The 72,089-nt window shown below is 45.0% G+C and overlaps 2 protein-coding genes across 3 annotated transcripts; one reads left to right on the plus strand and one right to left on the minus strand.

Moving 5' to 3' along the window:
- The first annotated feature begins 6,312 nt into the window (after nucleotides 1-6,312).
- On the plus strand, nucleotides 6,313-34,793 carry scn4ba (sodium channel, voltage-gated, type IV, beta a). The gene is made up of 5 exons (XM_064303781.1): nucleotides 6,313-6,850; nucleotides 24,398-24,561; nucleotides 25,153-25,372; nucleotides 26,591-26,720; nucleotides 26,970-34,793. Exons 1-5 carry the CDS (start codon nucleotides 6,757-6,759, stop codon nucleotides 27,061-27,063), a joined length of 702 nt encoding a protein of 233 aa, XP_064159851.1. The 5' UTR covers nucleotides 6,313-6,756; the 3' UTR covers nucleotides 27,064-34,793.
- Nucleotides 34,794-35,892: 1,099 nt separating this feature from the next.
- tmprss4a (transmembrane serine protease 4a) lies at nucleotides 35,893-54,414 on the minus strand. 2 transcript variants are annotated; one of them, XM_064303773.1, is made up of 13 exons: nucleotides 54,037-54,414; nucleotides 44,592-44,649; nucleotides 44,270-44,413; nucleotides 43,826-43,978; nucleotides 43,343-43,469; nucleotides 41,903-42,022; nucleotides 40,446-40,489; nucleotides 39,415-39,577; nucleotides 38,800-38,966; nucleotides 38,207-38,302; nucleotides 37,509-37,651; nucleotides 36,893-37,042; nucleotides 35,893-36,537 (listed from the first exon to the last, which is right to left on the minus strand). In XM_064303773.1, the coding sequence occupies exons 3-13, from the start codon at nucleotides 44,379-44,381 to the stop codon at nucleotides 36,526-36,528; spliced, it is 1,287 nt and encodes a 428-aa protein (XP_064159843.1). In that variant the 5' UTR covers nucleotides 44,382-44,413; nucleotides 44,592-44,649; nucleotides 54,037-54,414; the 3' UTR covers nucleotides 35,893-36,525. The 2 variants fall into 2 exon arrangements, with proteins under 2 accessions (XP_064159843.1, XP_064159842.1); XM_064303772.1 differs by lacking the exon at nucleotides 54,037-54,414 and adding an exon at nucleotides 49,127-49,675.
- Nucleotides 54,415-72,089: the final 17,675 nt, after the last annotated feature.

The raw sequence follows: 72,089 nt of genomic DNA on the forward strand, positions 1-72,089 counted from the left end.
TTGATGTTTCAGTGGGGGGGTCATCCAAGCTTATTCTTTTGAACCCAATAGGAAAATCTTTAGAACCCCATTACTCTAGTATCTAGTACACTCTAGTACACATGCACATGCATACATACACACACACACACACACTCACACACACGCACATACACACACACACTCACACTCACACATACACACACACGCACATACACACGCATACATACACACACACATACACACACACACACACACACACACACACACACACACACACACACACACACACACACACAGACACACACACACCATTGTTCATGTCCCAGGAGATGCTGTGCTAGGAACATACTGTAGCCTTTAAACCCCTATCTCAGAAACTGGGCCAAGACTAACCAGGGGACAGTGACAAACCTCCTTCTAAGACTGAAAACACCAAGAATTAATGCTAACAGAGCACAGAGTCTGAGCACGGCCCATTTCTAAAGCAAGTACGCCTTGCAACTTCTGAACAAGAATGGCCCGAGTCAGCATTTCTCTGTCCTGGCCCTGGTGGACTGCTATGGAGGCTGCCTTAAAGGTTTTTTCAGGCTCAAGTATTCAGGTTTGATTAATCTTTCACTCTGATCAGGCTTGACCATTATACGTTTTAAGTTTTTTGTTTTTTGTGCTCCTAAAAAAGACGAAAGAAAAGCTTTTTTTAAATTACTTTAACAACTACAACTCTCAGCTTATCCATTATCATTGCCTTGAGTGAATTAATTGTTTAGCACCAAAATGCAACATAAATTTTCTTTTTTTTTTTAACTTAATTTCCTTCTTTAACGAATCCGTAAACCTCCGTAAAACCTTTTTATTTAATAGTTGCATTAATATTTTAATCTTCATCACTTGAATGAAAATAAGTATCCGCAGAAGAATAACATTGAAGATGGGAGAGGAGGCCATTTAATTTCCTAAAATAAGGGGGGGGGGTGGGGTGGTTATTATCCTGTTAAGTTCATTTGTTAGTGAAGAAATGCACCATGCACAAACCACACTGAGGTACCACTCACAATGACATCATCAGCCAGCAGTGGGTAGGAAGAGGGTTGGGTTCTTGGTCTAAAATGGCCCTAAATGTTAAAACCCTGCCTAAATAGCAGCAATTGCGACCCGACCCAGCGATACGAGAGGACACGGGTCGAGACCCCTCAAGCCACTGCAGTTCATCAGCTGTTTTGGGCAGGACGTAGGAGTCAATGTGTAATATCAGCCATTGTAAAGCACAGGCGCACCAGAGCCAGCTATTTAAGAACGACAACAAGTCCTGTTCCCGGCAGACCGGCACATCTGGAAATCAGTTTGAAGAGAACATCAGCCACGGGAAGACAAAGGAAAATGTGTTATGCAACAATTCAAGCAGCATCCCGGAACCTATGAATACGGACTGACAGTAATGAATGAGCCCTCTGTGAAGGGTGTAATCTGGTACACAGCTGTACACTAGTTTTCAGGAATTTGGGAGGTCCACAAGAACATAGCGGTCCCCATGCTGGTGCCAACACAGTGAGAGCCCTGTGCTATGAAATTGACCTGTCTGACCCTCTTTTGGGGGGGATGAGGTTTCCCAAAAAATGGGAGGACCGAACACATCGAAGTCAGCACTTCATACAGAAATCCATATCCATAACAAGTAAGGCATTTCCCATTAGTCCTTCTTCCTACATTCCAGGCCAGCCTTATTAGCTATGCTATTGCAGACACTTACAGTAACCACACAAAGTGCAGCCACAATACATCTAGTCAGCACAGGAACACATTAACAAACTGACCTTGGATATTTTGACATGCTTCACCAAAAGTAGACCTCATCAAGATAAGTGCTTTGTTGTCCATTGGTATTCGTGCTTGCATTTTAATGGTTCCTTCAAGTATATGTTAACAGTTAACCTTCAGGAAGAAATGCTGTACATTTTCACCCTTTCCTCTAGGTTAACACACACATGTGAAATGATGCTGCATACAAACTGCCCCAGAAAATACTAGCTATCGTGACAACTGGACATCTCATTCCAGTTAATCTGCAGAGTTGTTGTATGCTGGTTCAGGCTGAACTCAGGTTCAAAGCAGATTTGAATCCAAACTCATCATGCAGAATATGTGAAAGAATATTGCTATTAAAATATAGCTAATTTAATTAATTTATCGGAAATTAAGCACTTACTTCATATCTTAAATGAGAAACTGTTAAATAAGTCCTTATTGCATTTTTTGCTTTGCAGCGCTAACATTTTGTTGAACAACAGAACGAGTCCTTTCTAAAAAATATTTTCCAGCTGGCCCTGCCAACTTTGCAGAACTGTGGTTCTTTGGTATCATGGGAGCTGTGCTTTGTGGCCTGTGTTGCTGGAGAACAGGATAGAAGGAACACGTTTCCTGTGGTTTGAAACTACTCCACCCAAGCTGCAAGATGGTAAATGGTAAATGGACTGCATTTATATAGCGCTTTTATCCAAAGCACTTTACAATTGATGCCTCTCATTCGCCAGAGCAGTTAGGGGTTAGGGGTTAGGTGTCTTGCTCAAGGACACTTCGACACGCCCAGGGCGGGGTTTGAACCGGCAACCCTCCGACTGCCAGACAATCGGTCTTACCTCCTGAGCTATGTCGCCCCAAGAAACAGCGGTCCAACTGAGATAAGTTAACGCATGCACCTGTTCATACATATTCCCCCGCGATCCAACAGCCATCAAAGCCTGAAACATTCTCGCAAAATTCCATCGAAAATACAAGAAATTCTTCGCAATATGAGCAAGTTTTGCAATTACTGTAACTGCCCTTGTTTTTTTTGTTTTTTTGAGTAATGACCTTTGCTGAATGGCTTTTGGATATTACAAAGATAATTAAAAAGCTAACTAAATACAGCGGATGTTTCCGCAAATACAAGGGGTGCCATCCCATCATGCCCATGGATGTGGCCTCTACTACCCCTTTAATTGTAACATCTTAGACAAGCGCAAGATTTCACAATTTGCCAACTCCGCGTGCAGCTAACTCTGTAGGGGACGATCCTCTTACCGTTAACTTGGTCCTGGAGCTGCAGTCAGACAGCGAGAGAAAGGCACTGCCAAACAACTCTCCCGTGTCCTGATCCTCCTGTTCTGTGCACCCCCCCCCCCCCCTCCCTTGCAGAGAGACGGGAGAGAGGGAGGGATGAAAAAAAGGATAAGAGGCGCCCTCCGTTTCTCACTTCTCTCTGAAACTCTGAGTTCTTGTTGGGATGGCTGAGGTCATAAACAAAGAGAGAGAGAGGAGAATGTTTCCTTGCAGGACATGCTGCATTATGAGAAAGTGAAAAAGGGGGAGAGTGAAAGAGGAAAAAGAGTAAAGGAAAAAACAGAAAGAGGGAAAGAAAGGAAGACACAAAGAAGGAATGAAAGGGAGAGTGAGAGAGACCCAGCCGGGTCAGTGCTCAGCTCTCTAAATGCAGTGGTTTCTCATCAGGCTTCCATTTCTCCATCTCCCCTGCTGTACTCCTCCCCCCCTCCCCTCTTCCCACGGTGTGAAAGAGTTTTGCTTTATCATCCCCCTTCACTTCCACTGCAGATGCACAGAACCGTTCTGTCCTCCCGCCCTTTCTGTTTTCTTTCTTTCCCTCCCCATCTTTTTTTCCTGCCATGCCCCTTTCTTCCTTTCTCCTTTTCTCCTTGTAAGTTTTTTTCAGTTGAGGACAATTTCACCAGTTCGGCTTAACCCCCAGTCTGAAACTGAAGCTGCACAGTTTGCTCTGTGAACTTGAATCAAAAATGTTGCGGAGTCCCCGGTGGCCAGGGTCCCCATTGGTCAGGTGATCTGAGAAACCCTGGAGCAGTTTTATTGGTTGCTTTTAGTCCTTTTGCTCTGGCTTTTCTGGTCCAACTCTCAGCCCGTATATCAGAGTCCCCCTGTCTTCTCCCAGAGTGCATCTGCAAAAACTCTCTTTCCAAACTCTTTCCCCTTTATACTCTCAAACCCCCCCCCCCCACACACCACCACCGTTGCATCCTTTTTTCAGTCCACCACCCTCTCCCACCTCTCCCTCACTTTCTTTCTCTCTGCACCTACCTTCCATCCTCCCTCTCTCTCTACATCTCTCTCCCCGCCCCTCCCTCTCCTGCTTGCTCCTGTACAGTAGATTGCATTATGGGAAGTGCTTGTTCGAAATGCACACACCGTGTTCCCCCGTGATGCTGAGATACGGTTTCCAAGGTGACATTGGGGCCTGCCTGGGGAGGTGTGCAGTATGCAGGACTCCTGTAGGGGGCCCAGAGGACCCCCCCCCCATTTGGATGGTCTCATAAATCACTGTACCCAACATAGGATTTTGATTTACTCCCAACACCCTCCATGACATATATATATATATATATTTATAAATAAATCAGTAAGACAGAACAGAAACTAAATAGAACTGCCCCTGTAAGCTCTCTGCCTTTCTACTCTCTACTATGGTTATGCATATACTAAGCCGCACATAAACATAAGGCATGCTTAAACTTGTAGTGTCATAATCATTTGAGAAGATGCACTGGGAATCAATACAATCACACAAATCTCCAGAGTCATTATTCCTCATGGTGTTATGTAGCCCATGGAGACAGGCTTCACAAGTTCAGGTCAAAGTGGCTTTTAGACAATTCCAATCACATTTCCAAGGCGACCCTTGGCATTTCATCCGTGTCATCCATCTCTGTCCTGCTGCAGAATGACAGTTGTTTCTACTCATAGTTTACGGGTTGGCGTGTCATATCGGCAAACCATCTATGATGTGAGCAACTGAGCCCATAAATATGACCCAACACATGGCCACTGCCTTGTCCTTAAATACTTAGAGAGCTGTCCTCCAGCCGTGTGTGCAACACAAGTCACATTTTCACTAGTTTTGAAAACAAGATTCAGCTGGGACATCGGGCTGTAACTCCTGCGGTTGCGTATTAGCCCGATCCGATCTAGCAGTGAGTGGATTTACTTTGACCTTTTTGAGGGGGTGTTAGCTGGGCTCTTTTAGCAGTCCTCCAGCCCTCACCTCTTCATTCGTTTCATGCCCAGTTCCACCTCCCCAAATTGAAATGACTGGTGCCCTGAGCTAAGCGAATCTGACACCTGCCCTGGTCCAGCTGGGGGTGTGGGGGGGGGCTGGGGGTTGATGGTCGGCACAGGCTGTCCGTCATGCAAATGTCAGAATGAGAGAGATATGAAACCTGAACGTATCGTACCGTGGGAAGCGCAGCGGAAATATTGCACCATACAAACATCCACTTACATACAGTATGTGCACACACACACAATCACAATACACATGCGCACAAACTTGACTGAAGAACTGAGCACACCCTGCATATGCTTTCAGTTTAACTATTTATTCAAATGACTGAATATCAGTTAATTACTTTCAAAAATATATTTGTGTACAAATTACATGCTCATTACAAATATATTATCATTTTTGAATAAATCCCTCCTTTTTTGGAATTCTCCCCATCCAATGATTAGGACTTACACTATATAAAATAAACATTTATTTCTTGAAAACAAATGAGAACATTAGGAGTGAAAATATTGAGAAGCTGAAGAATTTGTGCACAGTATGTTATTGGAAATTTTTGTATAGACACATGCGTGTATTGATATCCGCGTATCGTGTAACACCGAGAGCTATCTGGCAGTTATTCAGCGTGGTGTTTGCCATCTGATCCGGCCGTCGTCTGATATATGACTCCAGGACTTCAGCGTTGGCTCCCACCTGCACTGCAGAAATCCCTCACAACTGGAACTGTTCAGCACAAAACTGCCTGCGTATGCAATCACCCGCCGTTCAGCTCAGGAGGGGGGCGGGGGGCCGGGATCGGAGCTGCTGAGAGAGAGAGAGAGAGAGTCCCTCACCTACTGCTAGCCCTCCCTGATTCCCAGAGAACCACTGCCACTCACCCCTCGTTCCTCTCCCTCCATCCTGTGGGCCTCTGCAGCAATTTGTACTCTCTCTCTCTCTCTTTTTCGGTCTTTCTCCCTCTCTCTCCCTCTCTCTCTCTCTCTCTCTCTCTCTCTCTCTCTCTCTCTCACTCCCCGCATCGGCTGGGAGACACACGCTGCCTGCCTGCTTACAGCCGTGCACCAAACCCCCCCCCCCCCCACCACCACTCTCCCACAACCGCCTCCAATCTCTGCATTTGCTCATTGAAGAGCAGGCTGACAGGCTCCTCACCGCCCCCCAAACCCCCCGCCCCCCCGTGCCTTTCGCACGGCGGTCTCCGCGCGGCCGCTGCGTACCACCGGAGGGGAAGAGCAACCGCCGGCTGCCGGCACCGCCTCCGGACCGGAGCTTTTTCCTCCCTCGCTTCCCCCTCTCTCTCTCTCTCCCTCCCGCTCCTCACGTCCCGAAGGGCTGAGAGCTCGCTTCACGCTCCCCCTCTCTCCCTGCCTCTGCCTCCGCCTCCCGGCTCTGAGCTCCTCTCCTCTCCTCTCCTCTCCTCTCTGCGCTGGAGGGTCTTCCGCAGGATCGCAGCTGAGCAGCAAGGAGTCCTCTCTCGCTTTTTTTTTTTCGTCCTTCGGTCCACGTCCCGCCTCTCTCTGCGTCTCTCCCTCTCACTCCTCCTTCTCCTATACACCTCCTCCCTCCCGCCCCTCCCTTACCCCACTCCGAAAACCGACTCACACCCAGAGGCACGCGGGGGCCAACAGGCTGACAGAGGGACAGCAAAGAGGAGCCCAGGACAGACAGACATACAGCTGGACAGACAGACAGACAGACAGACGGACATGGAGTCCCGGAGGAATGGCGGGGCGGTCTTGCGCGGTCCTGCCCGGTCCAGCGACGTGGTCCACGCCGGAGTCACCGTCGTGCTGCTGTTCGGTGAGTGCCCCCAGCCGGCTCGGTCGTTCGCATTCTCCCCCTCTCCCCCACTCCCTCTCTCTCGCTCCCCCACTTCTCTCTCTGCCTCTCTTTTAACTGTCCTCGCCCGTGCCGGGGTGGCAGCCAAACCAACTGCAGTTTCTGCACTGCTTGCACAAATTCGAGGGGGGAGGATCGCACCCGTGTTTACTTGTTGCGCTGAGGGTTTATTTGGGAAGGCGCTCCTGTCTGTCCATATTGGGGTGAAACTTCTGCTGCCTGGACAGCTTGTCCCTCCATTCTCTTCGGCGCAGAGATGGGCGCAGTGGTGGGGCGGTGAGGGGGGGTGGGGGGGGGGGGAGGAGGGGGTTCATTTTGAGTTTCAGTGGGAAGGCGGGCTGCCTGGCTGGCTGAGTCGGGGAGGAGATGGGACAGCGCTGGGGGTCTGCTCCAGCTCCACGTTCTTGCGTCCCTCGGTTTGCGCAGGTACAGAGCAGAAGTATTCGGCATCTGTGGAGGTTACTGAGGTGCAGTGCAGGGTCCCATGCGCGTGTATGTGTGTGTGCATGCGCATGTGTGTGTGTGTGTGTATATGCGCATGTGTGTGCGCGCGTGTGTGTGTGTATGCCCGCGTGTGTATGTGCCTAAATGTTTATGTCACACACTATGTTTGTAGTTGATTCGCCAGTGGTAGAAAAAAAAATCGATGGTAACCACTTAAAAAGGGCTCCTTGCTAGCACCAAAACATTTTAGCTCCCTGACCACCACCCCCGCACCCATCCACCGCCCCAAACCGCCACTTCACTCTTCGCTCCTCCTCTCCCTCTAGAAGTTCTGACTGCTGCTTGCCTGCTCTTGTGACGGACGTGCGCTCTCAGTTGGGATTCAGAATGAATAAGAGGCCCCATGGGATTACTCTGTGTACTGGTCCAGCGCTGTTCCAGAAAGCGCTCAAACGAGCCCTTGTGTGTCAGTGATGTTGCGCCGCGCGCTCACACGTCATGGCTCCACCACTGCGTATCTTCTGCTGCGCTGTTAGATTTCTCTCCGCTCTGACTGTCAGCAGAGGGCAAGCCTTGCTCGTATCGGCTGGACTGTGATCTATGCTGTGGTGGAGTTGGTTCAGTAAAAGGGTTCCTGCTCATCCTGAGGACGACTCATCGAATTAAACCGCGCCACAAGCTATCCCTGCAGCGTATGTGAGCGTTACACTGGCCAGTGGTGTACTCTTTGCACACTGGATGCTCAGTCCGCAGGCTCTCTGTTCCTCCCTCCTTCTGTGATGGTAAAGGAGGGAGGAAAGGAGGGGGGGCGTCCAAGTATTTGTGGTAGGAACGCAGGAAGGCGTGCACCTAATGTACTCATATCAGCCGGTGTACGCAGTGGGGTGTCAACAGCCGACAGGAGGGCTGCAATCCAAAGGGGGCCAGATTGGGCAGGACGGCTCCGGTCAGGGGTGAGGGGGTTTTTGGTGGGTTCGGGTGGGATGGTTCCCTCTCCTCAAGCTATTCTGCATTGATGATCTACCCTCTCATGAGTTTAAGCTGAGTCCCTGTTGCGTGACTGTGCAAGGCCGCTTACAGTCAGTGCATTTTCATTTTACCCCAGAACTGTAGTGATTGAGCCTGTATGGACCCGTGTACATACACTGTACACTTCATACACGTGGCCAAGCTTGAGAAATCCTCAATCTGCTTCAGATGCAAACTTTTAAGCTGCTGGATTTTCTATTGCGCGTGTGCAAAGTGGTCTTGGGATGTCGCTGGCATGAAATGAGCTGACGCAGGTGCGTTGGGCAGCCCGTGCAACTGGCGTTTGAGGAGCGAAGTGCACCATCGATCCGAAAGTGCGGATCTGCGGCGGGACTGTTTCCATGCTCTAGGCGCCCTTTGGTTTTGCCCACTTTTTCCCGGTAACCGTTGAGCTATTAGTGCAACTTCTGCGCTGCGTCAAAGCCTGCAAACCGGGCCGGGGGGGGGGCGGGGGGGGGGGGGGGGGCAGCTGCCGGGGGGAGCCGCCGCATGCAGCATCACCGCAACACTCAGGTGCGCTCGGCGCGGCTGCAACGTCGCTGCGCCAAGAACGCGCAGCCTGGCTAACGGGCTCGTTAAAAAAAGAGCCTCGTCCGGCACCTTCAGAGCGAGCCGCTTCCTCCGCTGAGTCCTCGCGGGGCGAAGCCGTCCCTGGGCTGTGATGAAGATGAAGGTCACCGCTCTGGCCACGGGTCCTAGAGTTTAGGGGCTTCAGGTGAACGTTGCCGTCCAGCCCGTCCTGAGCTACGCACTGGCAGCGTGTAACGCATGAGTAACGCACGTCACCGTAAACGCATTCACCCACAAAATGTAGCAAACTGTAAGAGTTGCAGCTCTGCTAATTCTTGCGTAGCATTGGCCGTGCGTTAGAATGCTTCTGAGAGCCGGACGGCGGCTCAGTTTTCAAAGGGACGCTTGCGCGGTGGATTTTATAGCGTCATCTTTAATCCTCCAGCTTTCTGAGGAGAGGGGCGGTCGTGTTGCGGTGGCTCGGCTGACCTCTGCCGTCTTCCGGGTACAGCCTTGGGGTCGGCACGCTGACAAGGGGGGGGGGGGGGGCAGCCAGCCCCCCTGTCTTTCACACAACCAGGAGGCTTCAACATGCGCTTCACAGTCTTTATTTGTCTTTCCCTCTCTTTCCACCCTCTCACTCTTTCCATCGCTCTGTCCGTCTATCTCTCTCTCTCTGTTTGTGATTGCGCTTCTCCCTGTCGCAGTTTCTGAGAATGCTGACGTTGTGATTTAGAATACCTTTTGGCTGTGTGTGTAAATATTTGTGTGTGTGTGTGTGTGTGTGTGTGTGTGTCCCAAAATATTTGTCATGTTATGATGATGATCCTGATTATTATTACTCTTAATATCATAATTATTATTTATGACAGTGTCCTTGTTCTCTCCCAATGGCTCAACGTGTTCCCTGTCTCCTGGACTCCGCTGGTTGATAAATAGTCTTTCCGTAATCTGTCTCCGGGGTTTTGCCTGTGGTCGTTTCCAGTGTCGGGTTACTGTCACAGTCAGAGCGCACTGTGCCTAATCTCGCTTTGCCAGGTACTCATGAAACTGCGCCAATGTGTGGTCATGTGACCCAATGTGTGGTCATGTGACCCAATGTGTGGTCATGCGACCCAGTGTGTGGTCCTGCGACCTTGCGCTAGAGCGACCCTTTCCCCACCGGGGGCCACCATGACGGTGGGCCTTGGGAGGTTTTTGAGGATTTCTTAGGAGTGCGTTGTGTGCTCCCGCTTTGCAATAGCGCTCTGTTGTGTGATTTAGGCTCAAACTGCCACATTTGGGATGGATATTCTTCCTTTCAACTTAGTATCTTAGCTTAGCATCAGGCTTTATGGCTGCGATTAGCCGTTCTGATTGCAATGACTCTGGCTCTTATCAAAACTGTGTTATTCAAGGCGTGTGAACCTGAGAAAAAAAAAAAAAGGTATTAGTGGCCCACGGTTAGAAACAGGGCATAGCAAAAGCTTATCTTTGTAAAAATAGATACGGCAAAGCAAGCAGGCGGCAGGGAATTATTTATTCATGTTTAGAAGCGTTGCTTCTGCCCGTCTGTCTCCCCAAAGTCCCGGCAGGTGGGAGCTCTACCCCGAGGAGGGGTGTGCCGACGGCCTCTCTGGGTGTTTCGGGAGGGGTGCGCTGCGTCCCGCGGGGCTCGTCCCCGAGCTTAGCGCGGTTCCGCTAGCGCTGGCCGGATGCCAGATGCTGCCCAGTTACTGCCTCCGTCCTCTGAGCCCTGGCATGCCACCCTGTCCGCCACGCGCCCTTTGTCCTTCGACCTTTCACCCCCTTCGCTCCAGGGGGCCCAGCTCGATGGGGAAAAAGTCAGTCCGTGCTCCTCGGGCATGCACATAAAAAAAAAAAAACGAAAGCAGGAAATGTGGGGGGAAGGACAGAATATCAGAGATAAGAAAGGAGTCCTCTGTGAGGCTGCACTTCCCCCTCCCGCTGTGCGACTCTCGAGAGCACGGAGTTCAGCGGCTGCACTTGAAAAGTGGGCTCCATCTAAAGGACTGTGGGCCATTGTGGCTCTGACAGTAATCATCGCAGCCTGCATTAACTTCCGCAAAAAAAGAATGTATGCAGCATTTAGAGAGCCTTGACATAATGGTTTTCTGTGCAGTGAAACAATGGTGCTCTGTTGGTTTGGAAGTGTTCAGTGAAGAAGCCGCAGAGAGACACTCCACTCATTTAAAGACAGACACACAAAGCTCACATACTTTTCGCTGCCAGAAAAAGACTGCATCTGTTGAAACTTTTTTCAGCACATCAAGTACAAGCAGCGGAATCTGTTGGCCGTTTGTTCCTCTGTTTGATCTGCTACCCATCATGCCTAATAAGGACAATTGGTCATAACAAAAGAAGTATTTAATGAATGGATAGAAAAATGTGAAAACTGGTCCAGAAGCACAGTATATATGCTGTTTAAATATATGTGCCTGTTATGTTTCTCCACTCATTTATTCAGATTTTTCCTTTAATTTGTCACCCGTCTGTATATATGCTGTTTAAATATATGGTGATGAAGGCAACCGTAGAATATCCATGCTGACCAGTCAGAGAACCTTAAAATTCCTATGCGATTCATTGTGTATGACAGGACCTCCTGTATTTCAACTGTATAATATCAGGTAGCTACTCAGATGTTCTATATAATAGCCAGGAATGTATTCCTACCAATTTATATAGTAGGGTTGATGACAGATGGCAATCACAGTTACATCATCAGACAGGAACCACAAGCACAGAGAACTGAGGAGACACCAGAGGTGACTGTTTGTATCACAAAAAATATCTGTGGTAGGTATTGAAAACAGGGGATAGGATGCCATATAGGATGTAATTACATGACACAAATAAGATGGGAGCTCCTGGCTGATCTAGAATGTCTGTTTCTACGGCCACCAAATATATTTACACGAGGAAGATGAGGGAAGCGGGAGGTGACATTCCAGGAATTGACAATTTAACACAAAGTCTGAGTCAACAACACCTCTCAGAATTTAATGACCCAATTCAATTACCCATGCGGCTCTCGGGTGCACACAGTGAGTTCCACAGCCAATCAGAATCACAGCGCTCTGCAGTGTGTTGATGGATGGGGTGGATATATGTGGCTTTGAGAACAGGAAAAAGAATTCTCCTGTAAAACCTCACACAAAACAAAATCAATAACCTAAAAACGTTCTGAATGTATTAGACTCATCGAATACAGATGGATATCTTCATCCGCAATGAACTCAACTAACAATTTTTGCGTTATGGAGCATAGCTAATGTACATTATCTTTTTACTGAATTATGTGGATTATATATGTGAGTTGTATAGTGTGGTGAGTGTGTGAATAAACTGTGTAATTATAGTTTGTATGCACATTGGCTGTATGTTAATTGTTTATGTCTGTGTTTTTCTCTCTCCCTGAGATTTCCAGTGTCAGTGTGTGTGTGTGTATACAGTATGTGTGTGTATGTGTGAGTGTATGTGTACAGTATCTGTGTGTATATGTGTGTGTTAGTGTCTGTATACAGTATGTATGTGCGTGTGTATCTGTGTGTGAGTCTAGCCCTCTGTGAGATTGTGGTACACAGTACTGCAGTAGCTCCAGTTGTGACAGAGCGCACTGCTCTCATCTGCAGCACAGAGACTCACAGGGCTGGAGGAGATGCAGGAGCAGTCTGAGCACGACGCACTGCCGATAGCACAGTCACCAGAACAGGGTGCGCGCCGCATCACCCTCTACCGCTGCTCTCACACTCAGCCTTTACACACGACCTCACCGCATCACCACTGCTCTCACACTCAGCCTTTACACACGACCTCACCGCATCACCACTGCTCTCACACTCAGCCTTTACACAGGACCTCACCGCATCACCACTGCTCTCACACTCAGCCTTTACACACGACCTCACCGCATCACCACTGCTCTCACACTCAGCCTTTACACACGACCTCACCACATCACCACTGCTCTCACACTCAGCCTTTACAGACGACCTCACCGCATCACCACTGCTCTCACACTCAGCCTTTACGCAGGACCGCATCACCACTGCTCTCACACTCAGCCTTTACACACGACCTCACCGCATCACCACTGCTCTCACACTCAGCCTTTACACAGGACCTCACCGCATCACCACTGCTCTCACACTCAGCCTTTACACAGGACCTCACCGCATCACCACTGCTCTCACACTCAGCCTTTACACACGACCTCACCGCATCACCACTGCTCTCACACTCAGCCTTTACACACGACCTCACCACATCACCACTGCTCTCACACTCAGCCTTTACACAGGACCTCACCGCATCACCACTGCTCTCACACTCAGCCTTTACACACGACCTCACCGCATCACCACTGCTCTCACACTCAGCCTTTACACAGGACCTCACCGCATCACCACTGCTCTCACACTCAGCCTTTACACACGATCTCACCGCATCACCACTGCTCTCACACTCAGCCTTTACACAGGACCTCACCGCATCACCACTGCTCTCACACTCAGCCTTTACACAGGACCTCACCGCATCACCACTGCTCTCACACTCAGCCTTTACACAGGACCTCACCACATCACCACTGCTCTCACACTCAGCCTTTACACACGACCTCACCACATCACCACTGCTCTCACACTCAGCCTTTACACACGACCTCACCGCATCACCACTGCTCTCACACTCAGCCTTTACACAGGACCTCACCGCATCACCACTGCTCTCACACTCAGCCTTTACACAGGACCTCACCACATCACCACTGCTCTCACACTCAGCCTTTACACACGACCTCACCACATCACCACTGCTCTCACACTCAGCCTTTACACAGGACCTCACCGCATCACCACTGCTCTCACACTCAGCCTTTACACAGGACCTCACCGCATCACCACTGCTCTCACACTCAGCCTTTACACACGACCTCACCACATCACCACTGCTCTCACACTCAGCCTTTACACAGGACCTCACCGCATCACCACTGCTCTCACACTCAGCCTTTACACAGGACCTCACCGCATCACCACTGCTCTCACACTCAGCCTTTACACACGACCTCACCGCATCACCACTGCTCTCACACTCAGCCTTTACACAGGACCTCACCGCATCACCACTGCTCTCACACTCAGCCTTACACACGACCTCACCACATCACCACTGCTCTCACACTCAGCCTTTACACAGGACCTCACCACATCACCACTGCTCTCACACTCAGCCTTTACACACGACCTCACCGCATCACCACTGCTCTCACACTCAGCCTTTACACAGGACCTCACCGCATCACCACTGCTCTCACACTCAGCCTTTACACACGACCTCACCGCATCACCACTGCTCTCACACTCAGCCTTTACACACGACCTCACCGCATCACCACTGCTCTCACACTCAGCCTTTACACACGACCTCACCGCATCACCACTGCTCTCACACTCAGCCTTTACACACGACCTCACCGCATCACCACTGCTCTCACACTCAGCCTTTACACAGGACCTCACCGCATCACCACTGCTCTCACACTCAGCCTTTACACACGACCTCACCGCATCACCACTGCTCTCACACTCAGCCTTTACACAGGACCTCACCGCATCACCACTGCTCTCACACTCAGCCTTTACACACAACCTCACCGCATCACCACTGCTCTTACACTCAGCCTTTACACGACATCACCGCATCACCACTGGTCTCACACTCAGCCTTTACACACGACCTCACCGCATCACGTGGCGTTAAAATGAGAAGCGGTCGGGCATTGTTCACAGGCTGTGACTGATTCTCTGGCCCCATTGCCCCCTAGTGATAAAAAGTTGCCACTGCTGTTGTGTTCGGTGAAGGCTGTGTGGTAATTGCTAGGATGCAAAGTCCCTGTGTCAGCTCTTTGGGAGCGTGTTTGTTCCCTCCTGGAATGGCACACCTTGCCACAGTGCTGCATGTTCAAATCTGGGCATCAATAACTCATCGACAATACGATTGGCTACACAGTCCCTTGCATTCCCCGCCTACTTTTTTTTTCTCCAGTTCGTCACTGCAAATAAGAATTGAATTTTCAAATCTACCTGGTTAAACAAAAAGTAATTTCTGAAAGAGTTACATTATTTATCTTGCAGGTCCTCAGTTTTTTTTTTGAAACAATATATTTATTGGATTTTCTTATATTTCCACAAGAACAATAATAACAATAATACAAACACATAAGCAATAATAAAACAAACAAACAAACAAAGGTCCTCTGCAGGTCCTCAGTTAATATCTAGAGTGACCTATAACACAAGTACACCCAACCAAGCCATAGGAGCAACAATTACAGACCTGCTACAGACCACTAAACAAATCATGAATATATACTTAATACATTCATTAATAAAGCACTAAATTAATAAAGCATTACTAATACATTAATAGATTAATAAAGCACTACATGTGTTATATATTCAAACCTATAACCACAGAACAAATCATAAGTACATACAGGTAAGTCAGGTAATATAGCACTAAATTAATAAAGCTTTGGTAAAACATTAATACAGCACCAAATGCAAGTTATGCAAAACTATAACCTCAATACAAATCATGGATACATACAGATGAACATCCACAAAGAGACATTATGTAACCGAGCGTGCTGAAATGGAAGTCTGCATGCATGCTTATTCTGTTTTATCCTGTTTCTGTGACATGAGAAGTGTAACCACATCAGCCTTGGAAGTTAGCGAGAGAGGAGAGGGAGAGGAGAGGAGGAGAGGAGAGGAGGAGGAGGAGAGAGGAGAGGGGGGAGAGGGGGAGAGGAGGAGAGGGAGGAGAGGGAGGGAGAGGAGAGGAGGAGAGGAGGAGAGGGAGGAGAGAGAGGAGAGGAGAGGGAGGAGAGGGAGAGAGAGAGGAGGAGAGGAGAGGGAGGAGAGAGAGGAGAGGGAGAGGAGAGGGAGGAGAGAGAGGAGGGAAAGGAGAGGGAGGAGAGGGAGGAAAGGGAAGAGAGGGAGGACAGGGAGGGCGTCTTCGTGTTTATGTATCTGTGGGGACTCGTGTACGCTGGGTGTAATGTGGGGTCAGCGCTGAAGGAGTCCTTCACTGGATGTGGAGTGGAGCTGCAGACTGATGGGTGACCTGACCCCAGAGCCCCCGGGCACTGCATCAGGGTGGAACTGAATCAGATCTGAACCCAGCCGCCTACCGGGGACTTTCTCACCCCGTCTGTTAGCTTTTAGCCCTGGCCTGAGCAGGTCAGCGCTTTCTGATGACGGTTTGGGGTTCCTTATGGGGTACGTCTGGTCAGTGTGTAGTATATCCGTGAGAGAACCCAGATTATGAACTTCAGGGGTGACTGTCTTCGTATATTCCTCTGGGGTCAGAGGTCATAAACACAGAGCATACCTGAGTTTGTACCAGTTCCTTCAAATATGCAGGTCAGGTTGATTTATTCCTATCTTTCATTCATAATTGTGAAGTAGGATGTGATTTGTTTCAATCTGATGAACATTGATGTTAGTGGATTTAACAGGGATTGCAGCAGTGAACAGCTGCACAGCCTATATTTCATTTGTGTGAAAGGCTCCGGACACATTCAGAACTGTGACTCACACCGCCTTTTAATCTCCCATCGACTGACGCGATTATATGAAGAGTAAAATCTTATTCTGCCTTCATTCAGCACATCTTCATTAGTTTCGGCCCGAAACAATCACTGTGATATCCTGAAATCCCCCTCCCTCCCTGCGGCAAGAGTTTCCAAAGTGGCTTAAGCCAGGACCAGCACTTTCACCTTTTCATTTTTCAAGGGTAGACTAAATATACAATTGATTGTCAATGTTCAGTCAATAGAAATGTTTTTAATGTTTGCAAATGCAAGTGTGAGTACAGTTCGTGTAGGCGGTTTACCAGATTTCAGATTGAATTGCATTTTGCCCTAAAAATAACGTGCTGGCGTCAGTGGATTACAGGGGTAAAATGGGGGAGTGGGCAAATAAGGTCAGGGAAGGCAGTGAGGGTAAAGTCTGCGATGCAGAAGAGACCTCTCAGACTGTGGCCCTCTGGGAGTGGGAGCGAGCGCGTAATCCCAGCAGCGTGCACTCAGCGCCGGAACCGCAGCCTGCGGTGGGTAGCGCTGCTAAGCTAAAGGCATAAGTCAAATCGGGCAGAAGAAGAGCTGTACAAATTGGTTGCAGACTATTTGCACCACCTGGCCCAGGCAAAGTTTATGTGATCCATAACATGAAAGCAGCGTAGTGCTTTCTATAAGGATAAAATTCCCTTTTTCTCAATTTCATAGCCCCCAACCCCCCCCCCCCCCCCCCCGGCTCCTGTCTGCAGAGGCACGTACGGGTGCAGTGCGCCACATGCTAATTGCGTTTAGCCTGTGAGTCACAGTCTCTTTCGCACTCGAGACACAGGCTCTGATGTATTAAACCCCCCCCCCCAGACGCATTACCGTAAGTAATGCATATCGCTGCCCCTGCGGACCGAGGATAAGCAGACCAACTGAACCCCCCCCCCATGCCCATCCCTAGTGGAGGTAAGAGACAGGACGGTTTCAGCCAGGAGAGAGCTCAGCTGGTCTCCCTACAGTCTGGCTCTGCAGAGAGACAGAGAGAGAGGGGGAGAGAGTGAGTGAGAGAGAGAGAGAATGTAAAGACAAAATTGTAACAGAGAAACACTTCCTGATTGAATGTGCCAAATTCAGCCAAATTTGCGAAAATTTCACCCCAAAATTAGCCCGAAATGTCCCCACTTCAACAGAACACCTGATGTAGACAAGCTACCCTTCATATTAGAGGAAAGCAAAGACTGCTGCATACTAGCAGCACAATGTTTGTTCTTGTTCCCACACTCAGAGGGACAATGAGTGACCCCTGTCATGCATGCCTGCACACACATGCAAACACAGACATACACAGACCTAACATCACATTTTGTAGATTTTTTTTTCTTAATCCATCATCCATATTGTACATTGCTATCTTATTTAACTTGATTTGGCAACACAAATGCATATGTTCGTCATACCAAATAAAGCGCTTTGAAATTGAAATTCTAATTGAGAGAGAGAGACAGAAAGAAATAGGAAGAAAGAAGGAGGAAGAAAGAAAGAGACAGAGAGAGAGAGAGACAGAGGCAGATGGACACGTGTCGAGAAGGTTAAAAAAAAACCCCACTGTCAGCATTTCTGTCTTTCAGAAAGAGCAAAATGAATGAATTATTAAGCATCTCTTAGCTGTGTAAATATGGACAGAGGACCCAGGGTACAGCGAGAGGGGCACAACACCATAAGGGGACCCTGAGGGCCAGAGGCTGGAGAGGAAGGAAAGAGGGAAGAGAATAAAGAAAGAGATAAGGAGAGAGGGAAAAGGAGTGAGAGGCAGGGAAAGATATGTAGAGTGAGAGAGAGTGAGACAGAGGAGAGAGAGAAGGATGTATAGACTGAGAAAAAGAGAGGGACATGGTTTACCATACACAGATCCCAGATTCAGGTTGCGAGCCGCTATCGTGTATGTGCCACACACACAAGGCCTGCTGTGGATTCACATTTCAGCAGAACAGATGGCTGACATTTATGTCGGTTTTGCATGCAAGCCCAAGAGCACTGCACAGCTGCACATGCCCCTGGACGTGCACACACCCCTGCAGCTGCGCATGCCCCTGCAGCTGCGCAGGGGAGCAGGTGACATATACCCTCCTAATGGGCGTGTCCCACTGGACCACAAAAGACTCGTGCTGCTCCAGTCAAAAAACAGAACATCTGGCAACCCTACTGTGAATATGTGTGTGCGGGTATTGTGTGAGTGAATGTGTGAGTGTGAGCATGTGTGTGCGTGTGCATGTGTGCGTGTGCGCAATTGCATTTGCATGAGTGTCTTTCTGGTTTGTTTTGTTTGTTTTTTTTGGGCAGATTAACCAGTGTTCCTCCGTTAATCTGGGATTAGCTCTGAGAAGGGGGCGGGGGGGTTAAATTTTACAGGTCTTAGCCAGCTTGACTGGTTGAAAAGAAACAAGTAATGATAGTTCTTGAAGGAATACTGACATTATGTTTGCCGAAACAGCAAATATAACTGCAATGGCTTGACATCACATTTCAGAGGAGAGCACAAGTTTGTAGAGCCAACCTCAGATGGCCTGACAAGAACAATAAATAAAATAAATTTACTAGTCAATGAAAACGGTGTTCTGTGGAGCAACAGAGGAAGAGAGAGGGAAAGTGCGACTAAAATTGAACAAGAAATTAGCGAAAATTTTTAGAGAGATAAAGAGAGTGAGTTGGGGAGGTGGGTTGAAGGAGACGGAGTAAGTTTAACAGTGTTGTTAATGTTGTTAAAGATTAATACTCTCCTCCTGGAACTCAGGTGTTCTCATCTGTGACACCCCCATTTGGACAAGAGCCTCCTTAACCTGCACCCCCACCCCCTGCCCAGAAGTTCCTGGATTCAATCAACATTAGCCCTTAACAGTGACTGAAAAATAAATGCAACCTCTTTCTTTTCCTGACAAGGGCAATTTGCCAAGTTCATTTTGATGATTGATGAACTTGCCAGCCTGTGTCTCGGAAATAACCAAGCATTTGCTTTTCATTGTAATGAGTACCTTTTTGTGAGTAAAAGGTAAGGACAAATGTGGATTGAAACCAGACTTCACAGAAGTGTCCATGCGTATGTGTTTGTGTATGTGTGCATGTGCATGTCATGGTTTTGGCTGATGCCACCATTTATTTTCCTTCCTGCGCCTTTTCTTCAGTTATTACGGCCATTGGTTTTTTCGTGCGCCTTTTTTTCAGTTATTACGGCCTTTGAGTTGATTGAATTATACACCTGCAAATTTCTTTTTACAATTTGCACCTGTTGGTGTTCTATTTAAACCCCGAGCAAGCCGATAAGCTTTGCTTCAGTGTCACTTATGTTGCACGAGAGCCGGTATTCTGGTAAAGGTAAAGGTAAAGGTAAAGGTAAAGGTAAAGGTAAAGGTAAAGGTAAAGGTAAAGGTAAAGGTAAAGGTAAAGGTAAAGGTAAAGGTAAAGGTAAAGGTAAAGGTAAAGGTAAAGGTAAAGGTAAAGGTAAAGGTAAAGGTAAAGGATTGAGTTGCGATATTGGATTGTTGTGGCTATAAAATTAGCACAACAGTCTTTAGCTTATTAGATTGTTGGCAACAAGTTAGTGCCACAATCTAAGCTCAGTATTCTTTCTTTAGGGTGTTACTTTTTCAGCCTCGGTTCGAGGTCTGTTTTCTTTGAGTTGCCCCATTTTCTGCTCCGGCAGTTTTATTTTCATACTCCTTAAGCTTTAGTTTTTTTTACCCAGTACGTGGGTTGTGTAGAGCTTTTCTTTGGGATACTCTCCCTAAGGAGTATTGCTTTCCTTTCCCTTATTTTTCCGCTGTCCTTGTCTCTTGAGACTTTGTGGCTATTTTTCCTCTGGTGAATAGATTAAAGAACCCCCTGTTCAGTCGCGGTTGGTCTCCCAAAACCCCCACTCCCTCACAGTGCATGTGGGTGTATGTACATGTGTGTGCATGTGTGTGTGTGTGACATGTCTAAGTTTGTGAGTGTGTTTCCATGTGTGTGTGCGTGTGTTTCCATGCGTGTATGTGAATGCATGTGTGTTTGTGTATGTGAGTCTGAGAGTGTATGTACGTTTGTGCGTGTGTGTGTATGTTTGTTTGTATTCTGTTTATAAGTTTGCTCTATGTTTCTTGCATTTTCTTCATTTAAAGCCACTTTGAATTTGATTTTGAGAGAGAGGGAGAGAAGGGAGGAGACGAAGATGCAGGAAGCATGACTGTGCAGAAGGAAAACCTACGTTTGGGGAATGCACATCGCCTACTGGGGGGGGGGGGGGGGTGGGGTGGGTCTTCCCCTAGCTCATTCAGTTACTAACTGCTAATGGTATCGTGGGGAGTGGAAGAGAGGAGAGTGAACTGAATCTTGAAAAGACCTGTAATGAAGAATCGCTTCCACTCAATTAACTGCATCAAAAGCAAAGCAGGGACCCTGTGCTCAGCTTCAGAAGCACAGGATCAGCACAGCCATTCACAACTTCAAAGAGATCAAAGGAGAGAGGAAGAAGGGTGATTACGTTCCGAGCTCGGAACTATCGTTCGGAACTATCTATAGTAACAACAACAACCGTGTCCTAGCAACTCCTTCTGCCCTCATTCCTTTTCAGTTCCTCTTCCACATTATCACGAAGGTGGGCGGAGCAAAAACCCATCCGTTAATTGCCAGTTAGTGATCTGTCAGCACCTCTGAACCGCCCATTGATTTTCCCTGCATGATTGCAAATAGCAACGGTCCACAGTGACGACAGAAACAACGGCACACTGCGGCGACCGTGTGTTTTCTCACGCTCACATTGTCAAATTGTTATGTTCATATTATAATAATAATGTAAACACTCGCGTAGCCTGTGATGTAGGCGCTCTATGATTACAGTTTGCAGAAAAACGAACATCTAATTGCTCTTTCACAATCTGAGAGGATTGTTGGTGGAAGTACGTTATTCATGAAACAAAGGGGATCGCAGCAGTTGTGCTGGTTCTGCTAGCATAGTTTCAGCGGCTGGCGAAGAAGGACTGCAGTGCTCCAGTTTATTGCACCAGAATAGATTAACATAAAGACACTGCAGAATACTCAAACAGGCACACACACAGACACTGCAGAATACTCAAACAGGCACACACACAGACACTGCAAAAGACTCACACAGACACACACACAGGCACTGTAGAATACTCAAACAGACACACACACACACAGGCACTGCAGAATACTCAAACAGACACACACACAGACACTCCAGAACACTCAAACGACGACTGAAGACCCACCTCTTCAGGCTGCACCTCTCCCCATCCCTCCCTTCCCCCCTGTAAATGACTAAAACTTAGGGTTGTAACTAGGCAGCTGTTTCATAGGTGACTTAGTTGATGCGCCTGTCTTAACGACTACTTGTATTTTTATTTATTTTTATTTTCCATAGATTGCGTTGTTGCCGTTCTCGTTGTAGTGTTAATCAGTTAACCATCAGGTCAAGTTGAACTATGCGGTTGTTCCCTGTACTTGGACCGGTACTTCTCTCTAGGGGTTTCGTCATACTTGTTCCTGGTTATGGTTATACACTTTGTTGTACGTCGCTCTGGATAAGAGCGTCTGCCAAATGCCTGTAATGTAATGTAATGTAATGTAAAAACAGACACACACACAGGCACTGCAGAATACTCAAACAGACACACACACAGGCACTGCAGAATACTCAAACAGACACACATACAGACACACACAGACACTGCAGAATACTCAGACACACACAGGCACTGCAGAATACTCAAACAGATACACACAGACACACATCCTGTATGACAGTAGAAGGTCAGCAGAATCTCCCTCCCTCCTTTTTGCATACAATACACACGTGCATGCACACACACGCACAGAGGTCAGTCAATGTCAGTAGCCCTTTCAACCTTTCCTTAATAGAACTGTAGGCTGAGTGCTCTCTCTCTCTCTCTCTCTCTCTCTCCTCTTTCTCTTCTGCTGCAGTGGGCCTTCGTCGTAATACACACTGGCGCACACCCATCGCAAAACAAATGAAATATGTATCGTGTTCAAGTGTTGGACTTTTGTCATTTTCATGTGCATCCAGAGTTTTGTGTGCATCTGTGTTCATTCTTCTATGCTTGAGAGCTAGCTTTCAACCTGAGCTAGCTTACTGTGTTTGACCAGCCGTGTGATAACGCACGTGTGTGCATGCTTGTGGGTACAGGTAGCCACGTCACATGGCCTGACTGCGGAGGGAACGGGACTGACAGTCAGCTCCTGTAATGCGATGCTGCAGCTGCACTGCAGTCCTGAGCAACAGAGAGCGCCGAAATAGAAAAAAAAATCTATGAGGAAAATGTTCCTGTTACGTAAATGACCCGCATTGGGTGGTCTGTGTCATACACTCAAACTTGAATGCATTTGTATTCAATTCAATGTGTGTATTTCTGCGTCCGTGTGTCTGTGTGTGTGTGTATGTATGTGTCAACACGCATGGGTGTGTGTATGTGTATATGTGTGTGTGTGTGTACTGTATGTCTGTGCTTGTGCTGAGGTTGACAGCATATCTGATTCTTGTACAGAACATCCACAATGTCCAACAGCAGTGTGAATGTTCAGCACTGTGTTACTGGTTAGCATACTACTGAGAGGGGACAATTCTCACCTGCAGCACTCCCAACACAACTGCCATCCTCAAATGGTTAGGCCCCTGTAAACGTGCAGCTAATCTGCTAACAGCAATGCCATTGCCTTATCATTCAAGTCAAGCCAAACAGGTGACTTTGGATTGTAATAAGGAGCAAGATAATAATCCACAAATAATATAAACAAAATTATTTTAGGGAACATGTGGGACTGTTGTGGCCTACTGACTGTCCCTCCAGCTGTGGCATAGTCATCTCTCATTCTCTCTCTGCCCCACTCTCTCAAGGGTGGATAAGGATAGGGTTCTAGATAACAATAAACCCAAAAAACCACTGCGGCTCTTCTTTACATGATACAGTTGGCAAAGTCAAGGCCACTCTCACCGGTTTGTCCACCGCAATGTGCCGCGCAGCCCGATTCGGTCTCAGGAACAAGCTCCGGTGGCACCGCCTCCAATCAATGATCGGAACTGTGCGAGGAGTGGGGGGTATCGCTGACGGTTAAATGCAGCTTAGCAGCAGCACTTCCATTTCCCAAAATGAGTTTGCAAGGATCGAAATGAGGCGGAAGCTGTTGGGGGGGGCACTTGGACTGGAACTTTCAGAATCTCTAAACCAGAGTAGTATCGTCTGGGCGCGGGACAGACCTTGCACCTCATTGGGCGCTTGCTTGTACGGGACGTCTGTTTTTTTTTTCGTTTTTTTTTATTTTTTACTTCTGCTGTTTACCTCATGTCTCGGGACTGAATAACTGAGAAGGGATGGTTTATAAATAGCGCCCCGTCCCGAGCCCGCTCAGGACTGACGCCAGTGAGCATGGTGAGAACGCTGCGGGATGGGAGGTGGTGCAGGCGGTGAGAAGCATCATGCTCTCTTCTCCCCTCTCTGCTCTCTCTTTCTCTCTCCCTACTTCTCTCCGTCTACCTCCTGTCCCTCACCTCAGATACCTCCAGCTCCTCCAGAGGCCTGTCAGTGTGGCATGTCAGAATGTTAGCCAGCATGTCGCAATGACTCTCTTCACAGTGAACCGGTGCCCGTAGGATTCTCTGATAGGAGATTGTGATTGATCCCGGCAGTACTCTGTATAAGCCATATACCCAACCACATCTTTCGCCATTGAATCAACTGTTCTTGGCACAAAAGATGCGATTTTGCTACTCTGCAAATAGTGATATCATGTTTTATTTAAGTCACCTGCCTTGGGCATCTCCTAAACTCTCTGTCCCTCCTTTCCCTTTCATCTCCACCCTCTGTCTTCCTCCTTTCCTCCTCCCATTCTTTCTTACCTCATCCCTCTATCCCCACTCCCTCCCTCTGTCTTCCCTCTCTCAGCTGTGTGGTACGCTCAGGCGTTGGAGGTGTCGGTAGGGAAAGTCAACCACCTGGAGGCCATGAACGGCAGCACCGTGCTCCTGCCGTGTACCTACAGCAGCTGCATCGGCATCAAGAACCTCTACTTCAGCTGGCATTACAATGACAACGGCACCATGATTAAGGTGAGGGCTGGCCACGCCTTCCCCCTGCTTGTCAGCCACCCTTTATCCAATCACGAAGTAAAGATGATCTGTATCCAATTTTGAATGGCCTACTGTTGATGGGCTGAAAGTCCTGTTGTCATCATCAAACTTCCAATGTTCCTTTGCTTTCAGACTGTACTCCTGTGCTTGTTGATATGCTCAAATGACCAAATCAGAATCTTTTTAAAGCTTGTTTATGTTGTATGAAGGCATTGTTGCATTCTTGTCACAAAAAATAGTTTATCACCAGATCACTCGACCTTATTGTAACGTTGTGAGGAATTGCAATAATGGTTTGTGCTAGCTGGGTGGGAGTATTCGGATATAGCGGTGCTGTAGCTAAAATATCAGGCTGGTGACATGGTTAGATCTGTTGGTTCTATATCTTCAAAAAGACATTTAATTGAAATTGCTTCATTCTACATAACCACCAAGAGATATATAATTGCTTTGTCCAATAATAATCATCAACTTTTCCATGCAGAAGTTTTTACAGGAACTTGCAGTCTCTCATGCATTTCATATGCACTGGTCTTTGTGGCAGTGACATTGCAAATCCTTTCTTTCCAGCTGTGCGAGGCAGTAATTCATATTGAAGGGGTGGAGCCAAATGTCAAGATTTATCACCCCAGGGTGGACTTTGTGGGCTCAACCAAGACCCACAACATCTCCATCCGGCTGTGGAACATCTCCTTTGAGGACGATGGCGAATACATTTGCTTCGCCCGTAACCCCAAAGAGAAGTATCGCAACCACAGCGCCACCTACAGACTCTATGTGGTAGACGAATGTGAGTCTCTCCTCCCTACCTCCCTTTTTAATAAAAACAAGACCAGATCAAAACCTAGTATATGGCTGGACCGAACTGGCCGACCAATGATGTAACTTCATTAGCCAGTCACGAAGCACGTGTAACTCATCACTCACTCGTCACTCAGTCCAGACTGGCGTGTAACTTCATCACTCACTCAGTCACTCAGTCACAGACGCGCGGTGTAACTTCATCACTCACTCAGTCACTCAGTCACAGACATGCGCGGTGTAACTTCATCACTCACTCAGTCACTCAGTCACAGACATGCGCGGTGTAACTTCATCACTCACTCAGTCACTCAGTCACAGACATGCGCGGTGTAACTTCATCACTCACTCAGTCACTCAGTCACAGACATGCGCGGTGTAACTTCATCACTCACTCAGTCACTCAGTGACAGACATGCGCGGTGTAACTTCATCACTCACTCAGTCACTCAGTGACAGACATGCGCGGTGTAACTTCATCACTCACTCAGTCACTCAGTCACAGACATGTGCGGTGTAACTTCATCACTCACTCAGTCACTCAGTCACAGACATGCGCGGTGTAACTTCATCACTCACTCAGTCACAGACATTCGCGTTTATAGGGCTGGCCCCACTGTTGCGGTCTCAGCCAAAAAGTAATGTAGTACACAGTAATGTATGTCCGGGTAGTAGAGGCAGAATCTCTCTAGGGAGTTTTTAAAATCAGGCTTGATACAGTGCTAGATCTAGTACCTAGTTTGTAGGTAAACCCGAGCACTAGATACACTTTAGTGGTAAGAAAATGGCGAGCATCGTTGGGCTGAATGGCCTGTTCTCTTCATTATGTTATACACTAGATCTTACTTACCCATCCATGTGCCTTAATGACTCCTGATGGCCTGCATACATGTGCAACGGGATTACAAGTCTGTACCATGTCATAAATCTTCAAACAGGGATTACAGTGGGCAGACGCTATGGCCATTTAATCAGTCACAATCCATCATATTAGGCATATTTAAAAGCACCAGAAAATTATGAGAATGTTTTAAAACAGAAGTAAACTTCAGGTACAGATCATTGCAGGTATGGCAACTAAGGGTGCGATTATGCGTGGACTCCACACTGTGGACAATTACACGTGTAAACTCATATTTAAGTTCCTGTGGCATGGGGGTGACCAGTCGTTCTCAAACTGTCCCTTCTCTTTTGGCCTTCTCTCCAGTGAAGGTGGTTGATAACACCTTGACGGTCATCATCGCATCTGTAGTGGGAGGGGTTATCGGACTGATCGTCTTAGTCATGGTTCTGAAGGCCCTCATCCTCTTTGGACTTCGCAAAGTCAATGAGAAGAAGTAAGTCTTGGTGATGGGTCAGGGGCGGGGCATGTTGGGAGTGTTTTGGGGGTAAAAGTAAGGGAAATTAATTCCATACAGCTTTTCTCATAAAAATCTATCGATTGATAGCTGATTATTTTAAAACTTTTAAATTTTTACATAGAGAGAAGTAGAAATTTCAGTGAAAAATATGATTTAAATATTTGGATAAGAATGTGATTTCTGAAGTAGACGCCCCCTTGCTGTTCCTTGTGTTTCCCTCCACAGTAAAGAGTGCCTTGTGAGTTCTACAGGGAATGACAACACTGAAAATGGCCTCACAGGATCCAAAGCTGACAATAAAGCAACACCAAAGGCATGAGAACATGCATGTGCATACGTATGCACATATATACACATATATGTATATATGTACATATATACTAGGTATGTACAATATATATTCAGACATATACATATATACACACGTACGTAAGACCCTCTATGGTACAAGCTGTGAATTATCCATGAGTGGATATGGCACCTATATTTAGAATTGGAATTAATGTTAAAAAAAGTATTGAATTTTTTGCATTACATTACTTATTTGCTTAGCTGGAATCCTGGCAGTCACGTTCAAAGATTATATTTTTGTTTTCTGACACATTATCCACTTAGACAGTTCGTTGTTAGATATTTAATTAAGCAATTGAGTACCTCGCACAACCATGTGCTGTGCACCAACTGAGGTTTGAGCCCTAACCTCTGAACCAATCAGAACATTGCACTGCTCTGCCCCCCTCTTGAGTTTGAGTCAATCATACGTACAGCGCTAGCTTCTGCCCGGCAAAGTCCAGTATGAAAGCATTCTGTCGTTTGGAATCTTAACAAAGAGGCTTGTGCACCTGCTGCCATATTTTTGACCTTCGTCTGAACACAAAATAACTTCAATGTCAAGCTTCATTGGTTGTGTGAGAGTGACTTTTCTTCAGTGTTTTCAGCTCAGTTTTTTTTCCAGCGACATGGAAAAAATGTTCATTCTTTCATGAGTCTTAAAAAAGCACAACCTATTCTTTCAGCAGGGTCTGTGTTAATTATGAATGTTAGCTTGGATGTCAAACAAATTGAGCACATGTCAAATGAGTGGCACTACATTGGATATTGAAGAAATCTGGACAAGACAAATTTTGGTCATTTGTGCATGACAGTATACCACAGGGGGTATATATATATATATATATATATATATATATATATATATATATATATATATGCTTAGGTATGTGTGTATATATGTATGTGTGTATGTTAAATAGGTGTATAGAAAGAATGATACAACTATGGACTGTTTTTTTAAAAAGAATGGTATAGAAATATAATGGAAAGGTACTACATATAGATATGAAAAATATATTACATATATTTTACAGTATGCTTGACATCGGGGAACATTAATTGTGCCCTATATTCTTTGAACTGGATTAGATACACCCCCATGACAACGCCAGCTGTAAACTGGACCCAAACCCGGAGTGATGTGAACCTGACCAAACTAGATTCAAATTCCATTTGCCGCTTCGTTGGGGCCTCGGCGAAACCCACCCTGGCTCTCTGCCACGAGGGGCCGAAACATCGCTTCTCAAACTCCGAACACAAGTGGACTGGGTCTTGGCGACCGGCTGCCATTCGCGTTGCCGGGGGAAACTGGCGACCCCTGGCTATACTTGTACGCAGCTCAGGTTTAATACTGGAACGCGCCGTGGTCACACTGCCAAGGTCTCCAAACGGCCGTATACTATAACACAGCGCAAGACGGAAATCAAACACCCTGCTGATCTTCCAGATTTAGAGCAGGATTTGGGGCGTCGCCTGTGAGGGTTGTGGGAACCGTAACCCCCGGGGAGCAAGAGGAACAGGGCGCCGTCCCGCCAGAGAGCCCAAGATCACTGACAGGACCTTGCAGACTTAGGGCGTTCCAAGGATTGCTATGCACCCCCCAGTGCAGCTACTGCAATACACACGGACAGGGAACTGCACTCATAGTGTAGAAAAAAGTATCGGAAAGCAGTACAAAAACGGGAGATGATTATATAAATATACTAATATACAGATTGTGCCTGTGAGATATCTGTAGTTCAGTTTACCTGATTTAAACACATAAAAACACAGACGGTTTTTATTCCACTCCACTGAAACACTGCACTGCGTACCGATTTTATGAAAAGCTGAGCTGCGTACAACTATAGAAACATCCGGAAGGTGGGGGCTGGGTGAGCAGAGGGACTGACAGTTGATCTCAGTCCCCTGTACGAACCAAAAGAGCTCAGATTAAAGGGAAGGGTTATGGAAATGGCCCAGAAAAGAGTCATGGGGGTGTGGTTTGGAGTTGAAACCTCACTCACTGGTTTGCTTTAGATGAAACACAGGTGCCTGTAAACGCTTATAGCTCCCCCTGCCTTTGGGGAGGACTTTAACTGCTATGGAAAAGTAAAACCTTTAGAAAACGCATTTAAAAAAAAAAAAAAAAATTAAAATACATAAAAAATATATTGACAATCCCCAGAAACCCCAATCCCCATAGAAACGAATGAACTTTTATGATGCTGCTTCTAACAATTAACCGATGCATTTTTTTAGCATGTGAGAAATTTTGTATACTGTATACAAGGCTTACCGCAAGACAGCTCTTCTTCTCTTGTTTTCCAGTGCCCCCTCTCCCCCAGCCCCCGCCCCTGCCCCCGCCCCCCCACTTCAACCACGTGCGGTCAAACTTGTGCTTTGAGGCGCTTCAGCCTCAGCACACGCTGCATTCCCTCCTCAGAGTAGAGTCCAGTGCACCCGCTCAGTTGGCACGGGTTCACTGGACGGCATTGCCCAAGCCCAGCCCACTGCCCACAGCCCAGCTCTGCTGTACCACCCATGCCCCCTAACACACCACAGTGACTAAAACATGGCGTGGCGGTGGCACGTTACTTCCACGGTGTCCTTGGCACACGCGGTTTTTGATTGGTATGCCACATTTCTCTGGTACACCCATTTTTGGAACTCAGGTGCCAGTACTGGTCCAGCCACTGGTTAACGTCTGAGAAAACACGCTGCTTTTAAGGCAGTGCTCAAACAGCAAAGAAAACACGCGTGTAAAAAGTGCATGTTCATTAAAATGCGAGGACAGGCCACTCGTAATTTTGCCTTCTGTCAAGAGAGAGCATCTAGCACAGATAAGGGAGAGAATTTGTTTGTAAGAGAACAAACAAGTAACACATAAGATCGCGCTTTGAAAGATCCTGACCTACTGGATATGCATCCAATCCAGGAAACATGATACAGAATGGATCTGATATTGGATCCCTTGTAAATGAAAGGGATAAACGGCCTAATTGAAAAAAAAAAAGCGTAAATGTTGAAAGAAGAGAGGCACTGGCGCTCACAGAGTCCTTCCATCTGTTTCTTGTCGTAGGCTGCTGCACACCATTAGCTCCAAGGTCTCTAAAAACCGTGTACCGCTCAGCTCTGAAAGTGATTACCGAGCCTTTAAAGGGCACATCGTGCTCTAGCGCTGGCACAGGAGTCTATTAACTTGAATATAATGAACCATTTTAAGATGCGTTTTTTGACATCCGCAAACGAAGGGTGCAAATCGTGGCCCGCACACGTGCCCTTGTCGGTAGACTTTAAAGGCAAAAACCGTACAAACTTCAGTGGCCATATCGTGACAAAGAAATGAATCAAAACTGATATTACCCTAATTACCCCTCCCAGACATATCCCAAGGGCCACCAGGGGGTACGGTGACTCCACCTGGGTTTCGCTCCACCTGGGTTTCAGAGTGCTTGTCCTCAAGGCGCTCGCAGTGAAGCGATCAGTCATCGTAGAGGGGGCGGGGCGGGGAGGTGGAAGGGGCGCAGGTATCCGTTTGAGCAAACGCCACCTCGTTAAAGAACATATGGCCCTCTCCCGGGAGGCCGTTGTCAAGGTGACACGCCTAAGAGAAGAGTGCTAGAGCGCCACACGGCCGCTCGGAAAATGCGCTCCCGTCCCGATCGCCCGTCGCTTCGCGAGCCGCTCGGACTGGCACAACTGCCAAAAAACCGCCACTGACCAGACGCTGCCGTTTTGCCACCGCCCTCCTTCTGAAAAGGCAGTTCTGCAAAATACTTAAATGGGGTGGGGGGGGGGGGCTTGTGTGTAGAGGCCTGCAGAGAAAAGGCGTGACTAAGAGGGGTTCACTAAACAGTCCCAAAACGGTATTCCACCCCCAGGAAACATCTGCAGAGTAGAGTAGTGCTGCCAACAGTAACAAACTGTTCGGAGCAAACTTCCTGTTCAACAGGCGAAACTTCTGAAATGTGACAGACTGGTCCGCCTAAAGAATAAGCTCTTGTTAAGCAGGAGGACAGTGGTGGGCAGTGAAGTTGGGCTTCTTCCTACAGTGGACAGTGTCATCTGGAAATAAACCCAATCAATTTCAGAGGCAATCCTGAGAAAAAGTGCCATTACAATTTCCTGTATGACGCCAGAGTGAAGTCTCTTAAATATTTAAACAGTTTTTAAATTTTTCTATTTCTACTCATTTTAATATATTCTTAATTCCGTTATTATTTTTCATTTTTTAAATTCCTATTTGTTTTAGATCCAAAGCAAATGACTCATGGTCCCGCATTATTTTCTAATAGCATTTCACCGTTAAAATAAAAGAAAACCCTCTTCACATTGCCTGTATGAGGAGTATATTTGTGAGCAGGTATACTTGCAATCGTGAAAGACATAATCTGTGAATGTCATGCTAATGGAGTTTTCAGCTGAAAACTCTAACTAATAGTACCTCCCCTCATTTCTCCATCCCCCTCACTTCCCAAAGAAAAAATAATGCAGGAGGTTGGTGGTGGTGTGGGGAAGGGATGGTCTTTGTGCACTTTACTAATCTAGAGTCTTTTATTTTTGTGTGCAGAATGTGGCTGTTGTTGTGAGACAAAATGAGAGAGTGGAATAAGGATGCGGGGAAGGTGGTGTATGTCGTCGGAGGGGAAATTTTGGGATAATATTGGGGCAGTGGAGTTGAATCTGACCGCGGAAGAGGCGACGTCCACCCCTCCCCCTTCCCCCCCCCTCTCGTTTCTCTGTAATAACCGAGCACACGTCAAGAGGTCTTCCGAAACACTTGACTTTCCTTCTGGAATCAGGGGCTCTGGCGGAACCCGCCAGAGATGTTTTCGGGCAGAGCGGCGCCAGACCCGCGTCCCGCGGCCGCCGCCGCCGCGGTGGAGGCTGCTGCTCGGGCCTAGCCGCGCTGGGCGAAAAGGAAGTGACGCGGCGAATCCGACGGCTTCCGAACACTTCCGGAGTGAACGCGCGCGCAGTGACGCCGTGACGTTCTGAGATGTTTTTCCGCCCGTTAATGCGCACTGGCGTGTGGCCTGTGCAGCAGCCTCCAGACAACTTTGAATTGTCTGAGTCTTTCACATCGTTAATCGCATCGTGTCTTCAGCACCGTGACATTATTTTAAATTTTTCAACATGGATAATGTTAGCAATAAAATAACCTCACGAGGGTGAAGCTATCTTTCCGTATAAGTCGTCACTGGGAACTGTTCCCTCACGTTAAAAAAACCCGGGTCCTGCCCCACTCTGCCTGCCGAATGCACTGATGTATTATCTGTTCGTATCGATGTGGTCCCTGATGAATGTCCCGACCATTGTATTGCCATAAGACATTATGTCAATGCTGTGAAAGCGCGGAGATTGTGCTGTTCAGGTCCTGTCTATCTGATCTGGGATCCCTGCCCCGACGCACACACATTCACAGACACACCCGTACCAGGGGGGATATTGGTTCACATGCTAAATGACGCAGTTCTTAGTGGTCCCTTAAAAACACTCAAGTCCCCAGCATAGAGTCAGCTGTAGGCTATTAAGTACACAGAGTTTAGGACTTTTTGAACTAAGTGTCCTTGGATAAGGTGTCTGCCCTACGTAACTGCCCACAGTGGACTGTCCGATCTATCTCTAACAACCAGTGCTTAACCAGCTAGTATATAAACAAACTGATGCCTGTGTATATTCTGGGCAAAGCTAACTGAAAATGTCTGCTACTCAGGCACTGTTCAGAGCGACTGCATATGTATACATATTACATTCATCCTTTGTCTCTCGGTGGGTTCCATCAAATCGTTAATATTCATGATTACCTTCCTTGCCGTATCGCGCTTGCAAATCTGAGAATGTCGTAGATAAATAGTTTAGGCGTCCCCTTTCCCGGTAACTCACGGAATACTGCTCACGTCGTCCGTTCAAGATTAATATTTGTATTTAGGCAGTATTAGGCGCGTTTTATATAACCTTTTCTGTTCTGGACGATGTGTAGGCTAACCGTTACTCGTCGGTCTCATATCCGCAGACCCTGGGCTGGATTGTCCTCGTCCGGACTGAGCGCCACCCGGCTGCGTTTGCCGGTACTGCGGCGCGTCCGAACGGCCCGGTTGAGATCCGCGTCACACTTTGTCCTGCAGTCCCCAAGCTTAACACTGCACCGTAGCGTAAAACTGCATTAAACAATAACTGTTTTATAGTAACCCAGCAGCCGTATATGGCTTTTAAAATAGCCAATTCAGGCGACCGTTTACCGTTCAATTCTACTTGCAGGTGCAGATATAAATAAATAAAGCCGTAAATAATACTGTGCCGACTGGGAATATCTGAAGCCGGGCGTGTTGTCTATCTGTTGGTAACATACACAGTACAAATGATGATGATGATGATGATTATCATTGTTATTTTTTGTTTAATTAATTCTTTCCGATCAAATTGGATTAATAATTAATAACCAGTCAGGGAAAACATTCTGTAGTCCAGATCCACTGAACTGTATTGTGCAGACCGCACTATTTCAGTGATGTTGTAGATGGCACTGCATTGGACCGCAGTTTGAGCTGTTCCGGTCTTAATAGCCTAGACGAGCAGGTAAGCGTTCTGCATGGGCGCCACCTGCTGGCGAACTCCACTCAGCGCCCCTGCCTGCTTTTCAAGGCCACCCGGAACGGCTCGAGCCGCGGTGCGCTGGCGGCGCCATCCCGCGTCCCCCGCCCTGACCGCGAGCCGGTCGCATCGAGAGCCTCGCCTGACATCGGCTTCAGAAACCCCCCGCGGCTCACTGCCTGAGCGGCTCCAACTCTCACTGCCACGCCAAGAGTCTGCAGTCCGCTCTCTGCTCTACACATTCCAGCGCAGAGACGGTGCCAATAACCGGTTGTTGAACCGCCCCCATCTATTGCCGTTTTAAAACGAACAGACTAAAAAAAAAAAAGAAAAAAAAGAAAAGGGTTTAATTTTCTAAAAGTATCGTTAAAAAAAAAGCCCAGTTGGTAAAACAGAAGCCCGTTTTTACTTGACTCTCCCGCAGAGTTTTTAAAGCATTTTTACAAACGCAAAACATGTCTAGATTCGTGGCATGACCAGGTTAGCCTACAGAAGAGACCCGGACAGCCTGAGGCTCCGTTGTGAAGCTCACACACGCAGTTACTGAACGCCGCCGCGCTCGCTGAGAGCCCTAGCCCTTCAGTTAGATCCACAGACACGCATCATCACAGTCACGGGCCCAGCGAGGCCGCGAGCGAAGCGTGGGACCCCACTCGCTTTGCCTGACATGTTTACCCATCACTGCCCTCTTCTGCAAACCTGCGCACGGTTGCATCGTCCTCCTCATCCTCGGACGCTCAACCCCCGCCCTGCTACGCCCACGTTGCCTTGAAACAAACCAATTGGCCCTAGGCTAATCGATGGGCAGATGTGGCGGGGGGGGGGGGGGGGGGGGGGGGAGTGGAGGGGGATAACCCACCCTTAGCCATGAACACCCTCATATGCTCTAACACAGCTGCTGACTGAACTCTATGCCGACACCCACCTTGGAGTGGTCTTCCAACCCTGTCTGCGCTTATTTTAATAATAATAATTATAATAATAATAACAATAATACTACAAGTGAATGTGCTCTTCCTCTTTGACCCCTCTCTCTCCTCTGTACAATGTCCCTCATTTTCCTTCTCATAACTATGCACCTCTATAGTTTTTGGATTGTAAAATAAAAATGTATGACAAATAAAACTTTGGATAAAAATCCATCCTCTGTAAAGTGGTTTTTCTTTGGCTGTTGTGAGCAATTAAGAATTTCAGATGTTCTGGAATCCTTCAGGCAAACATTATTTAAAAATGAAATCATAATTAAACAATGAATGCCTTAGGTGCTTTTTAATATTTCCCCCCCACACATTCATAAAATGACACTTTGGGCATTAATACAATAACAAAAACACAGGAAATGTTACTAGTTGGATACAACGGTCATATAAATTTGCCCTATAAAAGCCATTAAACTAGTACATCCTATGTAACACTTTATTCTGGGATAATTTCTCAATGCAATGTTCTCCATAAAATGTTTGATTGAATGTGAACTCTATTGGGTACACATATTAAAACATTTTAGTCAGAAACTTTTCTTATGAGGACATCTTCAAGTGGCAGTCAAGTGTTTTCAAGTCTTGTCACTTTCAACAATGACTAGACTTATTCATTGTTGAAAATTATTCACTTTTATTGCACATGATATTTACAACAAAATTACACAATCGCTAATGTACATACAGTGTTGGCATTTATAACTTATACATTTATAACAAAACAAATCATTGTTTACAATATTTACACAAACACAATATGATCATTTTCAAGACAATTTTCAATGGCACAAAGAGAGCCATTCAAATCCCCTCTAGTGCTCTCCAAGAGTCACTCCAAGGCCACTGTGCAAACTAAAACCTGGAGACAGAAAATGGATGAAATCCAGACAAAAATGAAAGACAGAAACACCTGAAACCAGAGGACTGCATCTGAATGTAGGAGGACTTTGGATGTAAAAGTTAAACCTGAACACAGCCATTGTTAAGTGGACCCAAGTATCAGCTTAACAACGATGACTATACAGACACAAGTCCTCAAACAAAGCAACAGAGAGCTATCGTTTGAGATTTGATTGTAGAGTACTGTACATTCTGAGGCCACTGGTAAAATGCAACACATTTCAGGTGAAATCGAGACTCCCCTAGTTCTGCCTGCCATTTAGTGTAAAATACAGATACGTTTGCTTTTTGTCCATACTGCATGTGTCCTTTCATAGATTATGGATGCCCTGAGATTTGTCGATACCGTTTTTTTAAAAATATTAATGATCATCCATAGGAGCTGTATAACTACTCCTCAAGCTGTACATACCAGCTTCATATGTGTAAGCACTACATTCTGAACCATTTCATTATGCATTATGTCAGTACCTGCAAATAGGCATATGGTGTGTTATGTCACCACTGATGCAGCAAGCGACATTTCCACGATAACCCAAATTACACACCACAGGCATATATGCAGGTTATCGACAAAAGCATTTATATCAACCACAGAACTGGATTCAAACGTAGATTACTATATTCATTAGCATCTATTCAATGCTAATGAAGGTGGCATGTAGTTACTAATGTAGCATCTGTACAGCTCTCGTGGAGGATCATTCACAGAAAGAACCTGAAATATGAAATGGAGGCTAGAGTGTGATCCTGAACGGTGGGTATTATCTGTGTGTGTGTGTGTGTTTATCCGTGCATGGGTAAGTGGGTGGGTGCGTGTGTGTGCATGTGAGTGTGTGTGTGTGTGTGTGTGTGTGTGTGCGTGCGTGCAATGTTCCTGCCATTCCTTGCATGTGTGAGAAATGTTAACATCTTTGGCAAATAAGTAATAGGAAGTCTCCTCAGTGCATAAGGCCCACTCCGGCCCCTCCCTTCTTTGGTCCTGGAAGCACTCATCGGTTTTTCTGAAAAAGAAAACGTCAGAAACGCAGGCTCAGAGTCAGCATCCCTTTGCAGCAGACAGTACATGTCAAACAATTCACCCTTATTTATTCAAATAAACACTGCACCCGTTTTTTAAGTTCCTGAAGATCGTTGACAATTTCAAAACGAAACATCTACTTTCGCTAATGTTCAGCACAAACGGTGATCATACATTCTGGTTAGCAGCGCGATTTGGCGATAATTCTCGGGCATCTGCAGGTGCGCATTTACAGATTTTGCATGTAAAGTACTGCAGGTGTGCAGCTGCCCCAGGGGCTGGTCTGCAGTCACATGGGTAAAGACTAGGTCTGCACACCGCCCTATGTGAGTACTAACCTCCATGACCGTGTAGACCCAGTTGAGCATCTCGTCGACGTTGGTGTAGACCCCAGGCCTGTCCTTACGGGCACAGCCCACTCCCCAGCTCACCACGCCCACCAACTGCCACTTATCAGACAGGTACACCAGAGGTCCCCCGCTGTCCCCCTAAAACACACAGGGAGACCAACCATTTGCTTTTAAGCCCAGCTTCACACTGGAGAATAAACCCCGGGTTAGCCAGCCCTGGTTCTGAAGTGCTGGAGGTGTTCCTGGGCTTGTCCTTAGCGTTCTCACTCGGATTGTGAATATTCTGGCTCAGCCTCTTAATAAACTATAACATTCATAACGTTGAGCTTAGCTGGAACAAAAACCAGAAACGTCACTGGCACTCTGTGAATAGCGTTGCCTACCCCCTTCTTCACCCCTTTTCTGAGTCCAAGGCTGTTTCTAAACCTAGCTTGTTTGCTAAAGTCCACACCAGAGGTCAGTTAATTGTATATCTTCTATTTGGTCTGGTTGGATTTACATTGCAATGATTCAAGCACCCCTGATTTGTAAACAAAGCGATTAGCGCGTGCTTGCGGGTGCACTCGGAACAGCTGAACGTTTGCGCGAGCGAAAATGTCCGTACCTGGCAGGCGTCCACTTTGCCGTCGAGGAACCCAGCGCACAGCATTCTGGGAGTGATGGCCGGGCCGTAGACCTCGCGACTGGAGCACACGGATCTGTCTATCAGGGCCACTGAGGCCTTCTGCAGCACCGAGGACACACTACCTGGGGGGGGGGGGGTTGCATGCAGAAGACGCAGTGAAACACTAATTTACTATAGTAGTGTATAAGGCACTACAGTTGTGCACCTGAAGGTAGAATTCACAATTTCTCTATACCTTGCACTACATTTCCTCATTTAACCATAAATGCATTTGACTCTAGATATCTATGTAAAATCACCTGCTTCAAATTGCAAATGTAGAGAACAACGGACAGAGATAGAGATATACTGTGTATTCTTCATTGTCATTGTCCTGTGAGTCTATCACTCTAGATACAAACCCTAGACACAGAACCTAAATACAGAATCCATGGGGGAAAAAAAAAAACTTTCAGTGCAGCTTCCCCAGGACAAACAATACAAGTCTACCTTTGAACTTTCAAAATTATAATAAGAAACAAGCCCACCAGGGCCACCAAAACTGGGGCACAAATGAGACTACCATATATAACAGGTCTAGATTACTGATGAGCCAGAATGGCGGTCGTAGATGTGCTCCATCCCTGCTCTGTGAAGGGGAGAGATGGAGGCGTTTCCAGGAGGGGGAGGAGTCTTACCTCTCTCCTCCGTGTAGCCCCATCCCGTCACCACCAGGGGTGTCCCCCCCTTCAAATTTATGCCGTAGGGGGGCAGACACACGGGCCGTTGCGTATCTGGGGGAACATTCCCATCATCATTCAGCTGTTATTCCAGCACTGGACAATATAGCATCACTCATATTTGTAAGATATACATACACACTGTTGGCCCCAAAACACACACAAAAAAAAGAGTTTAAGAACCACCTAAGTTAACTACCCTGTTGGAAATTATTTCTACACATCAGAATTTTCAAATCAGCTCCACTAACCCATATATACCAGGAATAAAGGGATAATGTCCCTATAAACAGTGTAGCAGTTCTGCAGAATTGGCCCCAAATATAGGATCTGTTTCTAGGCAGTTTCAACAAACAAACATGTTACGCATTACGATACTGGCCAGGGTATGCTGCATCATAAAATGCTGGTTTTGCAGTTACACTGATAGTTGTCATACATTACAGCAACCACTAGAGGTCAGGTGCAACAGCAAACCGACTCACTGAGGTCATTAAAGCACCCGTGGCACTTGTAAAACATGGGGAGGCGTTGGCAGGTGGGAGACTTACGTCCAACGGTGATAGGCTTGCTGAGCCGCATCATGGCGATGTCATAGTCGTTGCGCTGGGCAGAATACTCCCCGTTCAGGATGATTTTGTCCACTGACGAGCCCCCTAAGGACCCCATATTTGTGCGCCCTGTCATCACCTGCCACCGGCTCACCTCCTTCTTACTTCTGCAGGGGTGAGCGGGGGGGGGGCGGGGGGAGAAACACTCATTTAGATTTTTAACAATGTGTCATTGCAATTATAACGCTTGCAATTTTTAAAATGCAGCGCTTGGAATTGTAATGATGCCAATTGTAATGCCGGTCATCTTCCTGAGACCTGACAAAATAAAGTTTAATATTTTTCATTGAAATGTGTTGGACAAATACATGTTGCAGTGAAAATATTGTCCAAAATATAATTTCAGTTTTATTGAATGTCCCTTGTAGTGTAGGTATCAGCATAGTAGAATATAAGGTTCTAAAGATTAAGACCTGAGACTCATGTCCCCTACAGGGGACAAAAAAAATGACTTGGCGGGTCTCAGGAGGATAATGTAGGAACGCACACACACATTGGGGGAGGGGGGACGGGTAAAGTAAGATGAACAGAGGAGCGGGGGGCGACGGTACTGACCCGGAGAAGCAGTGCGCTGCCGTGACGACCCAGCGCGGGGTCACCAGGGACCCCCCGCAGGTGTGCTGGCCGTTCTGCTGCAGGCTGACCTGCCACGGCCACTCCTCGATGGTGGTCCCCGTCCCGCCCACGATCCGGTCCTCGGCCGCCTGGTCCCCGCAGTCTGTAACCCCAGCACATACCGGACATGCAGTCAAACTCCGCCCATAATACATACTGCTACACTAGAGCTGATCAATATATACATAGCATTCATTTTATTATGTAATTCAATATATAATATATTATAATATTGCCACATTACAACACCCTGGTTTTCTGTTTCTCTCAATACAGTGTGCTATGACACTAAAAACAAAACTGCCTGTGTAATGTTGAGGGGTGTGGCTACACACGCTGGAAATGTAGCGTGTAGCAGGATTAATTAATGTATTCATTCATTGCATTCATTCAGGTAGCTGTATGCAGCAGTGTAGAATATATACTACAGCATATATGTGCTGCTTATCAGCTGCTGCATCAGATTCAGTTTCTGAAGGCAGGCCCGGTCATGTATTTTTAGCTGTGCCAATATCATTTGGCAATGTATGCATGCTCCTGTGTGTGTGTATGTATATATATGCGTGTGTGTGTGTGTGTGTGTATGTAAAAATGTGTTTTGTGTGCTCCTGTTTATGTGTGTGTGTGTGTGTGAGTGTTTGTGTGTGCAAGTGAAAGTGTGTTTTTTTGTGTGCTCCTGTTTGTTTGTGTGTGCGTGTGTGTGTGTTTGCGTGTGTGTTTGTGTGGCCGCGTATGTGTGCATACACGTCCCTGCGCTTGTGTACGCTCGCATTTAGGCAACATTCCCTCTCCTGACCCCTAACACGCTTTGATGCCGTTGCCGTGGAATCCCATAGAACCTGCTCAGCAGCTCAGCCTCCTGGAGCAGTCACTCCACAAAGAGCCTGACAGAGGAGGGCTGAGAGGAGGAGCAGAGTCTGCGGAGGGGGGGAGGGGGAGGAATGCGGGGGAGGCGGGAAGAAAGTGCTTACTTGAGCAGGTGAGGGAGACCGCGGCGCCTGAAGAGCATGACTGGCTAAAACAGGGAGAGAGAGAGAGAGAAAGGGTCAAGCCACTAACCGTTCCAAACCACTTCTTTTTTTTTTGGTCCGTATGAAACCACTTTTTTCTTTTTGGTCCATATGATACGATCAACCGAGAGCCCGGATTAAAAATATGCAGGAAAGACAGACTATACATGTTTATTCATCATCTGAACTCTCTGTGCTACTGGTTGATGGTTGATGGAGGCAAACGAACACAGTATTAAAAATATGGTTGTGAATTATGTCTCTCATTCGAACTGGTAGCATTCTCTATCCCAGTAAGCATGCATGTGTGGACAGGCACACGACAGAAGTTACTACTTACAATATGATGCTACATTCACACTTGCATCTTTTGGCTCGATAAATTGCACAAGTGTTAATGTAACATCACATTATAAGTTGCTCTGGTTGCAAGGTGCTCTGGATAAGAGTCTGTTAAATGAATGTAACCCATTCAGAAGGAAGAATGGCACTGTCTTCCATTACACACACACGTTAGTTCTCACAGTTTAGGATTCAGTACTGTCAAACATAACAGCAGAACCCCAGCAGGACCCTAGAAACCACTCACGCCCACGAAATGCATCCACACACAAAAGAGCGCCCATCCAAAACTCTGAGCAATCGCATTTTTTGATCTGGTCATAATTGAGTGCCATACTTGTCCACCCTGCTCAGCTTATTGTGTTAAAAGGATTCCAAAACAGATTGGGAACTCATTCAAAGGGAATGAGCCAGCTTCCTTAAATTCTTTTAGGGTTGGTGTACAGAGACAAAACAGATTACCCAGCGACTGCTGGCCTCATTTCCTGCTATTTAAAAACAGTTTCACCACACCCTGTATCTTATGTTATTCCAGGCTAAAAACTTACATTCAGAGCTTTAGCGATGTGTTGCGTCTGTACTCGCTAGTCTGGGAATGTTGTTAGCCAGGTCTGTCATTATTGCTCATGTTAATCAGATGAGTGTACTTACGTGCTCTTACGTGGATAAGAGCTTTCGGCAAACAAATGCCATGTAAAACGTAATGCAATGGAGCCGACAATGAAGGGAGAGTTGGGGATGTAGACAGGGACTCAACACTGTAAAGCAATTCGGCAGCTGCACTCTCGAGGTACACGCAGGAGGAAATGGCAATGGCCTTTTCAAGGGCTCAACCCTTATGGTTAGGCCACTGTGTGACTGGCACATTCTCCATATCCACATTTTACGTTTCTGTTAAGTTGTAATAGTAGATGCCAGATCCAGGGTGAGGCACAGCCGGCTCTCGAACCGCCAGAGGAAGTGAGGATTTTCGGTTTCGATGCGATCCGGTTGTGTTCTGAACCCTAAACCCCGTCCGGTCTTTCGGTCAGCGTTCGCGGGGGGCCAGGCAGTCTGGAGCCGGAGTTTAAACTCACCGGTCAAAGACGGCCTGCTCAATGGTGGAGGCCGCGCCCGGGTCAGACCTGACCCCGCAGAACGACGCCCTGAAATCGGTGGGCAAGGTGCCGACTTCAACTTTGGACATTCCAGGGTTTCTGGGAAAGGAAGGAAGAAGGTAGCTTTTAGTCCCATGAAACGTCCTTCATGAAAGCACTCTTGAGAGGCATACAATGAGCATTCATTACAGTGCAGGAGACCAGCATTTCCAGTGCGACAAAAAATGTAAATGACCAAAGCATTCAGAAATGTCAGACGGCCACGTATCCACCTCCTGCATACGCATCCTACCGAACTATTGCCCATTTCTATTTGATAGTGATGGCCTGGTGATTGTACATCAATGGTCTGCCCATAGATTCGCTCTAGAAGCAAGCCGCCTCACCCCCCCCCCCCCCCCAAATAAACCTTTTCAACATGGTTTGTCGAATGAATTCGATTCTGAATATTCGCATTATGAAATTCCTTCAGGCCTATTTTAATTTTCACCAGTTTATTCGACCTTTCACGTGTCAGCCTGTGGTCCCACTGAGGGACGTCAAGCCCAAATATAACAGCGCTCCCACAGGCCTATAACAAGCGGGACTGCGTCTGAGCTCGGAAAAAAGGCAGCAAGCGTTTTATAAAACAGAAATGGCGCTATGTTGAGCCACCAGTTGCAGAGCATGTTACTAAGCTGGCTGACTGGATGACATGACACTGTGATATCCTGCGGCCAACTGCGTAGTTTTACTCATCGCAATACATTAGCATTCCACTAGCCTAGTGGACCGAGAGTTCCAACTGCCACAACACACCCACGAAACACAAATAAAACCTTTCAAAGTTAACTTTTTGTTCAACGGACAAAACATTACGACAAAAGAACGTCATCCACCCTGTTTTATAAGCTCATTAAAAAATGGGACCTGTGTTTTGTAGTTGTTCCAATGACCATCGGTATGCACTTATTGTACGTCACTTTGGATGAAAGCGTCTGCCAAATAAATGTCATGTAATGTTGAGGACACTTCCAAAACTTTGGATCAGCAAGTTATTCCTTTGGCATCAGTGAAAGGGGTGAGAATATTTTTGACCTGGGACAGTGTGTCACATTACATTACACTACAGGCATTTAGCAGACACTTACAACTTTTATGTAGCATTTGCATTGCATCCATTTTTACAGCTGGATATATACTGAAGCAATGCAGGTCAAGTGCCTTGCTCAAGGATACAATGGCGGTGTACCTGGGAATTGAACCTTTGACTAGCCGTGATATTGTACCTTTAACTTGCTTGCTACGTTGAGTATCAACCAGTATAAATGTGTTAAACATCCCCTGTAGAATACGCCCTAGATAAGCTGTCGCTAAAAAGCAGGATAATGGAAAAGGCAACGATACGGCTACGAAGTGTGGCTAAGCTTATGTACTCACACTGAATAGCCCAGCTGTCGGCAGGTGGTCTCTGTGTGCTGGGGACTCCAATCCTCCGCGCACACCGTCCGCCAGCCCGACCCGGGCCTGTACACCTGCAGAACCTGACTGCTGGACACCAGACGCACTGCAGAGGGAGAGGGGGACCGAAGAATCGAAAAAAGGGTACGTTCATTTAGGGGCCCTTCATAGACACGGAACAAGCCGGGGGTTTTAATACAAGCAGAAATGCAAAGGTACATTTTAATTCTTTGGAAATGCAATCCAATATAAAATAGCTGCAGCATGAAATCAGCTTTTAGCTCTCTGGACAACATCAGTGAATGATAATTAAACCAGGATGGAGGTGTACTAAATAAATGACAGGCAGATAGGGGAGGGTTAGTACAACACTGCAAGACCAATCACACATTAACCATTGACCACCCCCCCAGTGGAGTTAGCCTACACTTAAGAGTTATGGGATGCCCATCAGTGCTTTACCTGGGAAGGTGGTATTGGCGGTCAGGCTGGAAACGCAAGTGCTCTCATCCTCTCCCCCGGAACAGTCCGCCTTCCCGTCACACGCCTTGTCCAGTGGGATGAACTTGAACGACCTCACGCAGAAGAAGTACTTGCTGTCAATGAGTTTCTTGACTGGAGGAAGACGTGGAGGAAAAGGTTGAGTGGCCGGCAGGGGGAGTGGGAGGGCAGAGGAGATGGGGTTATACAAACAGCACTGTGATGTAATCAAGGGCTTTCGTGCAGGGAGAGGAGAGGGATATGCAATATGATGGCAGAATGCGCTTATGGAAAAAAAAAAAATATATATATATATATATATATATATGGCGACTTTCAATTAATCCTGTCTAGAACTTAAGTATGCATAAAGGAGCTCAGCCAATGAAAGAACAGGGAGGAGGAAAATGTGTGGGCGGGGCTTACCAAAGTAACCGGCCACCACCAATATAGCCAGTACGACCAGCACCGCCAGCACCGTGATCAAAATCCTCTTCCGCTTGGCGGCCTTCTCCGTCGCCGTCTTCGGAGCCGCCATTGGTCTTCTGCGTTTGCCGGGCTGAACCGGAACTGCAAGGGTAGAACCGTCCCGGCGGTCAGGCACAACACTTAAAGGCCGAACGTCCGGCTACAGTTCCCTCTTCCTCCATTTTTACCAGCTTTTCACCGTGCGGCGTTAGGAAAGCTCCAATCGGCTGGATCCCCTGGGGTAGTTCTATACCCCTATGGCAACTTTCTAGAGGCTCACCTTGTGTTGCACCTGGGCGAAGAGGTCTGGTGCTCTCCGCAGCAATCTGAGTATCCGTCTGAAAGCGAAAACAAGAAGGACAGAGAGACAGAAAGGGAGAAGGGAACACGGATTATAATACACAGTACTTCAGATGGACACTCAAAGGAAACTGTAATGTGTCTAGTTTCAGGTTTAATTTGGACAGCTGGTAATGTGCACCCGTCTATGTGAGGTAAGGACGGAACCTAATGTGAGGAACTGGAGACACTAAGCATCATTGCTTTAACCAAAAGCAAACCAGCAGACCTAGATAAATCTGCTGTAGGCTCATTCATCTCCTAATGCTGCGGGGGTATGGGGTCTCCATTGTGTGAGCACCTCGAGCTGTACGCTGAACACCTGTTGTACGTTGAACACTGCCTTTTGAGTGCATCTCTCATGTGAGTCATTGAGTGACAACTGGGAAACAAGCTACAACATGGCTTTCATACAAACACCTCAGCACCTCCATCCTGAAACAAGATAATGGCTGCCTCAACGGGTCCTCGAACCTTTCGCCTTCTGGGCTCCAAGCCCTTTTTAAAGCATGTTTGACCGAGAATATTGTGAGTTCTCCGTCTAACTTTTGTACTTGCATGGGAAAAGTTCCTATTTCAACTGGTGGTGGTGGTGGGGGGGGGGTGGGGTGACGTTGGATTTGGTGAGGCACTGACGTCTGTTGGTCGAAAAAGGGCGTTTCAGGATGAAAACAGGCAGACCATCAAACCAATCAAAGTGACACTAAATGCCAACTGAAACTGTCAATTACAAGATAATAAAATGCTACACATGTGCCACCTACCCCAAAGAATAGCACGCGTTGTGCATGTAACTGCATGCGACCGATTCCCCCCGCATAAACTCGATTAACTGGATTCAACTGTTTCGTATGCTTATCTATAGAAATGCAGGAGGCGATACTTTCGGTGACTGTTCAGGCGGTTGATAATTCCCAGAGCAATCAGCTGTCAAAATTGACGCGAATCCGCGATTCACCTTTTGAAGGGAAACAGGGACGAAAGGCTAAACCTTAATGGTTGCGGCTGAAGTCAATTAGAAATCAAGTTAACCAAAGCTCTCCCTGACTGGACCCCAAATCCTGCCCTTCCTGCGCTGGAGGACTACTGGGCGCACCTGGCCCAGTTTTGCCTCGTTAACTGCTTAGCGCACAAATCGCAGTTATAGTTTTAGCGCTAACTCAACCTACTCGGCCCAATTTTCACGTAGTGTGCTTGCCATATGAAAAGAGATCTCGCCTGTGAAAAGAGGGTTAAGTTTTGGCGTGACCTTGTAAAACAAAAGATCGATGACGCTTGATGTAATGTATGACATTCGCAGTGAATTGCGCTGAACACCTAAACAATTGCCCTGCACAAGATGAGAGAGAATGAGCATCAATACGCTATTGTTTCCTTATTGCCTTCCGCGTGCTTAAATTGTTCGGCCCTATCTGCGATCATTTACCGTAAAACGTTGGCTGTAAGTGGCGAGAGACAGAGTTCACTGACCGTGTTCGTGTCAAGTGAACAAATTGTGTACATTTTCTGATAAGGGGCCGAAAGTTGCCTGAAATTGTTTGGCCCAATTGGCCCATCTGAACACACAACTGCACACAAAACTGCCATTTATTCAAACCAAATAAGGTACTGCATTTAACTTTCTGAGGACACACAACAAATCAGCAGATCTGGAGAAGGGCACACGATGCGATATTCATATTAATTTTGGAATGATATGCATGAAGAGGGGATTTGTGGTGTAATACGAAGCGTGAGAGAGCAGAGAGGAGGGGGGGCCAGAAGGTGGTGGGACTGGTTCTCGGTGGCCGGGGGCGGGTGCGGGGGCGAAGGGGAGATTCTATCTGTGGTACAGTCACTGTTTCCCTATGCTTCTCAAATCCAAACCTACAGGGGGGGGCCCCGTCTTCACGTTATCCAAAGGGAGGAAACAAAGGATGGGGCGACATAGCTCAGGAGGTAAGACCGATTGTCTGGCAGTCGGAGGGTTGCTGGTTCAAACCCCACCCTGGGCATGTCGAAGTGTCCTTGAGCAAGACACCTAACCCCTAACCCCTAACTAATGAGAGGCATCAATTGTAAAGCGCTTTGGATAAAAGCGCTATATAAATGCAGTCCATTTACCATTTACATGACGACGTCAGAAGCCATTCAGCCCTTCGTGGATTTGCAAACCAAATGAGCGAAGCACGACCACACCTCCTTGTCTGTTTCCATGCTTCATTTAACGTTCAAATTAACTATGCGCAAAAATGTTCCACAAAGCCACAGAAATATCTCGATCGTCCTAAATTGCCAGTTGTAATGGCAGTTTAAAAAAAACAAAAAAGTTTTTGTATTAAGGCTGTTTTGCATTTGTTTTACTTTTAACAAACCTATCAATTTTGTTTTTCTAAAGAACAGGGACTCTGCCCATAAAGCAAACAGGAAAATGGGAACAGATTTCTCTCTCTCTCTCTCTCTCTCTCTCTCTCTCTCTGTGTGTGTGTGTGTGTGTGTGTGTGTGTGTGTTGGTGGATGTGTTTGGATATCAGTATTAATGATTGCTGTAAGGATATAGCACATAGTGGAAAATCACAGGACTCCTGTAAAAAAAAAAACTTCTAAGTAGTTTCATACAGGCGAAAGGAGGAAGTGTGACAAGCTGATAGCCTCGCTGCTTTCAGCCCACACATAATTCTTTCTGCCTCCATTGATCTTGCCCCAAGTCTTTTGTTTTTCCTACTCATTCAAGTTGCTCATTTAGTCTTCCCATAAATAAAGCTTAGCAGACACACCCTCCTCTTTTCTAATACTGTATACCAAATCAAACAGTGAGAGAGAGAGAGAGAGAGTGAGAGAGAGTGAGAGAGAGTGAGAGAGAGAGAGAGAGAGAGATCCTCTTACAGAACCTGAAATTCAGCTTTGTGTGTGTCAGAGTCAATAGTGTTTTTTTTTTTTACATGCTGACTATGCAAAACCAGTCAGAAGGTATAGCCATGACACAGCATCTCAAAAGGCCACATCAACAGGATAAAGTGCACAAACTTACTTTCAGTCATCAAAGGGATGGGTGCACCCATTATCAATATCAACATAGGAACAATACATTTTACTCATCTTAGTAATACCCTTATCATAAAATTGTAGTTTCACTCACAGACCGCTAGGGGACGTCTTAAGGACAAAACCACCTTTAGCTACCTCGCCAATATCGCAGACTGTGATGCGTATGATGAGTTTCTGAAAACAATTCTTGTGGTTGACACGTACATAAAAGCTTCATTTAACTGAAACAGGTGGTATCAAAGCTAGCATTCGATCACAAACTTTAAACCAATTCAAACAGCGAAAAAAACCAAGAAAGACAACTGGGGAAAATGGCGGTCCTTAAGACTGGGGCAGGAGCCGCGTTGGGACCAGATCCAGATGGGAACACACCCCGTAGGGAACAGGCCCCTTTTTCACTGAATGGCTGGAATGGGGTCACCCCGACCTTGAATAGCAGGCGTATTTCGTTTTTGTTGTCAGCACCGTGCGTCCCTGTCGCCATGGGGCTGCGGCGCGTTCGGCCGAGCGACAGACGGGAGCGCTGTGAGAGTCGCGTTGGGCCGAGCGACAGACAGGAGCGCTGTGAGAGTCGCGTTGGGCCGAGCGACAGACGGGAGCGCTGTGAGAGTCGCGTTGGGCCGTTGGCTCTGCCCGTGGGGCGTTTGACCTCCCTCGCCATCGCTCACTCCGCGGGGCCAAGATAGGTACTGATGTTCCGAAACAGACTAGACCCCACAACTCACTGGAAACGCAGCTCTGAGAGATGCATCGCCCTTTCACCCGCTTCCCCATTAGGGTTCAGCCAGGAGACTCCCAGAATTTCCCTTGGCCTCCTGGAAGATTTTTTTTCCCCCTCATTGTAGCAATTATTAAAGATGAAAGACTCATTTGTGTGTGCTCCCTACATGTGTTACGTTGGACAGAGCAGCCTGATGTGACCCCTTTCTCAGAACTGTGGTGGCAGGACTGTGGACCATCTAAAATCTCCCAGAATTTGTCCGGTGGGAGGTACGACCCTTATCCTCCATCCAAACACGCAAAATACCCCACCACACCGACAAGCACCTCTGTGTGTCTCTGTCTGCCTGGCTCCTATCTCACCCGAACATCATAGGCACACCACGTTCTTATATTGCAGGAAATAACAATGTTCTTATAAGTACACAATGTTGTGTACACTGTATGACCTGATGTGACGCTGAAGTGAAATATGACAGGTGTAAATGTCAAAGTAGCTGCACATACGCAGGTTAGACGCAGGTTAGACACATACGCAAGTCAATGGTTGAGAATACAATGTTTTTAAGGTGGATTTCACACCCTAATTCCGCTGTGTTCACCTTTACTTTGTGACCCAGACTGCAAACGCGCGGGTCTGTCTTCACACTGCCACCTCATACATCCAGGCTAAAGTTTGTTTGTACCAACACCCTTCGGGTCATTGCGGCGTACCCCAAATGTACTCACCCTCATCGTGCCTCTGTCCCACAGCTGGCTTTGCCAAAACGTGCCTGGACAGGACGGAGGTATGCGGAGAGAGAAAGCTCGCTGGGCTCAAATGAACACAAGCGGGCCACTGCCCAAAATGAACAGAACCCCTCGGAATTCCCCGAAACAATCCTTTTATTTCAGAACGGTCCTGCGAACTCCTCGCCGCCAAGATTCAGACCAGGCAAAAAGCAAACGTCACCCTGAGCCGGTCTGTGTCACCACCTTTCTGTCCTCCCTCTCTCTCTCGCTCTCCCTTTTGTTCTGCCTGTCCCTTGCTTCTCGCCACCAAATGTGTTTCCGTGGCAGCAGTCCTGCCAGCGTCTCCTCGCTCGCGGAAGAGCAGAGAACATCCTGTCGCGCGGGAGCCCCGATCAGCACGGATGCCCCGGGGGGTGTCCCGCCCCCTCGCCAAACAAGAAAAAAAAGCTACTCTGAAACAGGACACCTCTCGCTGTGACGGCACCTCTGCCTGCACCTGTGCCTGCCTTCCCGAAAGCTTTGCTGGCCCCCCCCGGGCTACTCGGAGTGGCCTTGCCTGGCCCGCGGCAAAACCGCGCCTTTCCAGGGTGGGGCAGCTCACTGTCAGCTGCTTCCAACATTCACATGTCAGCTGCAACTTGTTTTTGGTTTCTCTTCCCTTACGGTCTATTCACACCTCAAATCCTAGGAGGACACCTCATGCTCAAAGAATGTTCTTCTATTGGCAGCAATGATCTGTTTTGTCTGTCAGTCTTTGTGTCATAAGGACGTCATTATCATATATATGTGTGTATGTCATATCTATATATATCTACATCTGTATATCTATATATGTATATAACTTGGGTCTGTCATTTCTTCTTTCGCCATGCTGCCATCCCCGTGACCTGCCAACCCCATAACCTTCAAAACCTTCCCCCTTAAAGGTTACAGGCCTTTGTCTCTGACTGCACCTGGCTCAGCTTAACTGCCATCAGCTTGCAGTTCCTCACGACAAACAAAGGCTCACCTGTGCTGCACTATTGTGTAGTGCTCTCTGCTGCCCCCTGTAGGCGATGCAGCCTGTGACAGGTCAGCCACTGATTCACAGACGTGGAGGCAGACATTACAGGCACTTCTTGGTGATAACATACAGAAGTTGTGGCTCCACTGAATAATTAAACTGGGATCTGCTCACGTAAGTGCAGGAGAGCTTAACGTTGGACTTTGAGACTTGTGTGCCAGATTTTCACCTCACCTTCCTCTTTTGGCATAGAAACCTGGAGCACAGCAAAGCACTGCGGTTTCCAGCTAGTACAAAGCTGATAGGAACTTTCAACCATGTTGCAATAATACTGAATGGAATCTCAGGCAGGAAACACATGTTCCCAGCTGCACTCCAAATGGGTCGACACTGTTTCTGCATGTGCTCTTTATTCCAGTACATGCTTAAAACATCTGCTTGAAAAAAGTATGTACAGTATGTAATCTGGGCATGATGACAGAAGAAACAATATTTTTTTGATGTTGCTGCAACTCTAGAAAATGTCATAATGTTGTGCATGAGCTGTTTAAAATCCCCCGCTCATTTATTTTAAGGCCAGTCAGGTGACGGCCTTCTGTTTATCCTGCTGTTCCTCGAACTCAACCAGGGTTTAGTTTCGCCTCGCTTTGCTTTAAACACGTGGTCAATTCAAGTTTTTTTTTTTTTTTTTTAAACAAATGCCCTCCCCAAGAGACTATGGACCATAGGAATATCTGCAAATAATAATCATCATTTCTTTATTGTACCTTGAAACCTCACCACTCTCAATCCTGGTTCTTTGTGTTTGCCCCACAATGATGCTGGTATCGCTATTCAAGGGCTGGCATGGTTTTTGGCACCATCTCCAGGAAGTAGGGCATTGGGATTTTCAAGTCATACTAAACCACACATAACGTTTACAGCTGGATTGAATGCCAAGTTTTTCTAGAAAATAGAGAAGCATATGACCGGACATTTTTATGAATATTTTCCATGACCTCCTTTTTAACAAGCTTCTCATCTCAATAATTGCGTGCCAAAGGTCATTGGAACTACAGAACTCAGGTCTGATAAGATATGATACTCATTAAGTGTCATTTATCCATAGCCAAGAACATCAAGTCTAGTTCACATAGTAAGCATAGGTTAAGCCAATAAAGTTATGGTGAGTCAAAGCAGAAGTGAGGCATGATTACAAGCGATATGATAACGAGCTACAGCACCAATATGGAAATACAAGACCAACACAAAAGTACAAGACGAAAATACATGAAGTGTGACATGAAAGTGCTTGAAGGTCAAGATACAAGGATGCAAGTGATATACATAAGACAGTGATTCGAGATTGGGAGTAACTATGATGAGGAGTAGTGTTAGAGTTAGTCAAGGTACGTCTTCAGACCTCAGCTTCTCCTCCCTACATTGTGGCATGACATTTTCCAGCTCAAATCCTAGGACAATGGCATTGCTCCTCAGAGCCAGGTCTTATACTGTAAGACAGGGATCTCCGATTCCAGATTGATTTCTATCTGATGTGAAGCTGTTCCAGCTGGTTTGGAACTGGTTTGGCCAGGGTCATGCTGGCAACAAGATGGTTGAGATAGCAACCATGCTAGCAAGACCATGTCCAGCTGTTGGGCCAGCTTGGCGCAGACAACTGATCATCACCCAATTTGAGATGGTGTCCAGCTGGAGCAGAAGCTGGTTGTGTGTAACTGGAATTTTCACCAGGGATCTCATTCTCAAATCCTGGAGGGCTGCTGTGTCTGCTGGTTTTTTATTTGTTCCAGCACTTAAGTATCTTAAGTAAATTTAATTTAATTTAATTTAAAAGAGACTGGATACCTGGTTTCCAAGGCCTAAATTAGCTGCTGAATAAAAGGAAATCACAAAAATCAGCAGAGACTGCGGCCCTCCAGGACTGGAGTTTGAGACCCTTGCTGTAAGATCTTCTAGGCTGTTTTAATCATTTCCAAAACCTCTCAGGCCTCAAACACTTGTTGAGGAGTTAGGGCCATCACCCAGAAAGCTCAAACTCTTGCAAATTCAGTCATGCCTACTGTCTCGACAGTTTCGGCTAACTCATCATAATTACAATAGAGTTTTTGAGTGTAAGCGCCAACCTGTCGCAGGTGAAAGGCATAACAACAGGGCTATCGAATTGCAACCGAGAACTGCACCAACTGACGAGGCTTTTCTGAATTATGCTGATAGCTGCACCTAAGTGACGACCTGAAGGTGTACTGTTATTAACATATCCAGCCTTAGGCAAATCATAAATTGTATATGAAGCTACCTTTGTACCCTGAGCGGCACTGAGTGAAGGTCATTATTTTGTGTAGCCAATCGAAAGACCGCTTTTCATTCCCTTTCAAGAGCTGTGCGCATTGCGCAGGGCGTGCTGCAAATGTCCATGGTCTACCGGTGCAATGGAAGATGAGAATAACAATGTACCAATCAGATATGTCTCACAAGACATTCTTCTGCAGGAGTGAGTTGAGCTGGCCCTTTTTTTCTTAAAAATTAAGTTAAAAGGAATTGCATAAATAAGAGAAATTAATCTGAATTTGTTCAAATTTTCTTCTGTCATAAATATGAAACTAATAATAACTTAGAATAATAAAACAGTTTATTATGGGTCAGTTTTAATTTCTCATTAAACCTGTAGCTTTATAGCTTAAATGCTCTATAACTAAAAAATAATGAAGTTTATTGAAGTTTTATTAAACAATTAAAAAAAACTAAGACTTGGTGTTGCACAAATGAAAGAAAGAAAAATTGTAACACACAGGCCCATAATTAATTCACAACAATGGCATGGCTTGCCCAAACCATTGCTATGCAACAAAACAACAAGTCCCCATGCGTGATGACTGTCAAATATGCACAATGTGTAAATAGAACACACGTATAAAAGGGCATAGAACAGGTAAAACCTGGTTTCCACCTCACACATTATTAGAAACTGGCCAACAGTTTCTTTACTCTTCCTTATTGACCTGACTTCATAGGCAAAATAAGTGTATTTAAAACATGGCGGAACCACAACTGAAAATAGAACCCCTTATGTTATCACACCGCTCCTGTAAACATTTATTTCTGTTTTGTTCCTGTAAAAAAATTTTTTGGGTAGTGGAACTAATGCAATGTTACAGGAACCAGAGCTGGCGTTTAGGGCCACAACCATCCCTGGGCCACAGTTTTTTTATTTTATTTTTTTTACCACTTTTGGGGCCACAACAGCATTCTTGTGTGGGGCCTCCAAGCGTCTATGGCCGGTTCTGACGGGAACAATGTGATAGCATTTCGTGTCTGCCAGCCAGCCGACTGGCCTAGTAAATCTGTCTGATTGTTTGACATGTAGGCGTTGGTTGTGTTGCAGACAGGACTAAAAGGCTTTGCATTTGCTTTGTGTTTTACAGTGTGCTGTTTTTCCACACATCTGCATCCGTCACATTCTCACTGAGAAGGAATGTGAAAGAAGTGAGGTCAGAAAGAGAAAGAAATGGGGACATGAAACGCTGCCTGTGAAAAGGTCCAGGTCCAGTACAACCCAGTGCCGGTCTTTCTCTTTCCCTATTTCCAACACACACACACACACACACACACATATACTATAGCAATAATGTTATTACTGAAACTGCATGATCTTAACAGTAGCAGCCAACTTCAAGTCCATACCCTCAGGGGCAGAATAATTTCAAAATTCCATCTCAAATGAAGTTAGACATTTCAACCTGTCTTCTGATTAGGATTTATTATACCAGACACAGTACATCTACCATGTGATTCTATTACACAGACCTCATTTAATATGCAAACTCATTTCCTGAGACTCTGAAACACTGTGATGTTTAAGCATGCATATACATTAAAACAGAAGGAATTAACAAAATGCACTTACTGTAGCCCAACACTTTGGTATCCTTTGTGAACTGGGTCCTGAGTCAATGTCAGAGAGAACTGAACAGCTTCAGCACAGATCCGTTGACTTCCTTGTTGGCTCTCAGATTTAGTTTCCCTCACCAGGCTGTGCTTCAGTGTGTGTCTCCCTTATCTCTCTTTCCCTTCCCCCTTTTTCTCTCCCTGTGTTTGAACTCTTGCTCAAACAGCCACCTCTGTCATTCTGTTTAAACGGTTTGTGATGCAGCACACCTGGCCTATCCTCTTCTCCTCTGCCTTCACCTGACTCCACCTTGCTGCCTCTGCCCTCCTCCTCCTCTGTTCACTGTGCAGTACCTTCCCAGAAACTGATGTCAGTGTCTACAAAGACAAACGCTGCCGCATATTTCCGCTGCTCTGCCTGTCAGCTTGGAAAAAGACTGCCCGCTGGTGTGTCCCTTTGCTATTTTTTTTTCTCTTAAGTTCCGTGATATGCATGCTGGGTGGTGTGTCATATTTCACCTGTGGCTCACAGGCAGGTGGCAAGACTATGCCATACAATGAAACTCATACATCATGCTTACAGCCCTTTGAATGATGACTAGATCAAATGTACATAAAGAAATAAACGGAAGGAGGAACTGCCTGCCCAGGTTCTAGGAAATCTTCTTTCACAAGCAAGCCATATGGGAACTGCCATATGGGAACAGTTGTATTGAAGTTATATGGATTTATAATCCCCTCTAATTTGCATATTATGCAAATTATCTTAATTTAGCACTTTTTGTGTTCATTTTGTATCCAATCTAAATAGCTTCAACCACTTTTATTTCATATATTCTCTTTTTACTTTTGTACTTGACTGTGCAGGTGTTAATGTATACATGTACATGCTGTCTACAGACGCCAGTCATATCCTGAAGGAGGCTAATTCAGTTGAGCAGACTTGGTCAGTTGGTCAGTCTTTTAGACCTTATATAATAATTGTATCGCATGCAAAATGTGATATGCCCTTTCAATCATTGACCAATTTAAACCAATCAAATGGTCTGGCTGTTCAAAGTAAGACAATATGTTTAATTATGTTACAAACCATCAGGTATTATTTTAACTTGTATTAATGTGTGGTGCATTCAAACATTGATCGGTGAATGATTGAAAATTATTTGCTAATATTTGTATGCTGGGGCTAATGTGGTGACTGTGTTTTGTCAAATAAATTTTGCATTCCCATTTTTTTTCAGGTTGAATAAAATTAGCGTATCGCCTCGATGTAAACACTGCAAACTAGCCAGACTAAATGGAAATGCAATTTGAAGTGAAACAGTTTGAAACGATGAAGGACTCCAACCTTCATTTCTACATTACAAGGTCTTCTGCATAAAGTCAATGCCTACGGAGAATATTTTATCCTGATAGAGGATACAGGATCCCATTCTGAATATTGTTAATCTCTATTAGAGTTAAACTGACTCTGGATGTTTAAGTGGAATGTACAGTATAAGCAATATTAACAGAACAATAAAATTGAACATGCTTCCCCTCATTCAAGCACACAGCATTTACACGGTGTGGTGTGGGGATGGCTGGTTTAGGCAGCCACACCTGCCCTGGGTCAAGCTAATTAGACCTGGCCAATTGGATAATTGGTTAAGAATGAGATAATTGGCCAGGCTAATTGGACCCGGGAACAGGAGTGGCTGCACCTGTGCGTAGTGAGGTAATCAGTGCGCACAGGTTAAATCTGCCATCCCCACTCACAGAAGGGAGCCTCTGTCATGACAGTTTTTACATCTGCTCCTTGGCGGTAACATCTTGCCAACCTTGTAAGTAAATGTGGACTATTTGAACATCTTCTCCCTGTGTCTCTGTGCTGGAGAGCCCCGTGGAAAGGCACTTCGGTGGCCTGCGGCAGGCTTGTTTGCCACACACGGCCTTTCAGCAACATTGCTGCAACGTTGATAAAACGTTACAACTCAGTTGAGGATGCAGCCGTATTTTAGGGGTGTAAAAAACACATTTCCGTTTGGGCGTGGAACACACATGTGCACACGTGCAGTGACCTTGGAGACGTCACCAAAAACCCCAAAAATAGGCGTGGCTTTCGTGCCGTTTATCATTTCCAATCTGGCCCCGGGCAACTTCCTCCTCACTGATCTCCCTGATTTTGCCGTCAGACGTCTGGGTCTCGTTGGGAACGAACGCTGCTGCTCGTCTGATCAACGACCACCCCGGGCTCAGCCACATCACTCCCCTTCTCACCCCCCTCCACTGGCCACCCGTATCGACTGGCATGAAATTCCAAAAGCTGGTGCCAGCCTATCAGGCAGGTAAAAGACAAGCACCAAAATGTCTTCAACAGATCATCGGACCCTACATATCAGCCCGGCCTCTCCATTCTGCTACGTCTTTCCTGAGACTTGTACTAATGCTCTCCACTTCTGTGAGCTGCTGTGGTTGAGACCATCTACTTAAGGATTGTAGCTGAATGTCAGCAGATGTTTTGCAGTGTATTGCTTTGCTATGAATAGTCAGGTCTTTTGATTGGTTCAGATTGTTCAGTGATTGACAGCTCCTCGGTAGCGCCACCCATTACGTGAGTTCACGAAGGTGCTCTCTGCCGTCACTGTTTGAAAAGCCATTCTAAGTGTGCTGTTTTTAGTCTATGGGTGTGTTTGTTTGTGTGCGTTGGGACGGGACCTGTCTTGTTGCTTTACGGTGGTTGTCAGTCCCCAAATGAAACTACGGTGTGCTGTGACTCATATTTTGTACGTCAGGCAGCAGGTCAACTTGAAATACAGGAGCTTGTTTCCATGCGTCCCATGCTGTGGTTTTCTCTGGCTGGTTGTTTCCGTGGTGACGCATGGCCACGTGGAACTACTCAACTGCGACATTGTTGGGTTGTGAAATTCTCTGTTTGCCCTAATGAGGTTGATTTGCCAAGATGTCACAATTGTATTGTGACACCTATCAGTTGGCCCTGTCATGCTGTCACTGAGAATAATTAATATTCATCTTATTATTATTGTTATTATTATTTTTTGAAAAATATTACTATTATTCTTCTTATTATTATTATTAGCAATAATAATAATAATAATAAGAAGAAGAAGAAGAAGAATCACCATCGTCATCATCATCATCACAACTCCCATAGCCCTGTCATATTAAGCCAGCTGAGGAGCTCTCAGCCTGGTCGTACGACTGGTTTTTCAATCCTTTTCAATCCTTTACAGAGCAGTGTCACATGGAGCTTTAGGTAACAGCTTGGATAATAGGTGGATTTGTAAGGCTTTTTCCTCTCTGAGGGAAAATGTGTCACAAAACCTGTGAAAAGACAAGCCTCCGTAAATGAATTATGCACAAACTACGTAAATGCAGTACTGTCAGGATCACACAAAAGCCTAGTACACTGTGCCCCACATCTTTGAAACATCAAAAAAGAAACAATAGGGAAAAAATAATGTATGTGCATACATACAAACATACATACATACATACATGCACACATATATACATACATACATGCATGCATGCATGCATACATACATACATACATACTCTTGTATAAGCATCCTGCGGGATTATCTGATGCCTATTTCTGATAGTGATGACCTGGCGATTGTAATACATTAATGGTCTGTCCATAGTTTTGCTCTTGGTGCAAGCTAGAACTACCTCCCCCCGTTGGATGTGATTGATGTTTAGATACCGTCAAACAAGGATTAAATTCATTCTTATTCCATAAACCTGAAGTGCCTGATTTCTGAACAGTGCACCAATTTACCACATACTGTGCAGGAATTAAAGTCTTTTTTTTTTAAGGTGGACTATGTATAAAGCACAGCAATTCCTTCACTGATCACTTGATTTGCATGTAAATGCCCTCAAATTAAAGCTGACAGTCTGCACATTCACCTCATGTTCTTTGTTTTATTTCAAATTCGTTGTCCTGGGGCCTGATGACATTCAATGCATGGTAACTAAAAGACCACCACCATAAACATTGCTTTGGAATTACATGAAGTTTAATTTCAAGTTTTAAAAAAAATGCAAAGAAACTTAAATAATATTTTTAAATACCAAAAATTCAAATATGCAAAAAAGGGAAAAAAAGAAAATACAAACAGTAAAATAGAGACGGTAACGTAGAAAATTTAACAAGAAATTCAATTGTTGTTTGCATATAATGTGTTTGTGTCTGTGTATGTGTGTTTGTGTGTATGTGGGTGTGCTTGCATATGTATGTGTATGTAGTGCTAGACCTCCTGGTAGTAGCTTTTTGGCAACTGTGCAGGAGAAGGGAGAATAGAAGAATGGATGGACAGATGGGAAAGACAATAATTCCCCGAAGAGTCTCTCCATTGTCCTGATCAGTTCTCTGTACTGTACAGTACGTGTGTATTCTGGCAGAACAGGTACTTTCTGCTTTAAAACGTAAAGGTTCAGTCATTCAGTAATCATTCAAGAGGAGATGTCCAAGTGTTCTGTAAGCTCTGAAGGACACACACACACACACAAACATATATAATCACACATGCACACACACACACACACACGCTCACGCACGCAGGCACACACACACACACACACAAACACACACACACACACGCACGCATACACACACACACGCACACACACACAAACATATAATCACACATGCGCACACACACACACACACACACACTCACACACACGCACACACACACACACGTATAATCACCCACACACAAACACACACACACATATAATCACCCACACACACACACACACACACACACACACACACACACACACACACATATAATCACCCACACACAAACACACACACACACACACGCACACACACAAACACACACACACACACACACACGCACACACACACACACATATAATCACCCACACACAACACACAACACACACACACACACACACACACACGTGCACACGCAGTGCCCCCCATGACACGTTAACATTCCCTCTTACCCAGGAACAATGCCATGAATCACACAATACTGTCTCAGTTCTTAGAATGCATTGTTAATTTTGGCACTTCCCCGTGTATCTCTGTGATATCATCCATTCAGCAATTTACTGGTAACATCAGTGAGTTGCTTTGTTACATGAATCCTCAAACTTCTGCAAAATGGGTCTACCTGGGGAGGGGATGACTGGGAAGGGGAGGGGCCATATTTATTTGATACTGCTTCCTTCTCTAATGTCTGATGACAAAAACAATCAGGTTCAGATTCCCCACGTTATCTATTTATTTTTTTATGGTTTTCTCAGATCATTTTCATGGTCTTTGTTGTCCTGACCGTAATGGGCATTCTAGGGAGAACAAAAACGCATGCGCCCGTAATTTTAAAAAAAGGAATCGTTCCATATTTAGAACTGAGGCAATTCTCAAAATACATTTTGAGTTTACTAAAGGAGTCACGCTGGCTCCTAAAATAGCTACCGTATCAATTTGGACACGTGCGCTTGCCTTTCTTTTGTAGGCTGCTCCAAAGAAGAAGCTAGATAAGGGACCATTTACCAACTTACTCTCCCCTACACCCCCCCCCCCCACCCCCCCACACCCCCCCACCAGCCACTACAGCTCTTATCCTCAGCCACATCATCATTACATCATGAAAGGAAAATATGTATAAATAAATGAAGTGTAGCAATGATATGAATGACAATGACAAACTGCCTGAAAAATAAAAATGTTTCTCGGCTGTTTCCAACACTCCGACTTATTTTGGTCATTAAAGATTCCCTATACAGTAATGCATAGAGAAGGGGATGTCCTTGTGTAGCGTACTATTCAAATTCCTACGTCGGATCTTTCAAATTGGCCAGTAATTATCCTCTGGTGCAATATGCTGCGGGGTCCCCACTTCTCAACCTCAGCTGATGTGTGGTGAGCCTTCAGGCACAAAATGGCTGCCATGTATCATTCCAAGTGGGCTCTGCTCATTTGTGACTAGTGAGATGAGTGACTACCCTCTTCCCCGCGAAGTGGTTTGTGATGAATGAGAGGCACGATCATTACTTTTGAATGACTGGAAATCCAAGCTGTCTTCACCGGGTTCCCATAGCTGTTGTGTCCATTTTAGTTCCCTGTTGATCGTTCCTATCATGTTTGCAAAGATTACGGACTTGTATGACTCACAACTGGGGGTTGCTGCAGGACCATTACACTCTCTCATCAGATGATGCTACTCACAGGTTTTGTGTGTGATTAAGTGTATGAGGTTACTTTATTCAGTTCTAACTTAGTACCCTGTTATTCTAGCCCTTAGTCAATGGACAAGACGACTGTATGTCCATTTGTTGAAAAAATAGTTGACCCAATTCAACATCCACTGCTGCAATTCAGTGGCTGTACTACTTACCGCTTGTACAATAGAAGCCTAAATTATGAATAATACTCCATTACATTGCAAAATCTGTATGTGAAATGAGGCGATTTACTACAATATGATTTATTAATTTAATCATTGTGATAATCACAATAAACCATGATGCAGTTATGAATTACTGTAAGAGAAAAAAACAGTCTCAAAAAAGATTTTTTGACAATTGCTATTAGAAGAGAGGGTGCTATATGCAACAATGATCCGATTCCCACTGCTGCCATTAATTGAACTTACAAGACCAAATTCCTATGCTGGACTTTTTGAAGACAGTAACAGAGACTCACGCACCGGAGGTATGCTCATATAGAACAATACTAAATTTAACCAGCAGGTGTCACTCTCATGTCTCGTGTCACATTGATTTCTTTGGCAGGCAGACAGCTGCTTCCCAGCAACTGCCCTGATAGGTCACTCCTACAGTTACAGTGCAACACAAAATATGTTGTTTTGATGGTGCAGTATGAAAATGACCTATTTGCAAAAAAAAAAAAAAAAGATGAGCCCATTGAAAATGAAACATTTTCCAAGGTATTTTCCTTTTATAAAATTATAAAGGTAGTTGAGGTGTTCTTCGAAAAAGCTGGGAGAAGGAATTGACAGGATTCCGATTGCCGCGGTTGACCAGGAAAAGCGAGTGATGCATGAATAAGAGAAAGGAGAATGTGACCACAGACTGGGTGGGGAGTGGTTGAGCGTCTTATCGTGGAACGGGTGGGGGCAGGGGAGGGGGAGGTGAACCCCCCAGTTGAAAACCAGGCACTGTGCATTGCTCCTGTTTGGTGAGAGGAAAAGCCGTTCAGGAAAAAATAAGAAAATCTCTTTAGTAAATTCAGCAGAATACATAATTAACTACACTTACAGCATCACCGCCCGTTGTTTGTGTGATCCTCCATTACACGCATATGCAAGGCGGAGGAACGCCCTCGCTCGCTGAGATTCCAGCCCCATGCGCCTGTGTCACGCAACACGCATGTCTGTGGGGCAGAATGCGTCACATCCGCTTCTGAAACTCAGTGCATCTGGTCCCCGATGTTTCCCCTGAGAAAGAATTGGAAATGCAAGGCTCATTTAAGGTTCATAATATTTTCGTCAGCACATGCTAATGATATCAACACTAATGATATAACACAAACTGTATTTGTGATTTTGTATTTGTATTTGTGTGAAATTGTATGCAGATGCATTTTTAATTGACAATACATTGGTATTTGTATTGGGAAATATGGTGATTAATAAATAGAAATATATTGCAAAATTTATTGCCAACTATTGCAGCCTCAGAGGGGTATAACTGAATATAACTGATAGAATATATTAATAAAATATACACAGGGTGTCTCCACAGAAATATATTTTATTAAATGTATTACAGAAAGGTATTGTAGCATTACAGCATGTGGCAAGTTTTTTTTATTGGGGCCTGCTATAGTCACCACGCTGGTGACAAGGGAAGTATAATATAGAAATGCACAGCAAATATATGTGAAATATTGCCTCTTTGGTCTCAGTGGGATATATATATAAATATAAACACAATAATGAATTATTGCGTCGGGGGGATGTGGAAATGTCAGAGAGCTGCAGAATGAAGAAGGGCCAGTTTGGAGAATGACAAGAATGCAGTGATGAGGAGAGGGAGAGACAGAGAGAGATAGAAAGAGAGGCAGAAAACAAGAGAGAGAGATCTAGAGAAGGACGACAACAGAAAGAGATACGCGGCTCTGTTTTAATGGCAGACTGAAGCACCACAGCTTTATACAGGAAAACGGGGAAAACCCAGTCCAAAGTTTGAGATCCTGATAAGGAGCGAGGAAGGAAGAGTGAGAATCTCCTCCGTGCACAGAGCTATGGGTGATAACGGTAAGGAGCTCAAACTGACCTGAACAGCGCTGAACTCCTGTTGCTTAGAATGAAGAATTAACTTAGTTTTGAGCCTTAAGATGGCGTAGGTCAGGGCTGCTTGACCCTGTTCCTAGAAATCTACTCTAGGCTTTCATTTCTATCCTTATTTGGCACGCCTAATTCTACCAAATAGTAGCTCAATGACATCTCTAGTTGCTGAATGAGGTGTAATTTTTATTTGGGGTAGGATTGAAAATGTGCAGAATGGTAGCTCTTCGGGAACAGGTTGGACAGCCCTGGTGTAGGTCGTATTTCTTGCATTTTCCTTTAAAGAGAAACTATCTAATAAACCGTCGCTGGTGTTCTGTGCGGGGATGTAAAATGTGATTATAAATGCAATGGGTGTCTTTTCCCTGGAGTAACATACTTGAATGAAGAAGGATGAGAACCTGTAACTTAAACTTACATCTGTTTTTGGTTTGAAAAAATATATCTGCGCATGTGTGCCTGTATCTGTCTGTGTGTATTAATGTGGATCTGTGCAACTCTGTGTCTGTCTGTTTGTCTGTGTGTGTGTGTGTGCGTGTGTGAGTGTGTGTCTGTGTGTGTGTGTGTGCCCTTATGAAAAAATTACATGAAAACACAACATGTGAAAAGTACACATGCAAACTATAAAAGTTATCCCCCTCATAAGATGAGAGTATTTATTTCAATAAATAAAAACGTGTTTTGTTTTCACATGTAAAAAAAAGTACAAGTTTGTAGTTCACATCTGTCACATGACAGCTCACATGACATTTTTTTTTTACATGTAAACATTTTAATTCACATAAGAAAATATTAAATTCACATGTACAATTTAAAAGGATAATTTAATGTGATTTGTTTTATAAGGTGTATGAGTGTGTGTGTGTGTTTATTTCATTATTATTATTTCATATAAACATTTATTTCCAACATGGGAAAAGGGAAAACTTCTGAGTTCCTCGTACTATGCATTTTAGTGTTGAATGTGTGATAGTGTTACCTGCTTTGACTGGTTTGATTGATTCCTTGGAGGATGGGGGGGGGGGGGGTGCGTCTGCTTTCTCAGACATAGAGAGCCCGTTTGGACCCCTGCCGACCTTTCCACCACATCCTTCCTTCAGTGAGTCACTGTTTGCAACGTTACATTCAAGACAGGACATGTGTTGCGAGAATGCAATAATAATTTGCACTTGAGAGCCAAGAATAAATCAGCATTTGTCTTGATATGTGCATTTTCTTTATGCTAACAAACAGTTGAGGTCAGTAATCACCAAAATGATTTTTTACATTTTTTAAAAATGACCACTTGCAATTATTATTCAAAATTATTATTATAGTTTTTTTAAGACCAAATATTGATTGACTCCAGGCCTGTGTATAGATTACACATCATTATAATGTCGCAATGACTTAAGAATCATTTAGAACCCTGATTTAGGCACATTTTTGCATTGTGCCGTTGTAAACCAGTGGTGACTGTTTCTTACAGATAGCAGGGTGGGTCCCACTGGGATTGGAGTGGCTCTTGGCCTGAGTATCGTCGCCCTCATCATCATCATCTGTCTTATAAAGCGTGCTTGCAAATGCAAGTGCTGCAAGCGCAAAAGTGAGTCTCTTCAGTTCAAAATCAAATTCAAATTTGAGTGCCAAAGCCAGGATTTTACCCTGAAAAATCTCTCATTTGCATATCCAGCATTTGAGGTTCTGCCTTTTCTGTTTAGATACACCTATCCATATATGCCTGCCTATGTCTGTACACTAGCCATCTATGGCATTGTACAGCCTGTGTCTCTATACTGTCCGTACAGAGCTTCACTGTACCACAGCTGTGGTCACTGACAAAAACAACCGATCGGCTTTAATGATAACCCTGCTCTCTTGTCCTCTCTCACTGTAGAGCCCACGCTGACAGAGAAGGCGCTAAAGTAAGTGTCCTCTAATGCTGTTTGTGTCATGCTGATACCTCCCCAATGTTCTGCAGTCCTCACAGCCGCTATAAGAGGGCACAGTTAAAGCTCAGAGCTGATTGGCCGTACGAAGACGCCTGTGGTATTTTTTTTTTTTTTTTTTGCCATAGTGCAAAGGACAGGGTTTGATGGTGCTCTGTTATGCTTGTTGGAGCAGGACTGGACACTGTTGGTATGGATGGTTCGTCGGCGCATGTCCTGTGTCTCACTGCATGTCTGTGTGCAGGAAAATGGGCCTGCAGAAATCCAAACGACCCTTCTCCGTCAGCGGCATCCTGGACAAGAAGTAGCAGCCTTCAAACGCACGCTGGGCAGGAATTAGGACGTAGACATTGCTCCTGAAGCGTGGATGATCTTTGCTCTTGCTTGGATTGCACAGTCAGTTTTTCTCCATCTCTATTTCTGTGAAACATTATGTTCTCTATCTCTCTCTCTCTCAACCTTTCTCACCCTTTCCTCTGTTACCGCACAACCACATTCTGTTTCAGACCTGCCTCTCTTTTCCTTTTGGCTGTTGAGAATGAGGCATGTTTTTTTCTTAAAATGTATCATCTCTGTAATATAAACATGATTTTGAGGGGAGGGGGGGCAGCGAAAAACCTTTCGAAAGATTCCCTCATTTCTATTTTCTTTCTATTTTTATCTAGTTTTTAAAGATGAAATAATTAAGACGTGTTTTTCATGTGAAGCACGAGACAGCAGACCAATCAGAAGCAGGATGTGGTTTCTCCTTTTTTATTTAACTCTGAAAAGGTGTGAAATAAACACAGTTTCAATCAAAGGAAGAACATCTCGCGCTTTCAGCCTCCATCCTCTAGCTTGTCAACAGAATGTCCTTATCTTCCTGTCTTTCTATTTCCTTTACCGCTTCTGCCATAGAATTACAGACGTTAAGCTAATGTTATGTTTTGCACAGCAAAAAATATATTGCAGTATCAAAGCACTAGGCACCCAAAGAATGGTTTAAGGAGTTTGACTGAATTGTTCATAACTGAGCAATTCATTTACTTTTAACATCAGTTTTCCACTCAGATAGTCACCTCAGAATCCTTCTCTGAGTTTTGTTGTATTGTGACTGTGCTGTATAGACACCTGTATTCATATGTGTTCAGTTAACTGTACCAGGTTTACTTAGATTCACTTTGTCAATGTATTCCAGGGTTTTCTTCTTTAAATTAATCAGTGTTCTTTTAGAGCAAATAAAGCTTCTTGAATGTACACAAGGAACTGTTGTAATAACGAGGAAAGATGGGAGACTGTCAAACAAACTTTTGGAAAAAGTTTTTCGGGAAAAAGACTCAGGTGCTTTTTCTTTTCAATTTAAGCAGTTTAGCAAAAGTGGCTTACAAAAATGCATTTTGTATGGTAATCAAACAATAGTGCTGTATGTAGGGAAAGTCACTGTCATATAAGTGCCAGCAAGTTGCATGCCTCAAGACCTGTGATATAAAGGGGAATAGGAGTTTTTGATTTTGAATCATAAAATACAAACATAGGTATAGTCTGATGTGGGTTTTTAGAAGTTTGTATTAAGAGTTGAGTGTCATCAGCATAACAATGGTATGACTTGCCATGATCAGAGACAACTGGACAAAGTGATTAGAGTAAAGAGAAACGATGAGAGGACCAAGCACTGAACCCTGTGGGACAGCAGTCAAGATGGGGGTGCAGTCACTTTCAAATTTAATAGCACCCTTGATAATGGTGAGCAAAAAAGTCTGTAAATGAGCAACAGGTTATGAGCTAAATTTTTTTGCTCAAAAACATTCATTCTAATAACACTAAAGACATTTTAAAATGTGTAATAGGCATCAAAATTATTGTCATTCCTAAACATTCTTTGAAATGATATTGAACTAAATTAAATCTGCAGTTACATCTCACCTCCATCGCAATTTTAAGAAAATCTGTTGCAGCCTGATACAGCTTCTTGTTACAGTAGGGTATAAAAATGAGCATTTAAAGTATATTTGTTGTCATTCACCATTGGGAAAATCACAAATGAAAAGAGACAAATGAAAATTGTTGTTGACCTATAGCAGGGTAAAAAATTGTATGTATGCTTAGGGACAGGAAAAGGGGTCATTTGACTAGAAAATCAATAATGGCAATGGCAGCCTCAATTTTTTAAACTTTAACCACATTAAAAACCCATGCTTTCAATTGAAGGGGGCAGACTACAAAGCCAAATTATGTATAATTATTCCATGCATCTGGAAAGTTTCTGTTTAGAAGAATGGTATAAGATCTCTCCCAGTGAGTTTTCCATTAAGAGATTACACTACTGGTATTAGATTAGACTAGCTGGGATTAAAATCAGGCAGTTGTGTTTGAATTTCATAATTAACTAAAAAGAAATTAATAAGTGTAAACACTTTGAGTTTGAAATAATTAAAACTTTTTTTACTTAAAATTTTAGAAGTCAAAGAGAAAGAACCTACAGGGGAAATAAAACATTGGAAATTTAAAAAAAAATCTGATGATCTCATCATGAAACAGGTTCTATGTTTCATTTTGATGATTTCTGAAAAACAGATAACGGATATATGCCTTTTAAAATAGTTGCTCTCCCAGGTAGCTTTAAAACCTTATTAGGGGGCTTCCCTGTTGAGGCTTGATGGATTCACAGACAATCACTGTATTTCCTTCCACATGGAAAGGAATCTTGAAGTTATGCAAGTCACGAGGAAAAGCTTTCACCCGGACTTCATCTTTTGAGTGCTGCTATGGCGAAACTGTTTGTTTCCGTATGAAGCCTTTTTCTTGAATTAGAAACAGGCTGACATGATGTCACTTCCTCCTTTCAGTCTCACTACCCCCTGCTCCCTCTGTCTCTGTGTTATCCCCCGGGTCACCGTCAGGGGGGACAACCAGGTACATGAACTTATAATAATATAAATTATAGAAGAAAAAAAAATAGATAATAATAATAATAATAACAACAACAACAACAACAACACAACAACAACAACAACAGCAACAACAACACTATAATAATAGTATTATATTATTATTCCCAGATTTTCTCCCCAGTTTGAAATGGCCAATCATATTCATTGGCGCTCACTGATAACAACTTCCGCCGTAAATCTGCGAGGCGAAGGCAAGTTTGGGCTCCCCTCTGACGCAGGTGGTTTCTGTGGCAGCCCTCTCTCACTCCTCGGTTCGCAGGGCTGGCTCACGCAGAGAGGTGGGAGTAGAGGTGGGAGTCGCCGGCCGCAGGCAAGCCCGCCTGCTTTCCTGTAAACAGCGAGCAATCTTCTTCTAAACTGGTTAGAATTTACCTCGCAGGCCTTCCATGATGAATTAAAACGGTCGAGTACAAAGGTACTACACATTTCACGTCGGCGGTGGTAGATCTGGAAAGGTGATAAAGGCAGGCTGAGTAATTTTGTTACATTGAAATTCTCTGAGATGGCATACTTTGTCACCTGCCAAACTAATCTTTCTGTCATACCTGTATCACTATAGTACAAAAATGCGTACCAATAATTTTATTAACGTTGGTTTGTACCCTGAGATCAATTAATTTACTTCATTGTTTTGAACATATAAGGGCATGTCTCCTGAGATGGAAAAATCTATATTACAATATTAATTTGTTGCTTAATTATTGATTGATCGATTGAGTCAATTCATTCACTTTGTCCAGGGGAACAAACCATTGGTCCCAACCAGTTTCAAATCACATGCTAGTTAGTCACATGTTCTATTTCGATGAAATCTTTCATGACATCACTATCTGAATAATTGGGTTATTTCAACACTTCTGTGTTACCCAATGTCCAAAACTGTAAAAAGTACTAATCTGCCAAGTTAAACAAACCAAAATACCCTCATGTTAATTTGAGGAAATTCATTTAATCATATTTTGCCCCTAGAGTGTAATGATTTTTTCTTGCATTTTATTTAGACATTTAAAAAAGTATGTCTGTTTTTGAAACATGCTGATGGTTTAATATGTTTTTTCAGGGGGAAAATCTGGTGACTGGACAGATCCATGTTTCGTGTTAGGTTTCTCTGAAACTTTGTGTACAAGATGGCTAAAAAATACCAATATCTGGCAAGAATTGCTCATGTTCGCAAGCTTCACTCAAAACACATCAGATTTCCTGCTATTGGAAAACATAGCCTCTTTGTTAACGAGCAGGTAATTTTGCACAAAACACACAACAACATTGTGTCCGGTGACATGTCACATAGAGGAGAGTTCTGCTCTCAGTTTGGTCTGCTCTCAGTTTCAGAAATACAGGTTGAGCACTGTCACACGATGATCAAAGCAGAAAATTATATTGGTTGTTTTCACAGAAAAGCAGTGGTGTCTTTGCTCACACGGTTGGAGCAAAACTGAGAAAAACGGAGGTGTTGGTTTCTGTTGATTTGATATGTGCTGGAAAGTCAGTGTGTTTTTTGTAAGAGCACCTGTGGGCTCTTTCTAGTCATGGCAATGTTTAATTTTAACAACAAGGGAGGGGGGTTTTAACTAATTCCTCTCAAGAAGTTAAAAGTCATTTCAGATAATGAGTTCATTTTAGAAACAAGCACAAAACTGTCCAGACCCACGGCGCAACCTGGCGAACTATATTTTTTGGTTTATTTTACATGCTCATATATGGCAGTTAGTTGAAAACACACACGTCAATCATGGTAACGGCAATGACTGTGCTGTGAAGTTTAGGTAGCCACCAACAAGGCGGAATCCTTTTGACATAATTAACATAGAAACTATACGCTCAGATCGCCTAGTTTCGCTCACTGTGGCCAAGCAGAATCGATAACGTTTCAGAAAATATATTAAGATGTTTAGCAATGATGGTCTGAGTTAACTTCAGTCTCATATATATATATATATATATATATATATATACATATATATGAATATTCTGAATATGCTGAAAAACATGTAATTCATTATTGAAATATTACGATCCCAATTGTGTCTTAGTATCTCTTAATCTGTTTGCTAACAGTTTTTGATCTGATATGTGCTACAAAGAAAGTTGGTGTTTTTTGTAAGAGCACCTGTGGGATCTTGCTAGGCATGGCAACATTTAAATTCAACAATGAGGGTTGGGGGGTGGGGGATGATTTAACAGCTTCCTCTCAAGTTAAAGGTCACTTCAAATAATGTGTTAATTTCAGAAGCAAAGATGTTTTGCGATGATGGCAGGAGTTAGATTCAGTCTCATAATGCTCATGTGTATTCTAACAATATTCTGTTAAAACCTATCATTCATTATATGAAATATTATATTCATGATTGTGTATTAGTACACATTAGCAGTCTTAATCTGTTCACAGTACTGTTTACGGTATTTTAATTACGCTACCTTAAGGTATAGGCCTGTACTGACAAGACATATATGGCGCTTTTCCATTTTTCCATCAGCATGGCATGGTACAGGACGGCAAGCATTCATATCCTACCTGTGCCGTGTTGCCTGTTGCGCTTCTCCATTACACAATAGACCCGTGAAGGTAGGAGGAGTCATGGGAGGAGTAAAGCGAAGTAAAGCATCCTAAATGTGTAATAATTAACTTTTGTATGTGTTTCTATACTCTGTACTCTTGTATGTTTTCTTGTATGGGGATGGGATGATATGAAAACAATTTTCACCGTCCACCACGTGTTGGCAATTTTCCAACACTCTAGTCATCACTGTTGCATGAATCACAAAACGCTAACATTACAGTGTGAAATATCCACATTATATAATACCACTAACCTATTTAAAGACACTCAATTTCAAAAATAACATATATAACCGAAATATTTGAGCAGTAATACTTACATAACAATAATGACATTTTATCTGTGTTCAGTAGATAGAGACAGTAAATCGCTAAAAAATGCTATTCCAAAAGCAAAATTAGACATGTTATACATCGCTTATACATTTATACATTTACTTTTCGCTTTCTATTTGTTTTTTGTTGTCAAATTCTGTTCCGCAATTTGAGAGAGACAGAGGGAAACAGGGTCCAGTTTCATTTTCATTATTATAAAGCCAGCATCCTATCCCCACCCCCCAAATACCCCCACCCCATCCCCAACTAGTAGCTGCGAGAGTTCAGACTCTGATGACTTATAAAGGGAAACTCCATAGTATGATCATTCACTGTGTTATAGTGCAATGCCAGTTCTGCTTTTACTCATAAGCAATAAGAGGGCAACATTACCACCCTGGCACTAGTAGTATAATCAAAAGACAAAACCTAATTTTGGAAGAAAATGAAAACCTTCTTCAGAAAAAAATTTTTTGAAGAAGACCTGAAATTGCTTAATTTTAGCATACATGAGAGCATATATAACATAAAAATATAATATATCTGAATATTTTATACTCCGATTTAACATTTAACCCGTTTTGTGTTCATATTATGTTTACACCCCATGTCAACAGAATCAAAAATGACCCACCTTCGCCAGACCCCCTGCAATGAAGCTTCTTCATCGAATTTTAAACCCTAAATCAATATTTATATGCTGGTCATCAATACATCTGTGAATAATAATACACCTGTTTTCCTCCTTCACAGTCCAGAGAGATTGTATTTCTTCAGCCTACACTGCTTGTTTTTACTACAAAACACACGACAATAGAGTTTTTTTGCTGTAATAGGTGTGTGGCGCTTAATTATGATTATGACTTCTGATTTCATAATTTCAGGGTCAAAAAAGACACATAAGACATTTGTACCCTCTGGCATTCGGTTAGCAGGAGAAGCGGATTGGTCTCGGCTGCGCCGGCTGGTGGAGAGAGCACACACACCTGGGCTGCCTTAGCTAATCAGCCCAGGTGCTTAAAGGTGTGTTGCTCTCCACAGTTCGGGGTCGAGACCGGGAGCTCACACCGAGAACATTAATCTTAATTTTGTTTCTTTGTTTAGTGTCGGTTTCACGGAGTTTAATTGCATGTTTAACAAAGCACAAAATTAATGTAAACCTCCAATGGAAAGTAGGAGGGGCTGGCCCTGTGGGCCAGCTACGGGCGGCACACGGGAAAGTTTCGCTTTCTTTTGTCTTCGTTATTTTATCTTGCTGTTTTAGTTTATCGTTTTTTCCCTGGAACCTTCCAGGGGTGTCACGCTGGCATGTGATGTCCCCTTTGTACAGCTTTAATGAAAATATAAAAATTGCCAATGTTTGACTTTTTCTAATGGTATGGTCACTCATTCATGCTGAAAAAAATTAATTCAGAGCAGTTTCACTGCTGTCAAACCCTGAGGACAACAGGAGGGGGAAATGCAAGTCTTCCTGCTTGAGTGTTGTGTAGCATGTGTACTTTTTTTGAAAGTAGAACACGGAGAGACGTGGAATCCCCGGGGTAGTACGAAACAGGAAGATGCATCTGCGATCTTGGTCGAGACTTCCCCTATGTGGGGGGTGTTTTGCATGTGGGAATACCTTTCTTGATATTTATATTGTCACAGTTTCTGTCCTGTTGCACAGCACTTTTTTAGCGTGGGGTAGGGTTAGGTTAGGGTAGGGTAGGTTACCCATTACTTGTATATTACCTTTTAGCATATCTTTTAGTATTGACACCAGGCTGACCAGTGAAGGAGGGCTTCCCCTCTTTTTTTTCTTTACCTGAAATGTCTTCCTACTGAAGAGTTTCTCACCTCTGAGTGATTTGTCCTTCCCCATTGGGGAATCAATTTGTGGGGGTCTTGGATAATTCTCCATATTTTCTGTTTCTGTAATGTTTCTTTGTGACAGTGTCAGTGTAAAAAGTGCTAAATGAAATTGAATCCAGTTGAGGTGCCCGATGAAGTGTCATAGTCTGATATCACCCCTTGAGTCCACAAGTGCTCAGATTTGGCCCTCACTT

This window comes from Anguilla rostrata, chromosome 12 (genome assembly GCF_018555375.3).
Source record: "Anguilla rostrata isolate EN2019 chromosome 12, ASM1855537v3, whole genome shotgun sequence".
In the NCBI taxonomy this organism is placed as follows: domain Eukaryota; kingdom Metazoa; phylum Chordata; class Actinopteri; order Anguilliformes; family Anguillidae; genus Anguilla; species Anguilla rostrata.

What these genes read in the sequence shown, in the direction of transcription:
- scn4ba (XM_064303781.1), top strand. Translation starts at nt 6,757, where the DNA reads ATGGAGTCCCGGAGGAATGGCGGGGCGGTCTTGCGCGGTCCTGCCCGG. An exon ending in CACCGTCGTGCTGCTGTTCG is followed by an intron (nt 6,851 to 24,397) that starts GTGAGTGCCCCC and finishes TCCCTCTCTCAG; the next exon opens with CTGTGTGGTACGCTCAGGCG. An exon ending in CGCAAAGTCAATGAGAAGAA is followed by an intron (nt 26,721 to 26,969) that starts GTAAGTCTTGGT and finishes TTCCCTCCACAG; the next exon opens with TAAAGAGTGCCTTGTGAGTT.
- tmprss4a (XM_064303772.1), bottom strand. An exon ending in TCGCCCAGGTGCAACACAAG is followed by an intron (nt 44,414 to 44,591) that starts GTGAGCCTCTAG and finishes CTACCCTTGCAG; the next exon opens with TTCCGGTTCAGCCCGGCAAA. An exon ending in CGCCAATACCACCTTCCCAG is followed by an intron (nt 43,470 to 43,825) that starts GTAAAGCACTGA and finishes CTCCCTCTGCAG; the next exon opens with TGCGTCTGGTGTCCAGCAGT.